The following is a 72089-nucleotide window of genomic DNA, read 5'->3' on the forward strand; positions in this document are numbered from 1 at the left end:
AGTTCTGTTCTCAAATACACACACACACACACACACACACACACCCCGTGCTGATGAATGCAGACCCACTACTGTGCCACAAAGGTGTACCTAGACATTTACCCTCACACAGTACTTCATTACCAATACTGGTAATTTTACTGTAGTATTGCAACTTTGGGGGAGTTTCTTCTCTTCCTTCACTTGATTCAGCACTTTTTTATCCCTTTCATTTCTCTGGTGGCTATAGTTACTAATCAAAGTAAGCAGATTAGGATATTACGTTGGACCTGAGATCATAGCAGATCACTTATATCAGATTTTGTTGATTTCACCCATCCGTCTTGCTTTGAGTCATTCCTTCATTCATTCTTCCACTGCTACTTTTCTACATTCCTTCATTCTTATCTTCCTATTTTATCATATTTTGTACATCGTTACTAGGTTAAAATACTTTAAATGAGCTTTATCAATGCCCATTATGTCAGATAATATCCTGAGACATTGTAGCAATGAGAGAATCATCTGAGATTTTTACAATTTTGAAACCCGAACTCTCTTCTTCGTCAGAGTGAATCTGTCAACTTTTGATGCTTCATACATTTACATACATTTTCCTGCAAGTATTTGTTTAGTTTTATATTAAAAACTGCAAATCAACCATAACATACAAATTGAGGGATTATGTTTCGTATCCAAACCGACTGAGTTGACATGTACCTGTTTCCTTGGCTGCACCGCTTCCAGAGGACATCAATTCCGACTATATTTCATTTTATTTTAACACATCTGCATCTCTGTTGACTGACCTGATGTTGACGTCCCCCAACCCCCCCTCCCCCCAGTCTGTCGTAGTCTTTTTTGTATTAGCTCACTCACATACAGAGTCTGGACTAACTTATTCATGACCCAGACCTTGAAATAGCATGACACCAAGATTTGATAGGAAAACGTTCTCTTTTGAGTAGTAGTTGCTAGGGGGAAAAAAAAGAGAAAATGCCAGCCCTTGGTTGTCTCAGTGGGAGCAGCGAGGGAGAGAGGGAGCTAAAGCTGCAAGGGGGGGGGGGCGTGCATACATGTATGTAAATTGACTTATTTCCACCAAGACTTCAATCCAATTTCAGCATAAATAGCTGCAGGAATTTAGAATCTGTGTTAACTGGAAATTAGCTTCATATTTTTGTTTTCACTTTCAATACGTCCTTGTCAGATTAATTGTGCATTGATGTGACTATCCCAAACAAAGGAGACTTGCATCTCATTCAAATAGTAATATTTAAGGCAGCATTGTCAAACTTAAGAGATTTTCCTTAGAATGTATGTCTGCCAGCTATAAGGGAGGCACCAGTTGTTGTGGTGTATTCATGGATTATGGATGTTAAAATGATACATATAACGTCCCAAAGAACTAGAATTTTTAAAATATCACAACAACAAAAAATGTTTAATCCAATTTTAATATGAAAAACAAATTCATCCACATTTATCCTTTGTCCGGTGTAAGAGTTGAAAAGGAGGAAGCGGCCATTAGTCATCCCTCTGTAACATCCCAGTGGAGTTAGGATCACTGCATGTATAGAATATGGATTAGGAATCTCTATGCAGCTTTCCTTCAGGTGCTACGATAAAACAAATATTGTTTGCTCTGCATGTTGGGATGTGTGTGGGATATAATAAGATTTCTTCATTCTTCATTCAGTTTTTAGAGACAATAGCCACCGAATCCTTTATAAGAAATGATAAAATAAGTCCTGTAAGATCAGGATATGTGAACACAACAATAAATGCAATATGTAATGTACTGTAAAGAAATTAATTTTGAAAATAAATATCTCTCGCATCATTTTAAACATCTCAAATGTCAAAAATCTAATATTTAAGGTGGCATGCGCTGCAAATTAATTAATGTGATTAGTCTTGTTTCATGGAGTTTGATTTTAGTTGTGTTGTTTTTGTCTTCATAAAATCTCTTGATGTCGGTGTGAATTTGTTTTTAAGTGATCCCTTATGATTACCTGACAAGATACATTTTTTATTTTTTATTTTTCAGCTTTTAAGAGGGAAATTGGAAACTTGACCTTAACTTGAATACGGGGAGAGAAGGAGTCTCACTTTCCCAGTGTTACCAGTCGGGTGGTTTTGGCAGTTAGAGGGTTAACATGGCAGTTCCTCAGTGGTGTATTGACTGTGGTGGGGATGGGGTGGGGGTACAGAGGGGTAAATGTGCTGATGCAGGCTTGATACAAACCTCCCCCTCCTCCTCCTCCTCCTCCTCGCCCCACCCAGCCACGTTACAAACACACCCATCAAATGTGTGAAAGCCAGCACATATACACAAACGCACGCACGCATACACACACAAGCAGGCAAACACACACATGCGGCTACACATGTCTGCAGTGATGCAGATGCATCGTCGGCACTGAGCTGCACAAAACAAATTAGTCGTGAGATTGTGTGTGTTTGTGTGTGTGTGTGTGTGTGTGTGTGTGTACAATACAAGCCAATTTTCCAAAGTGAATCAGGCTAAACATGCAGATTTACTGATCTGCACGCACGCACACACACACACACACATAAATGCACTGGCACACACACACATTAGTGCTGTATTCCCTCTGCACTAATTTGGGCCTGACCAGTTTGGCTGACCAAAACGAAGTGCCTCTACCCAAACATTCATACACACACACACTTACACCTTAAGACCACAAGCACACACCAGCCCCCCACCACCCACCCCACCCTCTGCAGAGAATGTGGAATAAAGCTAGAAAACAAAAAAGAGCACCAGGAGCTCCTTCTCAGCTCTTTTCATCTCCTTTCTGCTTCTCCTCCACCTCTCTCACTTTTTCCCGGGTCCCCGACACCAGGCGAAGTACTCCTGCTCCTCTCCCCAGCTATCTCAATGCAACTTAATGGAAGTGGCTCTTTAGCATAAACAAAAACAAGCCAAAGTGCTCATCTCCTCTTCACTCGCTCTCCAAGCACCATGCATCACTTTTCCTGCCTTTCCCCCTCTTTGCCTCCCCCTGGCTTTTCCACAACTTCCACATAGTCGTCCTCCACTGCAATACCGGCATCTTTAAACCTCACTCCCTCCTCCTTCCATCTGTCTACCCCCCCCCCCACCCCCACCCCCCGCCGACTCCCCCACATACACACACCCCTATCCCCCCCCCCCCTGCACCCGCCTCTCCCAGCTCCAAAGCTACTGTGCTACTGTACTGTACCGTTGTACCGTGATCTCCAGCTTTACCACCCCCAGCCTCTCCAGAGCTGTTCAACCTAGGAACGTTGATGAAAGTCTGGCTCGGTTGCGCTCTCCCCTTGAACTGGTTGCTGGACTGATGCTACCCAGGAGCGAGAGAGAAAGAAAAGGGAGGGAGGGAGGGAGGGAGACTCAGAGAGAGAGAGGGAGAGAGAGAGAGAACTCGGACTAAGAGAAGACAGGCTTAGTGCATGTCTGTGAAAGAGAGAGTGAGGGATAGTTTACAGCAACTGGGAAAGAGCGAAAAAAAAGCGAAGCAGGAAGTGTTGAAGCAATAGCTGAGCAGGCACGAAGGGGTGGTGGGTTGGAAAAGAGGAGGAAGAAGAAAGAACTCAAATTAAAAGCAAAAAGTGAGGAGAGGTACAGTAACAACGCCTTGCAGCATTCTCTCCTCCTCCTTGTCTGTCTCTTTAGTTTCTCCACTCCTGTTGTTCCTTTTGGCATAGACGCAGAAGAGTTTGTTATTTTTCTTTGTGGAGGAGAAGCAGTCAGAGCTCCGGCGACGACTCTCAGAAGTGAAGTCACGCTTCAGGAGAGTCAGCAGGAGAGGAAGACCAACTGACTTCAGGGGCAGAGGGACACATAAAAGGAACTTTATAACTCGGCTACAAAACCACAAACACGGGCAATTAGCCGGCCGTCAGATAACACACAGCTGACGGTGAGGAAAACGAGGCAAGCAGCTCCCAGTGAGAAGACGGAAGATAAAGTGAAGTGACTAAAGAAGCAGAGGAAGATCAGAACAGGACAGAACCGACGAAAGACAGGGGGAGAGCGAGAGGAAGAGCGCTGGCCTTGCCGGTGTCCCTGCATTCCCCCATCTTCCATCCCCTGGTGTCCCATTCCCCCTCAGCCGAGATGATGATGTATTTCTGGGTGAGTACCAAGGCCTTGTTGCGGTGTTGGGGGGTGGTCCTGGAAAGACAAAACACACACTTGTACTGTATGATGACCTTCGGCTTGTGAGACCACAAGCATGTACAAACTATCATCCTATAGAGCTCAGATAGATAAATTATCTGAGCTCAAGTTCAGGTGTGTTTGTCAATCTGTCTCTTTCTATCATAGTGGGAAGTGTGTACTAATGGTTTTCTTTGACACGACGCCTGAGTTAAGTGACAAGGCGTAATCGTTTAGATCTCATCCTACTCATGCGGCCCTGCACCAATGATCTGGCTGTTTTATTGGCATTGATAAAGCTCATGCATTTCACTTTGATACTTTCTCTCTCCATTGCTGTGGTAACGAAGCGCACAATGTCTTGTTTTACGAGTCTGACCTGACAGTAGAGAGATCTTACAGTAGCTCACACAGAAACCCCGTTCATTGTTGTGAAATGGGATGTTTGTAGTTCTAAAATGCACAGAAATATAGGATTCTAATCTTCATGCTCGTTTGGATATGGTTTCATTCACTCAGACGGAAATTTAGGTTGGTGCTGTGTCTCCTTGTTGTAGCTGTCCCTAGAACTTAGGTCAAATGCAGTGCATGCGACACAATGGGTGTAATGGCTTTGCTGTGGTCAGAGTCCTAGGAATAGCGGGCCTTCCTTCATCTGTTGCCCCATTTGCTCCTTGTATTATTTTGCAAAAATGTTCTTGTTATCTGGATTCTGCCCTGCATTGAGATTGGAACTCAGTTGGCAGGTTGTTAGGTGGTCCGTCCTTACTCCGCTCACTACCTTGCGACCATTTTTATTGAAGAACTTAACAAAATTTTAGCATGGACTCACACTGTGCGGGTACCCAATTACAGCGAGTCAGAATAGACATTAACAAGCAAGAGCGGGAAGGGGAAGCAGGGTGAAATTTCCAACATAGATCTCCTTGAATGCGTCCAGGACCAACAGATGCATTTACACCTGCATACAGAGAGCTGTTCATAATGCAAACAACACCGCCTCTGTATGGGCTTCAGCTTTTCCCATGGCATGGCAGTCTGGATGCGTTTGTTTACTCGAAGTATATCGGATTATGATGAAAGTTTGTTCAGTGTGACTTGAGTTTAGAGAGAATTTGGATTGGATTCTGAAGCAGATTCAAGTCTGGACACAAGATCTTTGTCTTTTCTTCAAGATCTGTTGACATTTTGGTTATTTTCTGGAATTTCTATGTGATTTTTGTGTCTGCATGGGTTTTCTCCAGATACTCCAGTTTGCCCCTATCACCAAAAACATGTGTGTTAGTTTAAGTACGACTCCCATTGCCCTTATAGGTGGATCAATCAGAGCAGGAGTTGGTCCCTGAGCACTTCTCTGTGGCTTTCTAATTGTCATTGTTGTTCGGATGGTTTAAACTCAGAAGATACATTTTGTTGTACTCCCCCCCCCCTCCCCCCCCCCCAGACTCTCCTCAGATGAAATAAGTTCTATTCTTATAAGTTCTGAAGCTCGTTTTTAAAGCAGGATAACATCACACAACATCTATTAATAGTGCTGGAAGTAAAACTCACACATTTGAAGTTTATTGTCCTGTAAGCTTATCTTCATTTCTTTTAGTAACATAAATCTCTCTCCCGATCAAATCTATAAAAGACTATTTAAAATATATAACTATCAATGATTCAGGTTTCATAGGGCTGTTGAATGGAAATGCAAAATGTGAAAGTAACCCTCAAGTAAATGAATTGCACAGGTACTTTGTGAAAAATCTCCTGGCTTCATGATCAAAATTTGTTTTTATGTACAATGGAGGGAAAAACTAATATGGAAAATATTTTATAATCCCATGTGTGAATGTAATTTAATAAAGCAAATGACAACCGGCCCGCGGGAGTTGTTATCTAACAAGTTCGCCTAAGTGTGATTTAGAGATTTATTCATTACATTTTATTTTTGGTTTGGGTTGTAGCTACTCTTGGGTCGCAAGTTATCGCTATTTAAAACGCTTTCTGAGGTTGACCATCGTCGAAGTCAATACGGTAACATTGAAGAGATGATTTATAATTTACCAATTGCAAGGTTAAGACTGACGTAATGTTATGCTATAAACAAATTTGCACAAAGGAATAAAATCGCTAAGCTGTTTCATCCCGCCGCCATTTTCAGTCTTTTCCACAAACATGTCTTAACAAAAAGTAGTTTGTAGCTATAGCTGGTCAACACACACATCACACACATCATGTGCAGAAACAACATGACTCACCCAAGCAGTGTGTGCTGCTGCTGCTCCACACACTGAGAGAAGGTTCAATAACTGTTTTTCCCCATAAATGCAGAGGTTTGCCTTTTATCTTTAGAAATTCATATGATTCTGAAACCCTTGCATTTCATAAGCATAATTAATAGTAAATGGACATTCCAACATCGCCTATTTTTAGAACCTTGAGCAGAATTGGATGGAATCACATTCTGTATGCACAAGTAATTAGTAGCATTTCTGTGGAGGTAAACAATGACACCACTTCTTCCTCCTCTTTTCTTTAATGAATCCCAGAAAGTAACACACGCATCATCATAAACATCCTTTCCTTCATCCGGCTCCCGTTATCTACGTCCCGTTATCAGGGGTTAAACATCATGTGGATCCGAGGCAACATCACACTTTGTAAGCGTGGAGATGCGTATGCGTGCATTTCCGCAGTGCCTGCCATGGGAGTGCAGCCTAGACAGGGGATTCAGGAGATTCTGCTGAAAGGAGGGTAAAGGAGGCTTTTTATTGATGTGGAGCTGGGAAACACGGCGATACACTATGTACTGACCTTCGCCTTCAAAAGTCCACCATACTGCAGAGCTACAGGAGGCTTCCAGCGCCTTCTCCCTCATTGTCTGGAGCGCAGGGATGCTGTGTTAGTCAAGAGTGTGATTCTAACACACATCCGCGTACCGGTTTAGCTCCTATAGGTTGAGCTGGTATAGTACATCGTTGACAGCGGACCCTAAGGATTTGATTTATGGATTTTGTAAGAGCTTTGCTTCACGTTTCCACACAACCTATAGCTTAAGGTTTGCTTCCGAACAACCCCCGAGCTTCAGAAATTAAATCTTATCCTAAGACAGTATACATTAGTGGAAACTACTTTGAATGGAAATTCTCATCCCCTCTGGCTTATTGTACCCTGGTTAGGGTGAGACTTGTGGGTTCAGGATGCAGTAATTGTTTTAAGAGTTCTAAGTGTAACCCAGCACCCATCAGCGGGTGAAGGTGTTGAAACATTGCCAGATTGCTTAAAGATGGATAAAAAAGAAGACAAAAAAAGCGTTATTGGAGCACCCAGCCATCTCCCTCATGATCCACCCACGCTACTCTGCCTTGAACTGGCTGTTGGCAAAAGAACATCTGCTTTCCGACAAATGTTGTTCATTTGCTCAAGTTTGGTGTTGTATTTTCGAGACTGGTGCTCCCGACTGTGGGGTTTTAAATTCCCCAAAATAATTAAGTAGTAAGATTTATTTGACAAGATGAGTAGAGGAAAGGATTGTGTTGAAAAAGTAAGAGATGAACTGAATAAATGAGGAGAAAGGCGACATAACTGCGTGGCGGGGACCTCAGACGATCTCTGCTTTCTCTGTCGCGCTTGTTCATTGTTGCCCTCAAACCTTGCCCTCCTTTAGCCATTCATTCTCTCCTTATCTTGTTTTCCTCTTACTGTCTGCGCATCTCCTCCTTTTTTGGTCTGTACAGTAGTTAATGATGGGGAGTCTTTCGCTGATGGCTGTCTGTAGATATGAAGCAAGCAGGGGGCTTTGATTCTGACGCAGCAACCAGTGCAGTCCACATTAACTATTCCTCTTCATCACCACTGCTCTCTCTCTCTCTCTCGCTCTCTCTCTCTCTCTCTCTCTCTCTCTCTTTGTCTCTCACTCGCTCTCTTTATATCTTTATATCTTTCATTTTTTTCCTTCTCAAGCAGTCACAGGTAACATATGAGATAAAACGGGAGAAAAGAAAACTGACGTCACAACAAACGTCTAAATAAACGGAAAATTACCCGGCGTCAAATAAAGCCAAGCTGTCTCTCTCTCTCTCTCTCTCTCTCTCTCTCTCTCTCTCTCTCTCTCACACACACACTCACACACACACACACAGTGCTGAGGTTGCAGTGATCTGCTTGACACTGCTCTGACAACAGTAACAGAGTTAAAGTACTTCCATCTGTCCCTTCTGAGATTCTGCGAGAACAAAGACCTCCCAGGCGAGGGATGAAAGGAGGATTAGAACAGCTGGGGGGGAAAAAAGAACGGAACCAAACCATGTAGTCTGATCTAATGAACAGGTACATTGAGGGCGGAGAGGTGAGAGGAAGGAAAAAGAGGAGAAGACGATGAATTTGCGAGACAAAGCGACGGAGGAAGAGCAGATCGAGGGTGGGCGTGGAAGCCGGTGTTTACAAAAGCAAGTAATAGGGATAGAAAGGAAAAGGTGATGACCGGCATTTTTGCATCCTCTCATTTTTGCGCCTGTGGGGTTATTAGTGTTAATTATTCATGCTGTACATTGAAGGATGGAGGGGTGGTCAGTTTTGAAGGAGAGGAAAAGAAAGGAGTGAACAGTGAAGAATAGAGAAGTGGTTTGTGGCTGCCTCCCCGCTCTTTCCCCCCCTGCTCAGTGCGTCTGTAAACTGATAAATAATTGAGTGTACCAAGCAGGGGACTGCATGGGAGAGAGAGAGAGGGAGAGAGAGGGGAGGGGAGGGGAGGGGAGCTGCTGAAGTGCCAGACAGTGAAATAAGGAGCTACTCCAGAAAAGAGATTGCATCCTTAAACTAATCTTGTTCTTCTTGTGTCTGTTTTTATCCTCTTCATTCTCTCTGCCCTGATCCCAACACAGGGAGGATGAGGCCATGTTATATCTGCTCTATACTTGACTTGAGCCGGGCTTAGGCCAAGATTTATTCCACTTTGGTTTTTTCCAGAACAAAGCAGGATCTTTATATACTTTCATAAAAGCACACAGTGAAGACAGAAATTGTGCAAATTGTTCAGGACAATGCCAGTGAACCAGGATCTGTTCTGGTCTCAGAGCTGTAAGTTCCTCATATGCTCAGAAACTACAGGAGCCACTGGGTGGAGCTCAGAAGTCCAAAAATCTCTGATTGAATTTGGTCAGATGCAAGCCTTCCCCAGATCCTATTATTAGTTTGAAGTCCACCTCCGCATGAAAAAGATGCAGTACCTGGAGAAACCACCAGGGTTTGGGTAACGTCAGCTTTTGTTGCAGTGGAGTGACGGTGAGCGATACAGGAGTCTATGTGATAGAGAAGAGAAGGTGATCCAGCCGCTGTAACATAACACTGAAATGTGGATCTCCTCACCATCTCCTCTTTGTCACCATCTTGTTCAGTGAAATTGGAATGATTGCTTATCGTGCAGAACCGTTACTGCTGATGTTCCATGCCCCATATTGAGGATTTGTAGACACTACGCATCCATCAGTTATAAACCTGACCGAAAGTGCAACAAGAACATATTCACCGAGTTTAAGAGCTTCACACGTCCAGCTTGGTGTTGATTCTTTGTTTATTGTTTGCTTACTGCATCTTATCCATTTTCTCAGAGATCAGTCAAAATCAAAATCAGTGGTGAGCCCTGTTCCTGTCAAACTGGTCTTTCAGAGTGTGTAGCATACGGAAGAGACTGCATCGGGACAACCTGCTGCATCTTGTGACTGTGTGACATCTCCCACAAGCTAACACACTTCATTTAGCACAAAGACAAGCGAGCAGGTCTTCTCCATATTAATTTCAGGGTGTGTGTGTGTGTGTTTGTGGCTGGCAGTCGGCCGTGTAATCCATGTAATTCTCCACTGCAAAGCGGTGTCAAACTGTTAAATGTACAAAGTGCTGACGATGTCCACTCAGTAATGCGTTAATTGATATGTGTTTGTGGACACTCATTATAGTTGTGCCCAGAAGCCGTCGCGGAGCTGTAATGACTGAAGGTGAAACAGCTGGTGCTTTTAAAATTAGTAAAGAGAAAGGAAAGCTGCTTTTGGCGCACCGGCTGCCGTTCACACTGCAGCTCATAGAGCCTCCATGCTTCATTTGCTCTCCATCACACCTCACACAGATGTTTCCAAACCATCACAAGCGGATTTTACTGCATTACTGCTAATTGTTTGTAGTTGCTATTGTTGCTTTACCAAAGTCCGCCCATTGTCCTGTGATGAACTTGAATAAAACATCAGGAATGGTATAGAATTCAAAGGATTAAAGGCTTTTTATGGTCATGTGTACAGCAAAAATGAGCTTTTCCTTACAATTAATTTTTACTTTGTTGCCCTTAGAGGTCGAGGTCATAGGACTTAATTTCAAAATGCTTCTATGAAAAAAAGAGTAATTCATACTGTATATATCAGTGTTTTTCAACTGGGATGCCAGGTGTGCCGTGGGAAATTATCCAACTTCATTAGTCCGCGAGCTGATCCGGCGATCCGATTCGCGAGACAGACCGGCAGATCGCAAAGTGTTCAATCACAGCGCAAATGTTGAAGCGCCTTGGTTCAAAAAACAGTGGTATATATATGTACAGGAAAATGCTAAATATCAATTAAGTGCAGTTTTGCAGTTTTGTATGTGTGTGTGTGTGTGTGTGTGTGTGTGTGTGTGTGTGCTCAAGAAATGCCAGGGCAGCAGACAAGTTTCTCCTCCTGCTCCAACAATCTGTTCCTTTCTCATGCTGGTTTGAACAGAAGAAGCCAGCTGCCTTCAGTCATTTGCTCATTTGAACCTCCCACACAGAAAAATAAGAGAAACTTCGGAACACAAGCAAGCACTGTTTACCTTAAATGTCTTCTTTCTTTCGCTGTCAACCCATTGCACCGAAACTTAATACAAACGGAAATGGAAAGGGAAAGGGAAAACAATACAAAGAAAACTATCAATGAATACAGGAAAGATAAAAAACATGTTTTTACTATTTTGCATGATTTTAAACAGCAACATTAACATAATGATAATTCTAACAGCAGGCAAACAGGAGAAACTAATCAAACTAAAACAATTACATCCGTCTTGAATTCATCAGAGCTTCATAATTCTTATATTGGTACCAAATAGTAGCTTCTAAATGTTTTGATATTGGTGTCTGTCATGGCCTCTAGGGTATCGTTTCTGTGGCCACCGTTTGCTCGGGCTCCTTGTAATCCCTGGAGCTCTGCCATATCACACTAGACCGCTTTGCTCATTCCCCCATTCACTGTGTGCTGTAATCTCTGCTCCGATAAGGAGATTAAACGGGGAGAAGCAGAGGGGATTTCTGGGGTTTCTCTAAAGAATATTAGAGGGAGGGATATCACCAAAGGTCTGAGAGAGAGCGAGAGAGAGAGAGTTGTACCTGCGTGCGTGCGTGCGTGTGCAAGACAGAGAGGATGGAAAAGTCGGAAAGCGGGTGAGGAAGTGTTATCACCTGGAGCCATCATTAGCACTGTTTACAGACTGGCCACCGGGAAAAGGTCACCGCACTGTCACTCTCTTATCGCTGCAAAGACAGCACGCTGTCGCCACGGCAGCAGCACTGTGTTACCTGCTCTGTATCTCTGACCCTCGGTTCAGGGTTTTATTGTAGACAGTCACTCACCTAATGAAACTCCCTTTGTTTTTATCAGTGCCAATCTGATAACCACCTATGAAAATGGAGTTAGGGAGAAAGAAATGATTCAGCTTGAGTGTAAGTTAAGATTCATGTGTGGTGATATTATCTGGAGCTTGAGGTACAAATGATCGAACAAATTTATCCAAATCCCAAATTCTCTGATCTGAGCTGAAAACGCTTCATGTTTGAGTTTAGGAAATTAGTGGAATCATTTTCGTAGATTACAAAAATTCTGACAGCATCCGTCGACTGAAGCAGGACGTCTAGCACAACTCAGTCATCCTCCCTCAATGTGTAGGTGTTATTTAATTGACTTTATTATCAGCTTTATATGTCCATTATCTCATTTAAGAGCAGTACAGAACACACAGTGTGAGCCTACATTTCTCCACTCGTTGACAATTATTTGGTATTGCAAAATAAAACCCTCTGATTGTAGGAAAGTGGCGCTACTGTGAGGGATCGCTGTGTGTGATCAGACGTGCTTTTGTGTGCGAGCTGCCCGATAGATGTGGGGCGGGCGAGGGCAGACGAAGGAGGGGAGCTGTAACACCTGCAACAAGCTTGGATATGAGAAAGGCTCCGTCATGTCCTGTGTCAATACCCTGCATTCTCATGACTCAGCAGTTTGTAGAACACAGTGTGGTCCTGCTGAGAAGATCTTGTAGTTTGTGACCCTGCATAAATCATAAAAAGAAAGTGTGTGTATTTGTGTACGTGTAGCAGTGTCGGTGAAGCTCAAGCTACAAGTTACAACTCCTGAGAAAAAGTAGCTTACCGGTACTCTCAAAGCCCATAATCGGAAAAATGTGTCGAACTGTTTTAGTATGATTACAACTAAACACAATTTCAGTGTTTCAACCACAGCGGGAAATAATTTGGCATTGAGATAAATGTATTTAAAGAGACTTGTGGGGTAAAGGGATGCATGCTGTGATATTTTCATTGGAGTTGCATTGCTGGTGGCTGTGTGCTCAGTGTTTTGAATACACTTTTGACACAGTTATAGCAGCGCTCCTCATTGATTGGCCGCATTTCAGCTACACTGCTTACTTGTGGGAAAATAATGGAAAAGTGGAAAAGCTCCAAAAATAACTGAGATCTAAAGCTACTGGAAAAGAGCTAAGTTAATGCTCTGCTACTTGTAGATGTCTGACACCGGGACAGCAATCTGATGATGTGTGAAGTCACATGGCATTTAAGTAACCTTGGTTACCCTGAACCAATGGGAAAGAATCATAAGCCTTTCCCATGTTACCTTCAGATATTCGTGTCCTGTCAGCGACTGTAGACGGGCTGTGATTAGATGTGACTCAACTGTAATCCTAATAGACTTCTAAGGAGAAGGAGCCTCCTTTGATCTGGGCATGATATGAACAAAATAGTTTCATGTATTGGGTGAGGTGACGGTGTGCAGTCAGGTCGACCCGCAATGGCAAAGTGACTCCCCCACCCCCTTCTTTTCCTTTCTTGTTCCTTTTCTTCGCCCACACATACAGGTTATACTAGCTGAGAGGTTGGGGCTTAGAGGCAGCAAAGTTACCTACAAATCAATACTCCGCCACCACCTCTTGACTCCCCTCCACACCCCTCTCCAGCAGGGGAGCATAAGGTCGGTGGCGAGGGCCTTTCCACACAGGTGAGGCTGAAGGAATAAAGGAACATCAGCAGAAGGAGGGGAGAGGCTAAGCGTGAAATGCAGGATTAGATAGAGCTGTAAAAGCAGCGGGGCCTAATCAGTCACAATGGAAGATGCTGCAGTAACATAGTAACACAAACACAGCCAGATGAAAGCAGTTGAAAAGCAATTTTACAAAGCTATATTTAGATATGCTGCATTGCTGGTGTCTGACCTATTCCCAGTGTCCCAGGAGAGGCGCCAAAATGGCGGTTTGGACACACTCACTCTCAAACCAGAAACACTGAAGATGTAGTTTATGGAATATTATAACACAAAGCTTATTCACACCAAAGAAGCAAAAACTTGACTTATGTTTCCAGAGTTAAGATAACTTAACAGTGGTTCAATGTGTTTGTTTACTTCTGTGCATTACTAAGTTATTAAAACAAAGATCACTTAGCTGGATAACTCAGACTTAGCTGGGACACGTTCAGCTTCTGCCATGCAAAAAAGGGAGTCGTTCAGCTCGTCCACAGAAAAAGAGGAAACTGCCTGACTAATGTAACCAAATGTGGCTGTAATTTCACTTAAGCAGCTTAGTTTTTCACACAAATCATCAAACAACTATTAAACTCATCTGGTTGCAGCTAATAATAACACTAACACTAACGCAAACACAAACCCTCATTTGGGCGCCAAGAAATAGATCCCAAAATATAAATGTACGTCTGAGTGTGTGTCTCAAAGCACAGTGAGAACATCCAGTCTGCTCCTTACACTGTAGGAAATGTCATCAAATGAACAAATGAATCAAAATGCAGCAACAACTGCAGCATCACTATCATCTCTGCAGAATTGACCTCATTATAATCTTGATTTATTTAATAATGTCGGGGTTATGACAAGATCAAGTTTTGCAGCTCGAACCAAATGTTTATTTCTTGCTGTATACTCATTTTATGTTTCATTAAATATACATCTCTATGTTATATTGTGACCTTTCATAACATAAGGGTACAGATTCAAAAAAAAAAGGTAATTTGCGCTCATATTAACTGACTCATCAGTCCTCTGTTTAACAAGAGCTGCAGAAAGTCAGACCTCATTAGAAATCCAGAGAAAGTTAATCTGGACAATCACAGGTTCTTAATGACGGTTGAGCTGTGAGGAGTGTGAGGCAGAGAAACAACTTAGAGAACCTCAAACCGAACTCTCTGCCCTCTGTCATCACTTCATCTACATAAGTACATACTGGACCTCAGTTCCCATCTAAAGCGTTTGTGTGAGTGCTGTGAGTTCACGCAGCTCTTTTCTGATGGATTTCATTTAGAAATACCTAGAGACGCTAAACACTAAAACTATTCCTGTTTAGACGGCGTGGTGCGTTCAGGCAATAAAGTGAAAGGGACACAATGTTTTTAAAACTCTGGAAACAGATGTAGTTTTAATCTCCTCTTTTGCTTCCACGTGGACCCATCTCAGCACGGCAAGCACCCATTTGAGAGACAAAGTAGTCAGAGGGGTAAAGACACACACACACACACACACACACACACCCATGCAAGCACAATGACCAGTATGGCTCATTAAGAGTTTGCTCTACAAACACACACACACACACACACACACACACACACACACACACACACACACACACACACACACACACACACACACACACAGGAGTATTAAATGGAACAGCAGCCCAGTGACATTAAAGTTATAGGTTATTGAATGACTGGATTTACAGGGCAGGGCAACAGACTGTGGCAGAGAAAAAGAAAGGTGGAAATGAGTCTGTTCAGAAACACACACACACACACACACACATGCACACACACTACAGTGCTGTATACAGCCACTGCTCACATAAATTACCGGTGAGTTTTATTCCTCTCAACATGGCCTTTTTCACTCTGTCTGGTTTTTTTTTCTTTTAACCCCTTCTCCCTCCATCTCCCCAGCTCTGTCTCCCCTCTCTCTCTCTCTCTCTCTCTCTCTCTCTCTCTCTCTCTCTCTCTCTCCCCCCCCATCCCCCACACTCTCTCTGTGTACCAGGTCAACCTGGGAAAAAGCTGCTGTTTGAAGTCGGCAGCAGCTTTCACATCTCTTCTCTTTGTTCTCCAATCCCCACCAGCTTGACACCCACAGTGTAGTTTTAATGTGTGTGTATGTGTGTGAGAGAAACATACTGTATACCTTCATGCATGTCCTCTTTGGCTGTGTCTTAGAATCTATGTGAACAAAAATCCCTCACTCTGTTCCATTTAGATACTAGCATACAACCTAATCTGTGTGAGAGCCGTCCACGATCTCTATAACTCAATGGAGAATTAAGAATTTGTGACATACCGCAATGTCTTGTAACAGTTCTAAATATGAATTTGCAAATATTATCCTTTTTCATGAAAATCATCTTTATTTGTTGTAGCAGGACAACCACAGATGTCACACAAATCAACTTAAGAATCACTCAATGTTTATTTTTCCGTGCGTGATTACAGTGTCAGACCAACTTTACTTTGTGCCATCAGAAACTTTTCATACGCGTCAGCATAAAGTGCAACAAACTCATTTGTGACTGCAACAACAGCTTGTTGTGCCCACTGTGAATGAGCTCACACTCCCAAGTCCCTGCCTCACTAATGCATGATCACATAGAACACATGTACAGGGAGAATGAATACCTTTGTGTCTCCAATGTTGAACTGCAAAATACCCAGCACTGCTTCTGAGCTGCTGACCATCCAACCATTGTACCATGTTGATGCCTCGTGTAAAGAAATCAGGCAATGGACTTTATTGAGATAATACCTGGAGTTTGCATATGATCATCACTGTTAGACCAGGAATATATAATGTAGCATTGTATCTGCCTGAGGAAGTCACAGTAGGAGTTGCTGCTGCTGTTGTTGTGGTTGTTGTTGTTGTTGTTGTTGTTGTTGTGGCAGTCTTATGTACCACCCCAGGCTAGTGATAAACTAGGTTGGACTACATACTGTAATTATCATGACTACTTTGAGTGATGCCTCAACAGTGACTGAATAACTGTGTGACTCTGATGTGACCTGGAAGAATGTGCTGATCCAACTTCTGTGGACACATGTGACCATTGCCCATGCAGCAGGTGCTTCAGGACCATCTTCACTACTTTTTTACCAACCAAATTCTTCCCTCAGGCTGTAAAAAAATGAACACATTCTGCCTCTCCCATTTTCACCCACTACAACTGCTCATACAAAAGCAACTGCCTGTTTTCTCTCTCATTCACGCGTTCTGTTGTGTTTGTCAGGACAAAAGTAGAGAGAGTCCCCCCGGCCCCTGTAACACATCGCCTCATACTGCAGACTTTTCTTTTCCTGAGACTCCCAAACACAGCGAGAGAGGAAAATAATTTAGGAACTGCGGTCTATTTTTATCTCTCTGTGATTGCACAACTGCATTCAGCAGTAGAGTGTAAAGAATTAGAGAAGATCTTATCAAAGCATCTCACTGATTCTGCCTCTACTATGCCCCCCTCCCCCCCCTCCCCCCCTCTAGGCTGTCTGCATTTGAGTGTCTGTCACACTATTGAATGGTTTGCGCGTGTGTGTGCACGTGTGTGCACGTGTGGATGAGTTTGTGTGAATAACATCCCCTTAAAGCCTTTTTAGTGGGCCTCCATTGGACTTGCATAACAGCTTTCTGGGAAATGGCAAGTAATGAAGGGAGCTGAGGGACAGAGAGGGGAGAGTAAAGGAGGCACCGCTTTTCTCATTGTCTTCTCATTCTCTTCGTCTTTGTCTTCCTCTCCTCTTCATCGCCATCTTTTTTCTTTAGTAGAGGCATCACTGCAGTGTTAGAGAACAGCAGAGGGCCGCCGGGCCAATCACGTTTGGCACAGAAACAGATGATGTTTGAGTCAATATCCGATAATTAAAATACTATCGGAAGTCAAGGAATGGTCAATTTTGAGATGGTGTCTGTTAAAGTTATTCGGCTCTTCTCTTTAATTCAGCATGGTGGTGAAGGGATCCACACTTTTGCTACACAGCAGATCATGAGTGTGTGTGTGTGTGTGTGTGTGTGTGTGTGTGTGTGTGTGTGTGTGTACATAAACAGGTCTAGGTTTGGAGATATGTACTATACTTCTACTTCATTTTCCATTGCCCCAAAATGCAAAATTCCTTGGTGTATCGGCGCAGAAAACAAATTGGAAAACAACCATTCATAGATGGATGCTATAGTGTGTGTTTACTGATGCATCACTTTGTCTATTTAGCTCATTATATTGGTCATTCTGCACACACATGCTGTATTGACATGCAACACAGGGGACAGGTTTATGCTGGTTTAGCATGGGAATTCCCAAATGTGCCTGTGTGTGTGTACCATCTTACTGCATGTGTGTGTTAACATCTACAGAATGCACATTATCTTCCGTGCATTATCATTTCCGTTCCACTGCAAACATCTCATTATGTTAATAAGGGTGACTCCTAAGGGACCTGGGTTACTTGCTAACTGCCAGCTTTGGAGCTTGCGGTGGAGCCGGACACAAAATGGAGGCCACAAGAGTTATACAGGGGTTAATCACGGTTGGGTTTGAGTTCATCCCATTGAGAATCTGCCCCAGGCTGCGATCTGGCTGTGTTATCCCGGGTTTAGATTGGGCTCTCAGCTGAATCCACCTGATTGTCTGCAAACAGACGGTAATAGAAAAGCAAGTGGAGTATTTTCCATGCAGCAGAAGACACAGATACTTTATGTCGTATCTATGAACTTTCTGCAGTCCCCCTTCATTATTTACAGCAAATGTACATGTTCAGGAAATGATGAATGTCTATATACATACTGGACCTCAGTATATTCAATTTGTCTGGTAGAAGCTCCCATCCAAAGCCACAACACAAGCAATTAGCTAATTCTTTACAAGATGACATACATATACAAGAAGAATACATTAGGACTAAAGCCACTTTTTCACTTAAAAAGTTCAGATTCTAGAGCCAATTCCATTCAGGATCCATGAAACCAATACATAGTGGCCCTGCACTGCACCAATTAATGGTGGCACGACTGTGACAGTACATCACAATGCCCTCTTCAGGTCCCACTATTTGCTGGTTCTCACAGGAAAGCAGGTAAGGTTTGCAAAGCAGAATGGAAATAGTTCTGTGTTTCGGTGGAGATTCATTTTGAGTGGGTGCTGCTTGAATTTTATCAGAGATGAATGATGTGACGTGTGTGTGTTCTTGGCTGCTTGAGGAGATGCAATTCCATGTTCTGGATATGGATTTTCTACAAGGAGTTGGAGCCTCATACTGAGATAGGGAGAGCCTAATGTGCCTGATGTTAAACACGTGTAACATCATTATGAAACATTTAATTGCAGTTGATTGTAATCTTTAAACTAAGAATAAAAGTAAAACATAAAAATCAACCTTTGAGTTAAGAGATGACACTTGATTTATGTATACATTTTATGCAGGTTTCTCTTTTTTGGGATATTGTTGAAGTTAATGTAAGAACATTGTCAACGGAATTATCAAAAGTAATGGTATAACAACGTTTAGATGATTAATGGTCGTGTAGAGTGACAGGGGCAATAAGCTTTGGCTTGAGCCTTTTCAGTCACAGTCATTTGGCATTTTCTTTTTTCTTTGCTTGCTTTAATGTGTTACTGAATTATTGAATGTTTAAGAACCAGTGCGTTTTAAACACGGTTTCTATTTTCATCACTGACTGAAATAACTGAATACATTAACATTACTGAAGCGTTCTTTCTTTTACATTTCACACACTTGCTAATGAATGCCACTGATTTACTTCTGTATCAACCATTTTAATTAGGAATTTCAAAAAATTGTGAAGTATCTTATTCAAGATCCATGTATGGCCCAAGACTATGAGGTGTGTATGCATCCAGGTATTGGCATTGTCTTTTGTTAAGTTTCTATACCACACCTGCTCAACTTAAGAGGTTCCTCCTGCTCAGAGCAAACTTCATAGGGTCTGGACAGAGCACTGACTCATTCGTTGTCTGTCCCATACAAAATTACAAAATCAGATGGGCCTAAACCTAGTACCATAACTTAATATACCCTCAGAAATGGCCAGAGCGGTATTGATTATGCTGTCAGGCTTATGTAAATGCCGCTCCCGCTTATCACTTTTTGACCAGGTGATGTGAGGCCTTCTGACAGCTTAGTTTGACAGCCCGAATATCTGGAGCTCTTGATGCGATCTACCCAAAGAAACTGCAATGCTGCGGGTGTAGACACTGCATCATTGGATTTTACTACAAGGCTCTTTTCTCAGCATTGAGGTCTGAGTCATGAATTTGGGAAATCATTTCTAGACTTGTTTAAATATTTAAAAGCCCAATGACTTTGTTCCACAGGGGAGTGAAATGTCGCCCTTCTTCTATGGAGCTTCACCAGGTGACATCAAGGAAAAATACAATACAGTCAAATGTGAAAATGAAACATCACCCAATAATCGGATTACAAAACAATGAATGCTGACTTTTTAAGTGATCAGCTTTGGGATTCTTTGGAAGGAAAAATTATCCTTTTTGTCAAACGTTTGCAGCCTCAGGGTATGATGTCACCTCTCATTTTTGTTCGTCAGACGATCTGTGAATCATCTCTTATGAGCATTGTCTTTTATTACCAAAGACCTGTCTAGTGTAATTAGCAACGGAGTTCCCCTGCACTGCGTCACTCGACACGAATAATGCCGGCGACATTCACTCAATAATCAGGCTTTAGTCTAAATTATGACCCAATTAGACCGAGTTTCACATTCATTTGATTTCACACAGGAGCCTAGTTACGTTTCACCTCGTATGTAATTACAGCAGAATTAATATCAGCCATTGTAATTAGGTTTCAAGGCAGAGCTAAGTAAGTAATAGCGCGGAGGAGACGCTAGAGGGGAAAATATGAGATTTGAAACAGAGGAATTGTCGCCTGTTGTGCAGAAAAGGAATAATTGTCATCATTTTTTTTTTTTTTTGCACCAATACTGCAAGCCAAGCATCATTTAGTAATGTACAATTAAGAGGAAGGGATTGTTTGCTATGAGGCATTTACAAGTGACCCGAAATTCTAATGAGCCAATCACATTATCCGTCTTAAACAGTTGAACGCATTCTCCTGTAAATGAGGGCAAAAATGATTTTCCCGACTCTAAACATACTGTGTCGGCACTTTGATGCCCTCATTTATCCATCGACATTTCACCGCAACTGCTTCATTTGCCGTCGGTGTCGTTACAGAGCACTTTGCTGCGTGTGTGTGTGTGTGTGTGTACGTGTGTGTGTGTGTGTGTGCTCGCGCATTGGGGGTGTGTGATTCCTGCCGTAATCTTTTTGATGGCTGGCTATGTGTGGGCAGCCTTTCAACTCCATTCTCCTCCTCTGTTTTCTCCCAGTGAAATTACACACCTCTAATTTCTCCTGCACCACCTCCATTCCTCCTTCCCTTCATCCCTTCATTAATATTTAAACGGTACCTTGAGCAAACTCACTCAGCCGAGAGCAAGCGAGCGAGAGAGAGAGAGAGAGAGAGAGAGAGGAGGGAGGAAAGTGGGCAAGGGGATTATGTTGGCTAGAATCCTTTAATCTGGGAGAATTAGCCGTTTAATAGCAAGTCACCATTTGTAGATTACAAGGCTTAGACTCTGGGGAGCCGGCGCTCTCTGACAACTGCTTAAACACTTCTAACCTGCACTTACACACAGGGTCAATGCATACCTCAGTGCGGAAGAAAATCTCCATTACAAGACAGACTTTTACAATCCAGCTTTTAGACTTTGAATTCCAAAGTAAAGAAATAAGTAGTGTTGCAATATCTCAGTCAAATTGTTCATTTCCAGCCAGAAGTAAAACTTTGAAATGAAAACTTTGTACTGTATGTCCAAAGTGTTGCATTGTTGTGGTCCCAGAATTGAATGCAGTAGTTTAGGAAATGAAGGAAATCAATAACCTGAGAACAAAGATGTTAATTGCAGGTGTCAGGTTAATGTAGTGAAGTAATGATAATATCAAAAGTGATGGAACTAAGATGTCAGAACCACAGATTCACTTCAGAGTAGTTTTTGATGAATTAGTCATTTTCTTTCTTCTCCCTCGATCAGTGTCTCTGTTTCTCTTCTCATTTACATCCCGTCATATTCATACGTCATCACATGTCCTACATCTCTACTTAGTGTGTAGCAGGACACACACACACATGGACACTGTAGCTGACTGCAAGTCAGTGGATCAAACAGCTATCTGCCCACATTCTCATCAACGTTTCACAGGCAACAGCTACTGTCTGTAGTCCAGGTTGAGATAAGGCTCATACAGGAAGCAGCTTTGTGTGTTTTTAATATTCCGCAGGCGGTAACTCATTTACTCCTCACCACATAACGAGATGCTATCGCTGCGACTCTGCCTTCCTTACCAGCCCTGATGAGCCGAACAGGGACAGTACAGGAGCTTCTCTCTGTGACTCCAAACACCTCCACCTCTAATACCAACAAGTTATTTTAACTTCCCCTATTGATCTATTCATCTTTCCAGTGTAGGATAAGATGAGCGACTTCTGTGACTCTATGACCAAATAACAACATCAACTCTCTCTCTCTCTCTCTGCCTCTCTCTCTCTTTCTCTCCCTCTCTCTTTCTCTTCTCCCTCCTTCACTTCCCAGCAGTGCCAGCTGTTTTCTCCCTTTTGAGCAACTGCACTAGGTTGCTGCGGTGAAGCCAGTGGGCATCAGGGCTATAACCAGTGCACACACTCACACTCACGCACACACACAAACACCAGCACACACACACACACACACACAGACCTATCCCTGATGCAGGCCCACATATTGCGCCTCTAACCATTGCCAAACCTTGAGGTGAACAATGGGGAATACACAACCTGTGGTTTGTGTCAGCTCAGAGTTCTTTACAGCTAGTTTAATACGGCCGTATAAACAATGCAGGGAACCCCCCCCCCCCCCCCTAATTCTATATGTCAACACAATGCTGTTTATAAAGACCCTTAAATTAAATAGGATTTTTTTTTCCCACTTATCAACAAATGCTGTGAAATAAGTTTAATATTCAGTTTTGGTGAACTGATGTAGATTAACATGTCGCAAAGCAATATTTGTTCCATGCTGTTATGGAGAGAGCACACACACACACACACACGGATTGTAAGGGTTTGTAGATTACTCCTCTTCTCCTCTTATCAGCGTTTGAGCATGTGGAGCCTTTGTAAAAGCAGGAAGCTACATCCACACGGGGCCCGGCCGGTGTTCTGGCTGGTGTTCTAATGAAGGGAAGGCTTTTTTGTTAAGGGTATAGGTTCCAGGCTGCGGTCTGCTCTGCATCATGTAAAATGTATGACCTTTCATATGGACCTCAGTGCCCACAGTGCCGCAAGCTACAGCATGCAGACCAAACATTACCACGGGCTATAGAGGGAGAGACACATGACACATAGAGAGAGGCAGAACAAGACAGAGGGAGGGAGGAGGAGGTGTACTGCGCTTCATTGACAGAGGTCAGCACGGGGTCACACAGGTGGGGCCGGGACCGTTCCCCTCTGGTTCTGAAAGCGAATGGAGTGGATGAGGACCTCAACCAAATAAAGACTCCACCGTCGGCCCTGACAGGTCGCCATGTTTCTTTTATTATGACGAGAGGATTCGCAGACTTCGACTTTGTTTCAGCTGTGTGGTCCAGCAGAACAGAAGACTAGGCGATCTGACATCAGCCTGATGAAATGTTAAAACGGAAAGAGTTTTTGGAGATTCCTTAACACCGAGCTGTCAGGTGCGCCCTTGTGTTGATGGGCATTGATCGTGCCTGCAGACATGTCGTATATAGATGGATAAAGGATGAAGTGCGCTGGATAAATCATCACTGGTTTGAGTTACGCAGCACTTGAAGCAGTGCTATAGAGACATTAGCTGCACGTTTGGAATCCACGATCATGAACTTCCTAATTGTAGGAAACGATCCTCCGCAGCCACGTTCTTGCTGATGCTGCAGCCTGTGTTTGCACATTTATGCTCTTGTATATCTTGCAGGTCTGTGAATGTTCATTTATTTACGGTGTTGAATATGTTGTGTTCGAGACACAGCAGTTGTTCTGTTGTGGTTGTAACCTCTTCCCTGTAATTGGCTGTTTGGTTGTGGGTGAAATCTAACGTCTGTGTGTGTGTCACGTTCATTTCACTGTTTGGATGGGAAAATAAGTGGATCTTTGTTTCTCCTCGTTCCATTTTTTTCCAAATGATCTCGGGAGTGTGATCATCAGAAATGAGAAACAAAGTCATTTTCAACCCAAATTTTGAACAAATGTGACTTTATTTGTATCAAGAAAAGTAATTATTGCACAGGAAATCATTCCAAACAATGGTAATCACAGTGAATTTGATTAGAATTTGTTGATTTTTTGCTGTGGCCCTTAAACTTTTCCAAAATTTGACACCCACATATGATTTTGTTTATCAATGATGTTAATTATGAATTTTCGGGATTCTCACCTCTAAAAATGTCATCTGTAAGTCTCTGCCCATCACTGAGCAGCGCGTTACAAAACCTTCATCATTGCTATGAACCTTCTGCCTCAATCTGCCCGATTTGTTAATACCTCAAAAAAAAATCATTTTGTCCTTTTTTAACATTGCAGGGTTCTCTTGATGACACAATTTTGGGATGTGGACTGTTCACGGCACTGAGTAGGCGTGCCGGTGTGAACGCTGGCTTATTCAGTACAGCGACCATATAGGGCCAATCCCTGGAGAAGGAGAATTACCCGTCTGACTGTGAATAAATCAGCTAGCAGCAGGCAGAAGAAATTTACGAGTCACGCTTCATAATACAGAGAGAAACTCGACAGGGACTCCCACCCTCCCTCCCTCCTGCCACTCCTCTCCACAGTGCCTCTTTCCTACAGCTCTCAGCCTGCTTATGGACACTAATTTGGCTGCATCTGCCTTCAATATATTCACTTTTCTATCTTATCTTGTTTCCATTTCCCTCCTCCTCTCATTCCCATCCAGTCCTCCTACACGTGTATCCACCCAGCGCTGCTTACCTCTGTAATTTCCTCTCTTGATGATGCAGAATCCGTTTGTTCCCCCACTCGTCTCCCTCTTTTATCTACTAAGTGGAGGAGAGGAATGGAGGTGATTGCAGAGATAGCGCCACCAAAAAGGCTTTGGTGTGTCTGTTTATGATTTCCAATCTGTATTATCGTCCACTCGTTTCGTCCCAGACCTCTTTTTTTCTCCGATTGATTCAAATTTTAAACAGCTCTTTTCCCTCTTCGGGGGATGATTTTGCTTGTTTGCTGTCTTAGAATTTTCCCAAGATAAATTCATTTGCTTGTGTGGAATGCACACTCAAGAAGAATATTCTGCCCAACTTTTCTTTCTTTATACCTCATCTTACCAAAAATGCTCGCTAAAAAGTTGTTTTACTGCTTTTTATATATTACGTTCTCTCTCACACACACACACACAAATTTTACTCTCTTTTTTTCCAAATTTACCAGCGCTGCAAAACAACATCTCTAAAATGCCTACTGCTGACATGGCCGAAACAACCCGCCTCTTGGAAACGTAGTATTGTACCGTATCCGCCTGCCTCATTTCCCAAGATGCTTCAGGCTTCTGCTTCTATAAATCAGATGTACTCATTCCACAGAAATGCAAATGTTGGTGAAGGTGCGTTTAAATTCTCCAAGAGATATATTACTGCCTCTTGCCTTGTGTGTGTGCGTGTGTGTGTGTGTGGGTCAGAGATGTATGGCAGCGGACCATAGGGAGTACTAAAGCAGAACATGGTGGATTGAGAATCACATTTCTGTGACGTCAAAATATATAAAGCCACTGGACCGCATCCCAACGAACGGGGACTTATTTTGTTTTCAAATGCAAGACTGAACCGAATCTTTCTTCTATTTCTCCTTTTCTCCTCCTCTCTCTTCTCATCAGCTCCAGCAATTCATTCTGTTTGACTGAAAGAAAGACGGTGGCGTTTGTCTATCTCTGTGTGTGTGTGTGTGTGTGTGTGTGTGTGTGTGTGTGTGTGTGTGTGTGTGTGTGTGCGTGCGTGAGAGAGAGTTTGCATGAAAAAGGTGAGGTACAAACTAGTGAGGTAGAACTAAGGATCCCGTGATGAGTGTGTGATGTCTGTGACTCCTTGGCAGCGATAATAGATGATTCTTTAACAGATTTTGCTGAACATTAAAGGCTCCTCGGGGAGCCAGAGTGTCTGTCCTGGGCTGCTCCCCTGGCGTCCAGCCCCTAGTGTCAGCCACTGGAGCTCTAAGTGAAATACTGCTGTGTCAGACCTTATGTTGTTCCTTAGTGGAGAACAGAACAAAAACAAGAAACAGAAGGGAAAAAAAGAGTACAAAGTTAAAAAAATAAAGGCAAACATTTTATTAAACTGAAGAATCCATGGGTATTTCTGTGGATTCACTTTTTTTCTTTTGGAAAATGGAATTGTTGTATCCTCCTCGTTTGAATCATCACTGGACACACACACACACACATATACTCACACACAAAAAGACTTAGCACTGCACTGCAAGCAATCCTTGACTAATTACCTTCCACTTAGATTTACTGTTGTTCCTTAATAACCTCATTGTAGCAGGGCAATCATATGTTTGAGTTGTGCTCTAATGATATCAGGCCCAGCATGAGGTCAAAGTCAATTTAGTTTAGCCAGATTAAAGCAGCCAGCTTGATCCTTTCCTAGCCGACCCAAGCCCAACCACAAGAGAGAAATGTATTTCAGAGAACACTTCCATTCAGTTTTTTCCTCCCAGAAAGTAAAAAAATACTTTCCTGTTCCTAAAGAGTGCATTGTGACTCACACAATAGCCAATTAGCATGTGAGAAAAGAGCTGCTGTGTTTAGATGAGCACACCCTTTATTAAGCTGTGGTTTTTTCTAGGCTTGTTCAACCTTGGTGGAGGTACACACTGTGATCTGAACCACTGTTGTCGTATCTGTACTTGGGGAGAGCCACCAACACCAATCTCCAAATGTGTAGTTTCAGTGATGCACTCTGTCAAACTTCAACTATGCTTTTAAGACCTCCTGGGCACATCCTCTCTCTATGTCCTCATCCAAACAATGGGTTACCATGGGCAACAGGTGCAAGCATTGGCTCCCTCTTCCTTGTAGCTCCAGTGCAAATAGGGCCTAAAGTACTGCATGTGTAATTGAAATAGAGGCAAATGGAGTCATCACTTGGTTAAATTAAAGGAATGTGTTACATAGAAACACCAACTATCAGTTTCAGTTAAGGAAACAGTGTGCAAGATGAAACAAAACTGTTTCTTTCCAAAACGGCAGCAGTGACTCGTGTGCCCTTCTGATATTCAAAGCTCCTTTCAATTAAATGGATTTTTACAAAAGATTAGCACTTCAAAAGACTAAAAAGTATTGGGGGAAAATGTATCTAATTATCTGTTTAGATCTTTATTTTCGCTTAAGAGAATATGCAGAAATAATATCTTGTTTTATTAATCAATTAAAAATCCACTTGTTGTTTGGCTCAAGTATTTGTATCTCATCCTCCCTCTGCCCACTGTTAAGTATTGAATGTAACAGAAAACAAATCCTGAAATAAATATTATTTTGCTCTAATATGGCATCTGAGGCATCCGGTGCCATGAAAAGTGTACAGACACGCCCTGAAGGACAGATTAAAGAGAGACAGAAGCGATGAGGAGAGGAGAGGAGGAGGGGAGAAGTGAAGACAGTCAGGAGCAGGGTTAGGAGGGGAAAGAGAGCAACATGTTTTGTTTCCCTGACTTGTCTCTCCAACTTGTGGAGTGCAGGTTCCCTCAGGGATGAAGGGAGGAGAATGCCTAATGTCACCACTCTGTCACAGCTCAGGCCTCTTTGATTCCTTTCTCTTTAAACTCTGTTTCGCCAACAGGGCCCAACTGCCACTTTCAAAGTCACTTTCCTCTCGAGTCACCCCACTTGCTGACACTCACACTTTGCATGAGGACTCTTGCTATGGGCAGTGGCATCCCATCAACTCGTTTTGTCTGATCATGTTAGCCGAATTGTTTTTGTTTACCAGTCAAGCCCGAGTGGTTACGGTATGTGTTTTTGTTTGTTTGATCGTTGTCAATAACAAAACAAAAATAATAGGTGGATAAAGGGGACTTTCAGGTTCCCTTAGTTAACCCACTCCATCCAAGTCCCGAAACAGAGTTTTAGGTCTTCTCTACTCTGGACTATCGGCTTCTAGCAACGGCTATGGCTTCACCAGTAAAAGTCAGACATGCACAGTTCAGTTTTCATTCTCGCTCTCTTGTATTTATAATTATAATTGCCAGAACGAGCTCCTCTGAAGAAGTACAATGTGGACAGTGCAAAAATAGTATTTAGGATAATAGGATTAAGTGGTTAAATTGAATAGCCAACAAAAGGCACACATACTCACAAACTGTAGTTTTCCTGCTCTACATTGCAGAGGGATTGATCCTGCTGCTGTATTCCATTACAGTACTTACATGATTAGTATTTAACACCTGTAGTTTAGATTGGACTGTCAAATATGGAATTGATGTTCATTATTTGCAATTTGAAAGTGGTGCAGCCATGACAGGCTAGTAGATCAGTAGTAGAGCAAGCAGGGCCGACTCTAGTCCTTTCGGTGCCCTAGGTGAGATTAGGACTTGGTGCTCCCCCCAGTCTTTGGTTCACTTCAGAACTATGGGTCTTACTGAGGTAAAACATAGAAGACTCCATTCACTAACATTCTGTTTCGTTTCCTCTACCTATTTTCTCCGTTTTTTTCACCTGAAGGCTTGGAGCTTTTCCTAATAGGAAATTATCAGACCTCACACTACAGCAGAAACTCAATGTTAATCATCAAGATCATAATCCCAAAGAAAGCTCCTATTGCACATCCGGACGTTTGTGGAGGGGAAATCTCTCACGGAATGGCCTCTCCCGAGTTTCCTTCCTTTTTCCCTTATCCGTTAAGGTTCTCTCTGGAGTTCTTCCCTCATCTCCCAGAGAACTTTGGGCAGGGTTGGGAGCGTTCCTGATGTTGTGGGCCTGTAAAGCCCTTTGGTTTGTGTGTGGTATTGGGCTGTAGAAATAAAGGTGACTTGACTTGGCATCATGACTCTGCTTATGATTGGAAAAGATGAGTCGGGGCCAAAATAGGATAAATGATCTTGTAGTGTGGCCCCTGGCTTAAGATAAGCTGACTAATATCACTGTTGTTGGGTAAACATCTTGTAATTCTGACTGGTTTCCCTATGTTTGTCGCAATGACACAATTTATACTAGACATGACCTGTAAGTGCTTCGGCTAATCGATATTATTTAGGTGGGTTGCTAAGCCCTTGATTATTTTTGATACTTAAGTAGAGACACTTTCTTTCCTTCAGTATAATTTAGAATGCAGACCTTTTGCTTGTCTTTGCTTTTCCATTGTGACATTTCTTTGCAACAAGTAAGAATTTGAGTCTTTCAAACAACACAAACACACACTGACCTCTGATCCTCCTCATCACCTGCACGGCATCAACACCTAGAAGCATTCATCTGCTGCGAAAATCAAATAATAAATATTAAAATATTTTCAAACCGGCTTTGATGCTAAGGCAGGCTTGGCTTTGAAGCTTCAATGTCACCAGCCTTTTTAGTTTCCCCTCAGCCCAGATAACAGGCAAAGGAAGACGGAATGCATAAATAAATAAATAAACTTCATGCCACCTCCTCCACGGTTTGAATTTTCTATTAAGGACCAATAACATATGACAGCTGCCCACAACTTTAACAATAGATGTTATTTGCATTGTTTAACATGAAGATGCAGTTAAGTGGTGTTCTCTGTGCTCTCATTTACATATCAGAGGAGACACTTGCAGATATACTACTGCCTTGCATCTGATATTATATTATGCATTACTAGCAATAAAAGGTGTCGGCTGTTACAAATAATTGGTGACAGCTTATTGTCCCACTGAGAGACAGAAAGTCAAGGTTGCATTAAAACCCCTTAAGGATTGCTGCGCTTTTGCTTATGTGTACATTTTTAACTGTTGATAATTTCAAAATCCTGAATAATTGATGAATGTCTATGGTATCGTTGTAAAGTAAACACTCTACATTTTACTGCAGAGTGTTTTTCTCACTTCTATCATCAACACTGTTGAATTGTTGTTGAAAGGTTTAAATGCAGGGAAAATGGGCACTTTCTTGTTTTCTCCCGTATCAACTCAATCAGTCATAATATCAGCTGTTGGGCTGGAATCCACAGGATTGTGAAATACAAGGATTTTCATCAGTAATAAACCCAGAATATAAAATATACTTCATGTTCAAACCAAAACCAGACAGTAACAAAATCTATGTTTTAGCACTTTCAACTCTTCCTTAATGTAATGTTAACTAAATCGAATTAATCCATAAGACTTTATTTGTTATATAAATAAAAACTCAATACTTTTCAATACAGATTTCTGTCATAGTTTCCTGCAAAAGAAGATGCCATGAACTGAACGGAGTACAGATCAGTATCTAGTGGGGGTCACCATTTGCCCCATTCAGTGCAATCTCCTTCTTACTGATGTTGATTGTTGGATTGTTGATTGTAGCCACCTTTCTTCAATAGCTGTAGAAAGTGGTTGGATATTGGTGGGAATTGGAACAGGCTGTCATATGTGGCGGGCTGGAGCATCACAAACATGCTCAATGGGTTTCATGTGAGATGAGTATGCAAGCCATGGACGAACTAAGACATTTTCAGCTTCCAGGTCCTTGCAACATGGGGCCGTGTATGGTCATGGTGACCACATGAGATGATGGTTGGTGGATGAACGGCACAGCAATGGACCTCAGGCTTTTATCATGACATCTGTGTATTCAAATTGTCATGGATAAAATGTACTTTTGAGTTCACTGTGTATATGATGCGCAAACCATAAGACCACGACCACCATGGGCAACTCTGTAAAAGCCGCTTGAATGGCCATTGTATAGAGAAGGAGTGTTTGTTACCAGCGTAGTGTAGTTAGGTCTGTTGCTTCAATAATATATACACTTTTACACATATTGACTCTATTGCCTCAATCAAAGTAAGGATATTGTGCTCATCAGTAACAGCTTCCCGTAATGCCTTGCTCACTGCCTCTACATTTTCAGAGATCAGTGTTTATGAGCTTTTTCTAGGGTCAGTTGATGGGTCAGTAATTTAGCCTATGGTGACCTTTGAAGACGCCACTGATTTCTACACATTTATACGCCTCACAAATTCTGGCCTGCTTTACTCCTTAAAAGCAACACATTCTTTATTGAAGTATCAGATTTCATTTTGCAAACTTTGATTTTACGAAAGGAATGCATCTGTTCAGCATCTTTAGGCAGGAAACACACTGAAGAGACACACTGGTCCGGACTCTTAACATGATTCTACATACAATGCAAATGAATGGCAGCAGAATGTGTAAGTGTGTGTGTGTGTGTGTGTGTGTGTGTGGTTTTTATGATGCACTATCAGCACCTTTTCCTTTTACAGACTTAGTTTTTTTTTTATGATTGTTTATTTTAGAGGCTTCCTTATTGAATCTTTTGCATAGAGAAGGACTGGACTTTCATTTTGTCACTTTTGTACATGTAAAATGACAATAAACATATCATATTCTATTCTAGCAGAAAAGAAACAGGAAAAGAGGAGGAATGTTCCCATTTTTTGTTTGATCAAGGTGATCAAATCCCGTCTGAGATCATCCAAGTGCAGGATTGTCTCATTCTCCGGCTTTAAACAGCTTTGGGACCTGTAGCTGATTAGATGCTGATGTCATAAATGAAAAGGAGTATTCCATAAAGGGAAGACATCACCACGTACTGTGTGTGTGTGTGTGTGTGTGTGTGTGTGTGTGTGTGTGTGTGTGTGTGCGCGTGCGTGCGTGCGTGCGTGCGTGCGTGTGAATAAATGTAAATATTTCCTCTTCTTCTCCAGCCGTCCTCCAGTCCTCTCTTGGTTTCCTTTGACATTGTTAAACCACCGCCCCTCCTACAGCCCCAGAGTAAACTAAATCATTTACTCAATGTTGAACTATAACAAACAACAAATAAAACCCGAAATATTATTTTTATAATTATTATTTCCTTCCCCATTTGAGGCCCCACATAGGGGGAAAAAAACGAAATGGAGGAGAGAGATGGAAGATGGGGGTGGATGTGTATTTTACTGTATCTCATTATTCAGCCATTAGCAGGGTTCTTTCTAGGGAAATGCTATGCTTAAAGGAAATATCCTCCTCACAGCGCAGCTATAAATTAAATTAAGCCGTCGTGTCAGCTCTCTGATTTTTGCAAAGCCGTTCTCGGCGCACACAGTAATTGTTTTAGTCCCTAATTGTTTCTTAAATACTGTGAATTTGTTTTGGTTGGGAACATTCCATGGTAATTATTTTTCTTTTAATCCAAATCATGAGAGATTAAGATGTAAAAAAAAAAGAAAAAGCATACAGCAAAAATATATATTTTCACTTGAGGAAAGCAGCTGCTTGAAACGCTTTCTCATTAAATTGGGATCATGCAAATGACACAAGGAGCTAAATTGATTTACAGAATGAATAATGGATTGAAGAGTAAATCAATGGGATGTTTTTCACCTTCTTCTTCCTTTTTGCTTTATTTATTTATTTTTACATTAAATCAGAAGACAGGTTTGTTCTTTGTCCTTTTTTTCAGCAGCGTTCCGGCCTCTATTATGATTATGACGTTTGACTTGAACCTTTTTGGAAAGGGTTAATGACACAGATCATCCTCTCGTATGGACACACCCTCTCTCTCTCCCCCCCCCCCCTCTCTCTATCTCTCTCTCTCTCTCACTCCCTTTCTCACATGCTTGACCATTTGATGTCAGAATACCCCGGAGTATTCCCTCCTCCTCTATTCTTTCCTTGTCTGCCTCGTCGCCGTCCTCCTCTCACATCCCCCCCCTCCGCCTCTTTCCAAGCCCCTCCTCCTTTTCCGTCCCTCCCTCCCTCCCACCCCTCCCAACCTTGCCTCTCTCTCTCCAATCACTCTCCTGCTTTTCTTAAGGACCTCCCCAAGCCTCCTTTGTACCACCTCCCCATCCATTCCTCCTCTACTCGTGTTCCTTTTCACTCCGCCCTCCTCCACTCCTCCTTCCTTCCCTCCCTCCACCCCCCTTCTGCATGCTTCGGCTTCTTCACCTCCTTCTCAAAGTAAACAGAGAAGAGACGAACAGGCACATCTTTGCCCGTGCGCACATTAGATTTCCACACATACACTTTTTTACACATATGCAGGTGCATCCAATTTGTGACGCTTAAGCTGAGAGTGTGTGTCGGAAACCGCAGTACAGTCTGTGTGCCTCAGTGTGTGGGCGTGTGTGCGCGTGTGTGCGCGTGTGTGTGTGTGTGCGCTCGGGCTCTGGCATCCCTCGTCGGCATCTGCTGAAGTAGTAACTCTCTCACTGGTTATCGCTGCCGCCGCTGCTGACAGGAAAGACAAGTAAAGAAGAAAGGAGGGAGGAGGGAAAAACAAGTAGAGAGAGCGAGAGAGTGGTGGAGAGAGATTTAGAAGGTGAGGAGATAAACAGAGCGCTGCCTCAGTGAATAGAGGTGTAACAGAGTCTGTATGAGTAAGGCGTCCCGTCTCCACATGCTGTGCTCTATGGCGAACTCTGGCTGTGTGCTGTTGTCCGGCTCCGGGATGTTACCCCATTCTCTGCAATGCCCCCCCGCCTTCCTCTATCTGCCCCAGGTAAGGCAGCACCCATCACTCCTCAGCACCCACACACACACACCCCTTTTCTCTTCTCACTGTCATCTCTTGCTTTATTGTTTGTTCTTGTTTCCCCCCCCCCCCACTTTACTTTCACATTGTGTCTCAGTCCTGCTTCTCTCTCTCTCCCTCTCTGTCTTCGCTTTTAACACACACTGTCTTCAGTTTTTGCCATTTGAAGGTTTCCTCTAAAAAAGTTACGATGATGGCCGCACATCATCCATTGTTTTTTGAATAGAACTCTTCTTGCTCTCTGTGTTTGTGTCGTTAACCGTCCTGACAAATGTGCCAAAGTTTCTTACACGCAAACGCTGGACTTCATTTCATCATGTTCTTCTCCTCCTCATTACGCTTTCACTTCCCACTCTCTGTGGCACTGAATTGATGAACACATGGAGCAACCCAACCCCCCACCCCAGTGTGTGTGTGTGTGTGTGTGTGTGTGTGTGTTCAGTGGCAGCAGGACAGGGACAGATGTCGCCTCAGTCCTGAATTAGACAATAGAACCAAATGAGCTCTGGCTTACTTTTTGGAGTGGCTGCATGCCTGTCATTCAGATGGTGACTTTTCTATTAATTCTACCTCGTTTCTTCAGTTATCGCTCTGTGTGTGTGTGTGTGTGCCACGCTGTTTACTCTCAAAGTGCTCATCTGACACTCCTTCCGTCAATTGCCGCGCTGCACGCCAGCACGTTTAGCCATGAGTGTGTCAGTATGCATTTGTGTGTTTGTGCCTTTCGCCTGGTTTTACTACAGCAGCATGTGCGGTGGCAGGCGGGTTCCTTTTCCTCTAGACAGTTTGTTATTGCGGCCGAATAAAATATGATAAGACTGGAGAGAGCTGCTATATAAAATATGAGCAGGCTGCAGCGAGCTAACCTGCCACATCCAGACTCCAAATAGCCGCCACACATCACCTTTACAGGGTGGCCCAGGCCACCCACCTGCTGGCAACACACACACACACACACATACAAACACACTCATATGAACTGTGCATGCAGCAGCTGGGATCCACCGTACACACACACACACACACACACACACGCTTGCTCTGGCGTCCATGCGTTAACACACAGGCACACACTCCTGCAGGGAACAGTGTTGAATGCACGCAGTGTGTGTGTGTGTGTGTGTGTGTGTGTTTTTGTGCTAATTTATTTGCCTTCATTATACCCATGGGAAGATTCGATCACATCGCACAGAGTTGTTCTACTTTGCTATTTTACCCGACTTGTATGAGATTTTCTATTATACACAATTTTTAAAAAGTGTTTTCCAGAACTCTTTCCACTGTGGTGAGAAGAGAGCAAAGAGAAATTCCTGCTGATGTCTCCACACATGCAGAGATGATTTCAAACTCCTGCACAGGTGAAAGCTGTGTGTTGCAGATTTGATTCAGAAGCTGCAGAGTGAAGCTGCTGCTGACTTCTGAAGTGGATTTTTCTATATTTTTTTTACAAGAAAGGTTCAGATCCAATTTCTCTGTCTTGTTCTCTTAAGCAGATAAGATTTTGGACTGTTTTAGGTCAAATTCAGCATGTTTCTCTCTGTCTTTGGTCTGGCTTAAATTTTGACATACATATTGCACTTAGAAAATAAAGGAGTTGATAGAAATTAAAAAGAGAGAGGGACGGGATCATCTGTATTGCTTCACTTACGCAGGGGTTTCACACACCTTTATCTCTCCAGACCCACTCAGTGTATACTTAGACAAAAAAGTGAGCATTGAGTGTGTGTGTGTGTGTGTGTGTGTGTGAGTGTGAAGAGGTGTAGAAGTGTCATGCCATTTTTACTTAATCCTGCAAAACTCTCTCCCTTTTCCTTCCACCTCTGGCCTTAAGAGCAGAAGCTTGTCCGTCTGTTTACAGTCACATTATCTTGACCAGAGAGCGGTGTGGGAGAAGCTTTTCTTCTTAATTCTTCCATTTGGAATATAAGATTTAAAGTTATTGACTCTCTCCATTTTAGAGAGATGGATTAGATGAAGGTATATGTTAACAATATCTATACGGTTTCATTTCAAGCTATTGACGGTGGCTCCACTAAAGGATTTCACCGTTGCTATCAAACAAAAGAAAAACATATCGGCCGGCGCTTCTCCTGACTAAACGGCTGTAATGCTCTTGACTCTGACGCTGCGTTTAAACCCTCAATTGGATCCCACTGATGAAGATCTGCCCACTCTTTCGCCATCCCTCCATTTGTACAGATAACATGGATCACAGTAAAACCCCCCTCACCCACCTCCTCTATTACATTAATCTCCTCCTTGCGTATCGGATCGCCCCCTCCCCCCTCTTTCTTTCGGAGGCGACGGCTGGTTTTCAACTCCTCTTAAGTCAATACCATGTGCAAAATCTGCTTGTGCAAGCTTCTCTGCTTTCCCCAGGGGAAGAGAGGAGGGATGGGAGGGAGCAGAGGGAGGAATCTTTACCGTAGCGCACACCTAATAGTTAAAACACTTCCTGTCTTCTCATTCTAATACACAAAGGAATGTAGGGAACTGGATGGCGTCATTCTTCTTCGCCCTTTCACTCTCGATTGCACTTTTTGCTATACTGTCCAACTTGTTCTATTCTCTGTGCTGTTGGTCTATTTTGATAGTCGGTGTTTTGTTTAGCAGAGCACAGTGTTCCTGTCTGTGTTGTCGTATACTAAACACTACGTGAGAACATGTGTGAGCAAACAAACACTTCTCCTGTATGTTAGTGCAGACACAGATCTTACAGTGAAGTAGTGGTTACGTAATGTTATTCCCTCTCTTTCAATTATGTCAGTTAATGAAATTATTTGAGGAAATTGAAGGAGAGGGTTTCAGCACCAGAGACAGCGCTTACTGATAGAGAAAAGGGGGGCAAGTTTGAAGAAGAGGAGCGACTGAAGACAGTGGGAAAGTTTTCAGGACCGTGGACAGCTCTAGTGGGGCGTACCAACAACACCGCAAAGAATCAGTGTGTTCCATGTGAGTCCCAGCTGAGTTGAGCTAAAATGAGCAAAGCAGCGCAATTATCTTAGAGAGAGTAAAGAGAGCAAAGCAGCATAATTATCAAGAATAGCATCTCTCCTCAACTGTGGCACCGTTAATAAACTCTGTGTGTGTGTGTGTGTGTGTGTGTGTGTGTGTGTGTGTGTGTGTGTGTGTGTGTGCATTGCGTCACTAAAAGGAGCAGGGGATCAGTTACGGTATGCAGTTGTATCACTGGCTGCAGGGTGTAAAAACCCTGCATTAACCCCTTAAAACCTGACCAACAAGATCCTACGTTGCTGAAAATTTAGTGGTAATTGAACTTTATGACTCATCTAAAAAAAATGACACTTCTAATCTGCATGGTCATATATGTATATTAGGCATTTACGGAAATGTTTGAAGTCAGCATTTTTTTGGAAGTGACAAAAATGGGATCTCTGTGTCTGCACACACTTTGCGAATAATGTCAGGAGATTGTCGGCCGTGTGGCGTAATAATACACTGTCGTTATTGTGTTCTGGTTACAGAGCGTTGTCGTAGCCTCGAGTCTGCCTGCACTCGGATAGGATCTTAGTCGGGGCGAGTAGGGGTATGGAGTTTTGTGTCTCTGCTTTGCTCAAGGGATGAGCGCCCTCCATTTTTTGGAAAATCACTAATAATGCCGTCCATGTTGCAGGTGCAGGTACACAATTCCCAATTCAAACTAATTTATTAACAAGAGCATGTGGGTGGAGGAGGAGGAGGGGAGAGGTGTGACAGAGATCCACTCAGGATGCAGCTTAGATACATTACTGTATACTTTCCTTTATCTGGAGAACATATCTGGATACAGATTACATTATAATGCCATGTGTAAATGTGGATGCTTTCAAGAGTTCAGACATTACATTCAATTTGTCTGTCTGTCAAACAAAATGTTTCAGCGTTTCATTTAATGTTTCAATATCTGACCACATTAGAAAAGGTAACATTGTACATTATACGTGAAGGTTCACTGTCAGAAAATAGAACTAGAGCAGCTGCAAATAAGACGATAAAGCAAAGAATAGAAGAGAATGATTAACAAAATGTTTATAAAAAGAACAAACACATTTAGTTCTAAACACCAGACCGAACACATCTACATTGTCATCACTGTCTTTCAGTTTTCAAAGCCTTGGTGATTCTCTGGCTTGTTGCTTTGGTTGTAGCTGCCGTTGGTTTGAAAGGCTGGAGTGATGTGGTTCTTACAGGAAGAATGTCTGATCTTTCATCTGAGCCGCTGAATTCAAAAGGCTCAGTGCCTAATCTCATCAACATCCTTTACTGTAACAGTTTTACCTCTTTTATCAGCTTTACAGCAAAGCATGCGCGCACACACACACACACACACACACACAGAGCTTGTAGTTACCATTGCTCTTTGCAATGTATTTGAACCAGCAACTTCTTTGCTGATCCCCTTCATTATAACCATAAAACCAATGTGTTAAGCAGCAGCAGCAGCAGCAGAGATACGGGAGGGGAAAGGAATCATGGTAATGGAGAGTTGATGAAAATGGAAATTAGAAGCAGATAATGAAAAACAAGCTTCATCGCATTACTTGCTATTGACAACTATAGAGATAGTGTGAATAGATATAACCTAGACAATGTTTTGTTTCGACGCATTTGCATTGTTTGTACAGAATGAATGAAGAAGGTTCAGGCTTCCTTTTTGGCCCAAAGGTCACAGCAGAGCCTCAGACCAGGAGGAGGAACTCTTAAGATTCAGAACATCAACATTTCACCCTTTGTCTCATATTCTGTTACTTCAGTACAACATAGCAAGAATGTAAATATGAAAAGGCAACAATGTTCGTTCGTTCGTTCGTTCGTTCGTCGTTCGTTCGTCGTTCGTTCGTTCGTTCGTTCGTTCGTTCGTTCGTTCGTTCGTTCGTTCGTTCGTTCGTTCGTTCGTTCGTTCGTTCGTTCGTTCGTTCGTTCGTTCGTTCGTTCTTTCTTTCTTTCTTTCTTTCTTTCTCCTACAACCCAAGCTTGCCTGAGCCGTGATAAGCCTGTCTGCTCTGAGGCCAAGTTCACACCACATGTTTTACATCTCTCAAAGTTAGAGCTGAATTGCTAATGTCATTCTTTCACGTGTTTAAAATTCTCTCTCTCACACACACACACACACACACACACACACACACCAGACAGTGTTCTTTGTCTCACATTAGTTTCTCTCACCCTTGTCCCAATTTATAAAACAAGAACAATGTAATTGGACAGACCAGAGGCTCACATCTTCCCTTTCCCTTCATCCCTCTGCCCCTCACCCTGTTCTTTCTGTCTTGCTTCACTTTCATTTCTGCTTTTGTCACGTCTTGACTCTCTTCCCCCTCCCCCTCCTGCTTGGTCCGTCGTTATTCCCACTCTCCCAGATCAGGATACACATCTGTCCTTGAAACTGCTTTCTTGTAAACGGCAGACAACTCCTGATATCACAGTTAGGATTATGAGGTTTGATGCGCAATGAATTCTGAATTGTTGCCGTTCAAACTTCTTTCTTGTCTTTTCTTACTTTCGTTTCATTCAGATTTATCAGCATCATCATTGCAAAGAAACAACCCAACAACCCTATGTTAGTAACAAACAGATAACTTCTTCAAATATTCATATGAAAACCCATCAGAATCATCTGTCATCTCTCTTTCACACACACACACACACACACACACACACACACACACACACACACACACTCTCTTCTGAAAGTTACAGTGACAGTGTTGGTGAAATGATAGCCTGCGGCTTTCTATTTGTGCCTCATAAATCCTGTACTGCTCAGCTTTTATTTACAACCATTTGGTGTGGTGGGGGGGGGGGGATCAGTGTGACAACAGCCTGTCTACCTCTCTCTCTCCCCCCCCCCCCCCCCCCCCTCCCCTACCAAACATTCACACACACTCACACACCATCATCATCTGCCCCCAGCCACATGTCACCACTGCTCTCTGCTCACTTTCAGGGCAGCAGTTGGACTCGACTGTCACACTCTACATTTCACATTTCAACCTAACACAATCCTTTGCTCTTTTGTGTTTTCCCTTAATCAACCCAAGCCCAAAGCCATTTTTCTTGTACTTTTCCTTTTTAGAATCTTACATAACATTTTGTAAAGCCTAAACATTTTTGATAACATTTCTTTCCTTTCTACCAAATTTGAAAAAAGAAAACAAAGGCACAAAGTTTAAAGAGAGGAGTTGTATTAGAAGTGAGAGAACAAAGGGAAGAATTACAGAGGGAAATGTGAGGATTGATTGCAGTGAAGAGGCTGAAGGAGGTCATGAGTTGACACCACTAAGGTCTCAGGTATCGTGTTTTCTAAAGGTCTCTGAGCAGCCAGACGGCTGTACAGTTAAAGGTTATCCAGACAAGCCAGCTTGTTAGCACAGCGCCGACATGACAATGTACAGTAGAGAAAGGGGTTGTGGGGTCAGAGGTCACGACCCGGAAGCATCTGGGGAGCCCCTGCTGTCATTTGGTGAAGGTTACACCCATCTTAGGAGTGTCCTGTGGCTTTTTTAAACAGCGTTGATGGGAAGCGGTTGGTACTGGATATACCGCAGTGTTTACTAATGCTTCACACAGCTGATAGAAAAGAAAATGTGTGTGTGTGTGTGTGTGTGTGTGTGTGTGTGTGTGTGTGAGACCCATTCATAGTCACAATTCGTCTATATGTTTGACGTGAAATCACATAAAAATGCGCAAAAATGATTTTTTGTGCAAATCGAACCTTTATTCCTAACCGCAACCAAGAAGAACCATGTCTGCCCCCTACCGGAGAGTTCTTTAGCATTCCTCACCTGATCACTTCCCCACCCTTATAGCGCCTGAGACATCTGGCAGATTACAGAAAATGCCCCATGAGGATAACTTGAATTTTATATGTTAGTCGCTTAGCTACTGAAGCCTGGAAAGAACTTTTACGCTGTCAGTATATTTCACGTTCAGCTGAGCTCATTCTGGCAGTCAGTATCGCATATAACACATTCAATGCATATGTGTACGTTTACTTTTGGGCCATGAATATATTAGAATTCTGTTCATTATTTAGTTTTTATTCCTTGTCTTATATACGTAATGTCCACATTTGGATCATTATGAATATTTCCACACATTTGTCTCTCCACATGTGAATGGAGGCCCGATGAAGTGTGTCCCTGCGCCTCCTCCTCGTCCTCTCCCTCCATCTCTGTCTCTCCTCTTAATTATCCCTTAATTGTGACCATTAACATGAAAACAAGGTGTAAATTGAATAATGAGACGAAGACAAATATTGATGTTAATTGACAAAGCTGTTTTTCTTTTTGTAGGCTTTGCGCCCCCAACCCCAAACGCTCTCACTAGGTTGTGGTTAACCCTTATTTGCATAGATTAATCAGGGACAATTAGGAATTTAAGATGATCAGTACTCAACTACTCAGCCTGATCGCTCACTGCTGCTGCTGCTGCTGGTGTGTGTGTGTCTGTGCGGGCGCGTGTGCGTGCGTGCGCAATCAATCTGGTTGTTGTGGTGCGGGGTTTTGGGGAGGCCACTGTGCAACTCAGCAGTTGTGCCTCATGAAGAGGATATATAATCCCCGGCTCTGGCAATACTGCACAGTTCCCTTATCTGATCTGGCAACCCACCAGGCTCACCTATTGATTTGAGAGATCAGGTAGAGATGACAAATTAGAACAGTATTTTTGAAATGTTCTCTTGTTTACCAGAAAATAATGTTTTTTTTAATGATATATGTATAAAGAGCTTACTAACATTACCACAATTTCCATGAATGATTGCAAACACTGAAGTATTTTTGTTTTCCATTTAGCAGGTATTAATTGACAGTAAAGATGTGAATTAGCAAAGCCACAGATGTTTCAATTTCAGTGACAGTGAACAAGCAGCTTCTGGGATGTTGATACCATGAAGTCTGTATGTGTTACATGTGGTTGATGTTACACCGAAGATGCTGTTTTGGAGCTAAAATCATTCATTGTTACGGTGATACGGCAGATTAACTCTCACTGATCATTCTGTAGATCGCTCCAATCTCTGTTTCCATCTCCATGTTGGTATTGCTTGTAGAAATGTGAATCACGTCGGCCCCAGTGAACACACCAGATACAAACTCACCTGTAATGTTGCTCTAAAGCACTACTAGTGGTAAATATATACAGTATGACAAACCTTTAGACGAAATAAAGCCACTGTTCAATGAAGTCAGACAGTGCCCCTGAGATGAGCACAGGTATCCCAGAAATCCCAGAGGGCTGCAGCTGGCAGGGGTCCAACTGTGTGTGTGTGTGTGTGTGTGTGTGTGTGTGTGTGTGTGTGCGCACGCGTGTGTGTGCGTTCCCTGGTGAAGAGCCAGAAGGCTGCGCTTTAGAAATGAAGAAAGTGTTCTCCCACAAGACTATAGTCTTCCTATACATTCATATACTGTTATGCCCTGTATTCTGTCATGGCTCAGGATGGTAGAGCAGTCATCGGGAAATCCAAAATCTTCCTTCCGGGCTCCTCCTAGAGAGCCTGTCCAAGTGTTGTTGAGGAAGACAGTGAACCCCTAATTGCTGCTGATGTGCACGTTGCATGGTCTGCCTCTGCCATCAGTGTATGAACGAGTGAATGTGAGTATAATGTAAAGAGCTTTAAGAACAGTTCCTTTATGCAGAAGTGTAAATGTCTACAAGAGACAACCAACAGTCCAAACCCATGTTGGTTCTGGACTGCCTTTGCCCCCCGCAAAGGCAGTCCAACATGGGTTTACACTCTAATAAGTGCTGCTCTAGTTTCAGTGCTGTGATTAAGGCAAAATGCAGGGTAAGCCAAATACAGTACATGAGTGGATGAAGGAGCACTGTTTTTCATCTCCATCAGAAAGGAATAGTTGTTTCTTTAGCTTGGTAAAGGCTCAACTGTCCCTACCGGCTTATCATAGAGATGATCGGTTTGATCCGTCCGTTCTGCTGCACCCGACTCTAGAAACGCCTGTCACTGAGCTCTTGGCAGGTCGTTGTTGCTCTTGTCAGCATGCAAAAGCAAGTTAGTCAGCTTCCACGTGTAGCAATCACCCCACATTGATTCTCACGACGAAGGTCCATTTTGGCATTGACAGCTCGGCTCGTCAGATGCTGAGGTGCCCAAATCTGAGGAAAATTATTGCAGTAGTTTTGATTGATTTCACCAAGATTTCAGAAACTATGGATTATGACAGTCGCTATTTATGTTTCCACACAGGTTTTGAAGACACGCAAGCCTAAATTACACAACAGAAACCCACCCATGTACTGGCGAATATTCCACAAAATCACACACACACAAAAATGTAACAATAGAGTCAATGTTGGAGGACATGCAAAACACAGAACTCAACGCCCTTGTATGGTAAATGCTTACGTTCTGCTGATATTTGATATTTGTTGATTTTTTTTACTATTTTTTTTGGCAAATGTCAGATTTTTCAGTTAGGTTTTGTGCTGGATATTATTTCAACAACAGTTCAACATTTGACTTCCTTTCTTTTCTCTGTGGTGGAATTTTGCTTCGCCCTTTTTAATCTCAGTGGACCGATGGTTTGAACTTTCTCCCAGCGTGAGGGGAGCAGGGTTGGTTTGTTGGGTGTAAAAGCAGGAAAATTAAACATGGCACTGCTACGCCTTTAAATGCTGCCCACCACCTAAAACAAATATTTCACAAAGACTTTTTGGAGTGTGTGGTTGTGTGTGCATGACCAGTATGTGAGAGTGTGATACAGTGTGTTGCTTTGCTTCTTAATTTATTGTGTGTGTGTGTGTGAGTTTCTATGTGCTGGTGTGTCCTGCATTATAATAACACTGTAATTAACACCTCTCGGGTTAAAAGTTCACCAACATACACACACACACAGACAAACACGTCCATGTAGACACAGAGAGCAAGGAGCACTAATGCTGTCCTGCAGCGGTGAGTGAGCCTTCTCAGAGCCGTTTTCATAATTCCACTCCATTAATGAGCAAGAAAAAGAAATGGAGAAGGAAAATATGGCTATCAATCGCCGGTGTTCTTGGCAGGTGGATAATGAAGTATCAAGGTCCAATTGAATTGGCCCTAATTACACCAGCCTCCAGATATTGCATCATCTGTACTAGTGTTAATGTGACTCCTAAAGAAGTTTGTGTGTATAGGAGGCACACGCATTGGCTCTTAATGATGTACAAATGCATGTGTTTCATCGATACAAACACACATATGAATGCACTGACACTTTCACCTACCACCTTACCTCTGTACACACAAACACACGCACACGCCCCTGCAAAGCGTTGCTCAGTGGCGGGTGGTCCAATCCCTGCGTCTCCCCCTACTTAATTAGTGGCACAGCACTTTAGAAGAAATTTGATTACATTAATTGAATTCATTTCATAATATTAGGCCACAGACTCACTGGTGGTCCGTCGCTGTAACAGTGTGTGTACGCATACATGCGTGTGTGTGTGTGAGCATGGAAGAAAATACAGACTTGACGGTGCTTTAAGTCACAGGTGTCAAACTCAAGGCCCGCGGGCCAAATCCGGCCCATCACGTCATTTTATGTGGCCTGTGAGAGCAAAATAAACGTATACGCCACTTTTAAGCGTACATTGTCCATAAACTACATTTCCCACAGCGCATTTCGATTTTGTGTCCCGCGAAGTGACGGTATCCTGCCACTAAAATGCAGCGTTTCCACATCAGCATTATTATTTCTCTCTTGTATTGTTGTAAGTGAAACCAAATTGTAACTGTCCAGGCAGAATTAAACTCTCTATGTTCCTCCAAGACTTGTTTTGGAATTATCCAGGGATAGTGAGTCAGTTCAGTTCACATTTCTACACAGATGTGGAAATGTATGTACATTTATAATCATTTCTAGATCCTGACAAGTTGTTTTATATATACCTTATTGTTATTATTGTTTATTGTTGAAATTGGACTTGTTTTACTTAAGACAGTGGTTCCCAAAGTGTGGGGGGGGCGGCACTATTGTGGTGGGCGATGGGAAGAGGAGCGATACGAATAAGTATCACCTCAGGCAAAAGAATGAGGCCATACTTCTTCGTATCGCAGCAGGAGATTGAGCGTCCAGATAACATTATTGCTCAATGTATTTGTATCCTTATCCATTGTTTGTCTTTATCGGCGCCGCTTCACAGTTTGCGCTGAACAGCTGGTCTGACGCAGCGTTAGCTTGGCTAGCCGCTAGTTTAGCGTTACAAGCCCAGTTGTGAGGGATTTAACTAATTATTATTATTGACAACGCAGGAGAATGAGCGATTACCCGCTGCTATGTAGGAGAGCCACGGCCACGCTCCCTCCTTTGCCACATCCTACCTATCTGAGCCTCAATAAATACAAAATATAGGTCATAGCTGGACATTGAAAAGTGTCAGTCTGACAGCTGCAACCCTCGATTTGAAAAGATCTGCAGCACAAAGCAAGCCCACACAAGTCACTAAAAAGACGTGGTGATGAAAAGTGTAATTTTTGCAAAGATTAACTTAATTTAGAAATTAAATTACACAGAATTACACAGTTGGACTTTTAATAATAAAACGAAAGCGAAAATATTCTTATCTACAGAAGGGTGCCCCTGCAGAAAACGTTTGGGAACCACTGACTTAAGAAATTTCAAGTAACATTTGAAATATGTTCTTGAACTTCTTTGCACTAAAACAAAGGGAAAACTTGGAGTTGTCCATTTACATCCATTTATAGGTTATTATGCTATGATTTTGCTAATCCGGCCCACTTGAGTTGAGCTGAATGTGGCCCCAAACTAAAATGAGTTTGACACCCTTGCTTTAAGTTATCTTTAATCCACTGTTAGTCTTTCCTTATTGTGTCTCCTCGGAAGGATTCCATGTGAAAAACTCAAACCTGCACCTCTTCAGCTCTTCTTGTTTCCTCCTCTCAGTCTTCTCCTCCCTCCCCATCCTGTGGAGTCGCGCCTGCACGGCAGTGATGTAGGGTAGAGCGTATCTATGATGATCTAAGGGTTTAATTTCCTCACTACAGGGACTCTATCGATAAATAGGTGGGCACACAAAAAGGGACAGAGGTGAAGCAGATATATGAACAGGCACATTTTTTTCACACTTTAGCTTCTGCTGGCTTTCTGTGGCTTTTAAGTTGTTACCTTCAATAAAAATGTGGCCACTCGGAGGTTCTCTAAAAGGAAACACAGGCTCTATAAAAATCTCTTGTGCTGCTTGTTTCAATTGGAAGATGAAAGTTTTATGATTGTTCCAAAAAATGTTTTGTTGCAGTTGCTGTAAATTCCCAACTATCTTTACAACAAAAAAAATACAAAATGGAATTCATCCATGAATTTTATCAACAAAAAAATACTGATATTTTCATCCACCCTTTAGTTCATCATTTTATCTTCTGGGGTGTCATGGCTTGGGAGGGTAGAGTGGTTGTATAGGTACTGGAAGAATCGTGGTTCAATGCCAGGCTCCTCCCAGAGAACCTGTTGAAGTGTTGTTGAGCAAGACACTGAACCCTAACCCCTCCTTGAATGGTATGTCCCTGCCATCAGTGCATGAATGGAGGATTTTGAGGTCAATGTAAAGGCTTTGGATCAAGTACAGTCCAACCAGTCACATTATTTGTGTTCATAGTGGCAATGGACTGGGATCTATAGCTGTGACTTGGAAGTATTGCCATTATGCATCAACATGTCAGGACAATAAGATTTCTAATGTTCCATCAGAAGCAACATATTTGGTTTCCACTTTCACTTCCACTTCCCTGTAAGTTCAGCAAAGCATGATGGATTTGTCTCCAATCTTTGCTGTAATTTAACTTTGGTGTCTTCACAACAGTAAAGAATAAACAAAGTTTGCTGTCGGCCATCAAGCGGAAACATCACCGTTCCATAATTGAGATCAGCCTGTTCACACTCTCCAGATGTGGAGTAAAGACACTGCTTACCTTCCCTCTCCCTCTCATGCTCCCCTCTCTGTTCTACCTTCAGATCATCTTTACTTTGCAGAAATCCTTTTTTGCCTTTCCTCACATTTCTCCATCTTGCCGGCCACCTTTTAATTCCCTCTTCTGCCATTTGGTTTCATTTCATGTGTGTCATTTTCCCAAGTGACAGCACCTCTTTGTTCATCACCTCGTGGCTGCTGCTCATGATATGATGAACATGTTCACTCTGCTGAAGTGCTTCCTTTCATGTTGTGCCAGAAGAATTACATATGTGAATAATATCATAGAGTGATACTTTGGATCTACGTGTTCATTTCAGGTCATCTCCTGCTTTCTCCAGTAATTCTTTCTCGAATTCCTTAAGACCTGTGTACTACCAACCCCTAGAGAAACCATTTACCTGCTCGTATACACGCTTGCATACTTTGTGTCAACCTGAAGGGATAACCACTGAAGCCTACGATGACCTGGTCTTGTACTTCACCGATAAATGATCGCTATAAACGGAAAAAAAAAGAAAATGATCTCAACAGGGACTTCCGGGTTCCCTGAAATAAAAGCCCTACCCAGAATGTCCTCTGAATGGCGCTGTAGAGAAGATAAGAAGTAGATTTTCACAAAAATTGACATGAAACTGAAACTTTTAGTTATACAGCAATCTTTGTTGTTACTCAGTTTGTGCCTGCTAAATCAAGATGTATTGAACAATACATGTGGACATTCCAGCTTTGTTACTGTAGGCCGACTGCCAGACTGAGCTCAGTAGAACAAGAAATGCGGACAGTTGTAAGCGGCAACATAGTGGATGACAAACATTTATAAATACCTGTGCACATTCAGTTACTCTCCCAATACACTGATCATGATAAGTACATTTCACCCATTGTGGGCCGAGGCTGGATTGATTTGCAAAGACTGTGACAATCAAAGTGCTGAATAAAACACTACAATGAAAGAAAAATAATATGGTACAGGACAATAATTAAGACAAAGGTAAAGACGACAGGAGAGGATGCTAAACAGAAGTGCAAGGCTGCACAATTCAGCTTATCAATTCTGGAGCTCTTGAAAATGACGATGCCCCAATTTCTGTACAGTACAGTCCAAGAAACAAATGTGGACAGAGAGAACCAAGGAGTTTTGAAAATCCAAAGTTAAAAAAGCGACACCTTTTGTAACTGCAGTAACCGTGGCAGCAGTGATCACTTTCATTGAAGATAGAAGAAGGAGCTGCAGTAATGATGCAGCAGCAGAGGGGGGGGGGCGGGCATGAGGTGGATGGGAGGAGTTTGACTGTTGGATATGTCTGGGAAAATTTGGAGAATCTTTGAAACATTTTTCTTTTCTCTTGCCGACTTCCCATCTCCTCATTTCTCCTCCTTTCTCTCCTCCCGTCCTCTCCTTTCCACTTCAACATTTTCTTTTCTCTGGTAAGAAACCAATAGGACAGACCCTGCTGAATGTGCACGAGCTGTCAGCTAAGCTATAGCCCCTAGCATGACTTAGTGCAGCTATCCCCTGCTGTGTGTGTGTGTGTGTGTGTGTGTGTGTGTGTGTGTGTGTGTGTGTGTGTCCGTGTGTGTGTTTCCAGCTTGGAGTCCAGCCCATCCATTACCAGTGCTAGCAGCGGTGTGTGTGTCTCATTCATTATAGATACCCTGACCAGTACCTCAGCTGTATATCATTCCCATTCTGAAGAGGTCAGGGATTACACTGCGTACTCTGTGTGTGTGTGTGTGTGTGTGTGTGTGTTTGTGTGTGTGTGTGTGTGTATGTGAAAGGAGGGGCTTGGGCTTTTTCTCCGGACCCTTTTCTCATGTGGCAGCCATAGAAGCATGGTAGAATAGAGAGTCTGTTTAGTGCTCAATGGGATCATAAAACTTACAAACATCACACAGCTGCTATGTTTATTTATATTTTCTTTTATTCTTATTCTTTGCATTTATTTGCCCCCCTTTTATTGCACGTCTGCTAAGTTTTTCCTGCATTAAAGGGATGTTGAGGCGTGTTCCAGAGCCCATCTACATAATGCCTATAAACCAGATCCAATCAGACTCCAGATTGGACAAAACTTTAAATTGTTTTTCATTATCCATGCCCCACAATTGATCAGAATCACTTTCAAACAAACACAAACAAACAAACACACTGGCAAAAAACCTACTCTTTCTCTTTTGACAGAGAAACAAGAGATCTTGAGAAGTCTTAAATACCAGTAAATGCAAGAATCATGCATCATTTGTTCTAGCAATGTGTTTATGATGTGTTCAACAACCGCACACTGTCTTCTTTCCATGGGTGAGCTCATAATTTGTGTACATTTATTGAGACTTTGTGACAAATTGTTTTCATTTGAACATTCATCTAAATTTGTTCCACACATGTAGATTTAACTCGTTTTTATTGCAGATTTTGTGCCTCCAGGAACAGAGGAATTAGAGCTCAAACTTTGGTCTAAAAAGGGGAGGGGGGGAGCTGGATGCATGATAGGAGTTTAATTGTTTAATTGCTGTGCAGTTTAGAGATGAACAGATGCCTCCCCTCCATTCCATTTCTACACCTCTATTTACTTTAACGGTTACTTCTCCACGTATCCAAATCAATTACATGGACTGGCCTAGTACAAAGAAAGGTACATATGGCACTGTGGAACCACACACAGACACACACACACACACACAGACACATAAGAAGAAACTAAAATACGACCAAAACATGAATTTGTGAAGGGAAACGATGGACGATGGCAGGATCCTGAGCATATTTTATTCAGCTAGCTCTTCTTTACTTCATCAAGCATTTGGGGGCTGTCAGACTGCCGAGCTCGGATTGCTTGTCCTGCCTTGAACCAGACACACACACAAACACACACACACACACACACACACACACACACACAGGTGCATGCACATACATACACATGTGGTATACACCTTTGTCTAGGGACAGTCAAAGGTGAATGAATAAATGAGGTTTTTGCTGTAAATGTACCACCGCTATATTCTGCACCTTCTACATTGAGTCAAACCCCAGACACACATCTGCATCTTCACAACTGGAAATATTCCACATATTCCATATATCATTTATTCAATAACATGTTATCAAAGGTTATAATGGAGGTTCTGTGGATTTTAAAAATACAGTCCAAATGACACATATACTTACCGTCAGGATGTAGAGTCAGTGTGTGCGGTGTCTCCTGGAGAACAGGTTTGCTTTGACCACTTGCAACCATCATGGCTCATCATTCACTGAGACCACAGAATCACCTCCACCCAATTTCTTCTCATGCTCGCCTATATCGTCGTTCTCACTCGCTTTCTTCCCTCCCCAAATCTACGACTGCTTACCCCCTCATCCCTCCATCCCCTCTCCTGCTGCTGCCTAACCTCCATTTTCTCAGGCGTCACCTTTGGCATGTCTTGCGGAAAATTAATTTGATTGGGCAAAGTGCTTGCCAGTCAATATTTCCAGCCAGAAGAGAGAGTCAGAGTAGGATTGTGGGTAAAAGTCTCCAGATAACAGCTGGGCATCCATCCAAGAACCCCTTCCTCTGCTTTTCTCTCATCGACCCACTGCATGGCCTCCCTGCTACTGTGAATCAGGCAGCTTTGGGTCTATATTACAACGCAGAGCCTTTCATGATGTTCCGTTCGAATTTGGAATTCTCAAAAATCAACCTGTGCTATGTCATACCGCTTGCTATGTCGAGGCCCTAAGGGGATTGAGATACACACTTACTCATAGAATAATAATGAATTGCCTCGAAACAACATTCACCATACGCACTTGATTGTGCTTTGAGCTCCGTGGCTTGATTCTAAGTGAAATTTGGAGAGAGGGAGAGAAGGGGAGAGAGAGCGAGAGCGAGGGAGACGGAGATGAGGACAGATTTGAGTGCTGAATGACTTTACTTCACTCTAAACTCTCCGTCTATCTCTCCCCCTCTCTTTATACCTCCTTCTCGCTCGCTCGCTCTCTCTCTCTGTCAGTGTTTCAGTGTTAGTGTGCTACTCCCCATGGTCCAGTGGTGACATGGCATTTAATAGACTCCCCGCTGTGAAACAAACTACCTCAATTAATTCCTCTGACTCGGCCCTGGCCTTTCTCTCACTCTCACACCCTTGGGTATATGTGTGTGTGTGTGTGTGCGCGTGTGTGTGTGTGTGCGTGTGTGTGTGTGTGTGTGTGTGTGTGTGTGTGTGTGTGTGTGCGCGTGCGTGCGTGCGTGCGTGTGTGTGCGTGATTTAAACCATCTTTGGTCCGGGCTTTTTGTATCCCTACTGGCTGTGTGCGCTGCATTAAAGGACAAACTCACTATTGGCGGCTGTAGCATGATCTACTCTTATTCATTATTGGTTTCCATTTCAATAGATATATTCACCCCTCTGGTCTTTCTTATGAAACCATTTCTCTGCACTCTTTTTCTCTGCCACCTGAAAGATCAGCTTTATGCTTCGTGTGTTTGTGTGTGTAGTGGGTGCTACTAAAGACTGTGGTGTGGTTTCATTACAGAGAATTATGAGAGCAATCGCCCCTTGGCCTCCATGAGAGAAAACAGGCCAACAGCCCATCTATGTGCAAACACCCACAATGGCTACAAATGAATGTGACTAAAAGCAGCCAGAGGAAAACACACAAACCAGCTAAAAATGTTGGATATCGCAATCAAAGGATATCTCTTTCTTGATGGTGTTAAATGCCACAATTTCTGTGTAACTGTTAGTTAGTTTAGTTAAGTGTTGAGTTTTGATCTGACATGTATTCTCTTCCTCCTACCTTAGCCTCTGCGCTCTACATCTCTCCCTCTCCCACACACACACACAAACAGCACAACAGTCCAGGCACACGGGAGGAATGTATGTTGTGGGTCTGAGAGCGAGCGAGAGAGAGAGAGAGAGAGAGAGAGTAGTTTGTTTCTTCGGTTTGCAGCGACTCACTAACGGGCTGATGTTACCTGGTACACACTTACAACTATGTGTCTGTAATGAGACACCAACCTGAAAATTAACAGAAAGGGAAGCTCAACGAATGCTCATAAATAAAGATGACACCTGTGCCTCAATCCAAAATATGAACTCGCCTCCATCCCACCGTTCATTATAGAGAGTGAAGACAGTAAATGGAGAAAGTTTCAAAAAGGTGAAACGACCCAAACCTCAGTGAGTTAGAATCCTGCATTCCATCACCAGCCTGTCACTCACAGACGTTTGATCCGCCCCTCTAACCATGTATCCATAGCTACCCTCAGCGTGGCTGCTCTGTAGTGGTCTGTGCGGCTCTAAATCAGACGGGTCCAGTTGGGCTGACTTGCAGTATTTCTCCCACTCTCGCTATACAGTGATGGCTTCATTAAGGGGTAACTGCCTGCCAGTGCTAGCCTCCGGCGCTAAGCGCTAATCACACAGCTGACCTTGGCTTGATCCCGGACACTGGCCCATTCACCACTGGGATGTTTGTGTTTGTGTGTGTGTGTGTGTGTGTGTGTGTGTGTGTGTGTGTGTGTGTGTGTGTGTGTGTGTGTGTGTGTGTGTGTGTGTGTGTGTGTGTGTGTGTGTGTGTGTGTGTGTGTGTGTGTGCGCAGGCCCAAGGGGTGTGCTATAGTACAGGTTTGGTTGGTGCATGCGTTTGCGCGGAGATGAATCCATGAGTGTGTGTGTGTGTGTATGTTGGACCAGTGTTTGGCTGATGTTTAGCCTCCTCTCACCCCCCACTTCCTGTATTTTATGTCAATTTCCTCTATTTGCTCTCTATCTGCTTGTTCCAAAACCCCACAGAACCTACGTGATGCTGCACAACACAAATACTCAAACCCCAGGTGTTTTGTTTTCCTGTCTCAAATAGAAAACATCTATCCGGCTTCTCCGGCTCCTATTTAACATTTGGAAACTTTCAGACCAAAAGTTCAGAGCTAATTTTTAGAACAAATTCCCTGTCAACTATCTGGAATAGGATCTAAGTGGTTTTGTGTGTGTGGGTTCTTCGCTCACATGTCCACTGTGCCTTAAATAGCACGCAGATTATGGAAATGAGAGCAAGTGACACTGAAATTGTGACATCACAAACACACCATTCACCCTCTGGCAACTGTTCTTCATCCTAAAAGTCCCCATGCTTTTGTCTCCAACAGTGTTGCTCCTGCCTGCGTCTGACTTTTTGATGTATAAATTGGCCTTATTATGTCCGTTTATCCAAGGGTGGCTGCTTGGAAGAGACAGTTATGCTCAGGTGGGGTTGGATGACATGTAGAAAGTTCTGGGCAGGAGCCAAACTGGTAGGAGGCCTGGATGTGATGGTCGGATAACCGTAGGGGGGATCCCCACCATCTGGATTGAGCTGGGGAGGGACCGGCAATGGTGCTCGGGTTAATTTCACCTCCTGAACCTTTGGAGCTGAATCCAATATTTGGGTATTGGTATCACTTCTTTTGATTGACTTATTGATAATGGAAATGCACTTGGGGATCAATAAAGATAATTGCTTTGAAGTGGTTTTCCTACACATGTATGTGTGAAGATAAAAGGCAAACCCTGCATGTTATCAGAGATTTGCAAGGACCATTAGAAATACTTACAGGCTATGCTTGTCACAAGTGCTTACAAGGTTTCCCTCTTCCTCATCTTCCTTTTTCTTTGCTGCTTTTCTCACTTTGTCTCCGCCACGCCATTTTATAGCGTCAGGTTATCCTGCTGAAACAGTAATCCTCTCCTCACTGTCCTGTTTACTGTAATCCCACACCAAAATGATTTCCCTTTTCCATACTTAAGGTATACAGCTATACGCTCAAGTGCAGGAACACACACCACACACACACACACACACACCAGACACACCAACATTAGTACCTTGTACGGCTCAGTTCAAAGAGGAGTGAGTGTGTGTAATCTCCACCGCATAAGAGAGATACCTTAACACACGGCAGCAGCCTCAAATGAATAGGCTGACTCTTCTTTCCTCCCTCTTTCTCCTCCACTTGAAGTAAAGTGGCATTTCCATTTGAAAATTGCTTCCCGGCCCTTTGTGAATGGAATCGAATTACACTGAAAAGCACAGATTGATTCTTTCTGAACACAATGGTTTTCATGGTGTGGGCCTGCAGGCCTCCTCTCTTCTATTGCCTATTGAATCCAGACTGGTGTGGCCATTAGAGTAGTTTCACACAGACTGAATGGGAGGAGGATGGTGTAAATAAGAGTGTGTGTGTGTGTGTGTGTGTGTGTGTGTGTGTGTGTGTGTGTGTGTGTGTGTGTGTGTGTGTGCGTGTGTGTCTGTGTGTCTGTGTGTGTGTGTGTTAGAGAGGTGTGCCATGGAGGAACTAGCTTCACATTGTCAATTATCCTGGCTTGCTGGCCTACTCAGTCACACACTCATTTACTGACTCATTTAATCACTCACACACACTCATTCACTTATTCACACACTTACTTAATGACTTGTTTATGCATACACATTTTCTCTCTTGCTCACTCATTTACTGACTTATTTAATGATTCACACACACATTCATTCACACTACTTTACAGAATCGTTTAACCACTCCCTCACTTTTGCAGTACTTAAGTAAAGTCTGTGTACTTCAGTACTGAAATACTTTTGGGACTCTTTTTTTACTTTGCAACATTTAGTTAATTGCTGCAGTTACTAGTGAATGAAACATGAAACATTAGATATTAAACACAAGATGAACTATGATCTTTCTTTCTTTCTTTCTTTCTTTCTTTCTTTCTGATTCTCTAATATCACAATGTTTTATTAGTTATAGTACAGCTTTTTGGAGAAATGGTGATAGTGATCGTAATAACAATCATCCTCATCACCATCCTCATCATAAAAAGGGATTTTACTGGGTTCACATAAACATAATCCACACACACACTAATGGTTCACATCATTTATGTCTATGCTATAACATATCCTCATGAATGTTGTAGGAGCAAGAATGCAATATGGAAGATTTGTTTGAGGCTGCGTGCAGGAAGCTATTTCTGCACGCAGCCTCTATTTCAGAAATGAAAATGAAATACAATTTTTAATGTAAATTTTTAATAATTTTTTTCTCAATTGTTTTTTTTAGGGACTGTGATTGACTGACTACATTTTGTGTGTATTTTGTATTTTTCTCCTCTTTCAGTTCTGTTTGACTGAATTAAAAGGAACAGACTCTTTGCTGTCTTTGCTGTTTGATTCATTTTTGGAGCCTTGAATGGATTCAAAATTCATTCAGTGAGGGCGAAAATTCAGATCCAGATTCAGAGATCGATTATTCCAACCCTGTTTTGCGAACAAACATTTAAGTGCTTTGTTATGCGCCACAGTGATACTGCGTGTAAATGTATAGAGTTGTGTGTGTGTGTGTGTGTGTGTGTGTTTGTGTGCGTGTGCGTGGAGGAGGGTGCACAGAAACAGAGAGATGGGTGGCTGCTGATGTTTAGAAGGCCACAGAGATTAGTTTGGCCTACGGCATCTCTCTCTCTCTCTCTCTCTCTCTCTCTCTCTCCCTCCCTCCCTCCCCTTCTCCCCCTCTCCCTCTGTTACCATTTATTCTTCATGTCTATCAACCTCCTACCCCATCCCACCCCTTCTAGTTTAATGGTGTGAGCCTGGAAGTTTTTTAATTTGCCACACCATAAAAATAAAGTCTATTTTCCACATCAGGGAGCTTAAGGGCTGACAAATGTTACTGAGTGAGGGAGTCGGAAACCAGCTTTTGTGTGTGTGTGTGTGTGTGTGTGTGTGCGTACCTGCGTGTGTGAGCGTGTGTGAGCGTGTGTGTGTGTTGGACAGTTCAGGTGTAGCTGATAGGATCATATTTGCATCTGGGACCGTCCTCCATGCAATCTGCTTTATTTCCTCGGACATTCAGCATATGTGTCTCGGTGTGTTATGGGTGTGTTTGTGTTCACATGATTGAGTGTACATATGTATTACAGTGTGTCTTACCTGTAACATGCTCGTGTTGACATTACAGCTGCTCCACTGCTAAGGAAACAAACATTACAAGGTTGAAATACAAACAGTATAGATTAAGAGATATAGAGTCGGTTTTTGTACATTTTTAATATTGTACAATTAAATGAATTCGGATGAATTACTAATAATACTAAAATGGTTATTCAATAAGTTAACAAAACACAAGGAGCATGACGTTTGACTCATTTTATTTTGATAATTGAAAATATATTACTCTAAAAATACAAAGGCACATATGTTGATATTTATATTTTGGCTCTTGGTTTTAAAGTGCAAAATTTGTTGCATTTCCTGATGATTTAAACTCGATGTAAAGCCATTTGAAGAGCCACAACCCCCTGTTTGAGATGTTTATAGATATAGAGCGTATGTATATGCAGCATAATTGGATAAGCCTTCTTTGTTTGTCTGCCGTATGATGATGAACTGATTGTCATCGCTTTAACACTTTATTACTGAGGATGATGAACTTGCCTTATTGCTGCAAGACAGTATTGGTGCTGCATGTGTGTGTATCTGCATGGTGTGTGTTTGAGTGTTTGAGTGTGTGTGTGTGTGTGTGTGTTAGAGAGCGGGGGGAGAGAAAGAGATAGCAAGAGTGCAGAGCACAGGAAGCCGGTGCAAAAGGCCCTTCACGGAAGGTGGATGGAGGATGATAAATTGGACGACAGGCGCTGTGGATGTTGTGAATTTAGTTAAGTAATAAGAGAAAAATGTTCAGTGCTGAATAATTGATCATCTCCCCGTCCCCATCCTCTTTCCACTCAGCCCCTCATTTGCGCTTATACATGCTGATTAAGTGCTGCCAGGCCAGCCCTCTCCACGGCACACACACACACACACACACACACACACACACACACACACACACACACACACACACACACACACACACACTCACGCCTACTGTACAGCCTGATGATAGGGCCTAGTGAAGCTCATTAAGATTTATAGAGAAGAAGTATTTGAGGAGGACAAATACTAAACATGTGGTATTTTCAATGTGGAAGTGGGAGGTCTGGCTGCTGTTTGTGTTTAGATTCAGATCAATTCACTTCAGTCCTTCATTTAGCAGAGAGACAAATAGCCAAGAATTGTGTGTTTTTAGCAACTTCACAGTTCCTATATTGACTTTAGATTTGTTTCTTTGTTGTGCTTCATATGTTATAGCGTCTCTCTACTGTGTTTAGTTTGTGTTTCATTCATCTTTTCTTGAACTCTACAATCAGCAGAACCATCTCCACCTCATCCACTCCCTCACTCTGAGTGTGCACTTCTCTACTTGCTCATGTGTATACTTCCTTATAAGCTATTTAAACAAGAATATTCCCCGCTGGTTAAATGCTTTTTTAATTGCGTGTGCATGGCGGTCAGATGATCTCCTCTCTGCTTTATTAATTACTTGACTCGGTTATATTTTCGCGACAACAGAATCTTTCTCCCCGTGCCGCAAATCACAGTCACAAATTAGTCAAACTTTGACTAAATTTAAAGGTACTCTATGATTCCAGACTGTTAAGTGATCATTTTACAATATCAATGTAATCTTTTGAAGCATTTTAATTATTTTGTTTGTGAAACCCTCGTTTACTGGGATTAATTTGTAGATTTTGTCGATTTTTCAACGCTCAGAGGGGAAATCTGAATAAGTTAAAGAAAACGTCAGACCTGCCAAAAATAAATACTGTGTAATTCAGAAGAATGAGATGCAGTTGTGATGGTTGGAGAAACTTGTGGAAGAAAACAGCTGTGTGAGGAGGAGGAGGAGGAGGAGGGAGTGGGAGGAAGAGTGCTGTCACTGTATTTACTGGAGTTGATTTGTGTCTGTGTTTATTTCTCTCTCCTCCTTTTCCCCTCATTCAGCACTTCTCCTCAGAGACAAGTGGTCAAATTAGTGCTAATTAGCCTGTGTGTGTATGTTTTTAGACGTCACACACTTTCTCTCTCGCTCTCATACACACATACAGACACACACACACAAACCGCTCACACTCACTAGAGAAATACCTTCACTGAATCCTCTCCTACATTCTCTAATGTCTTCCAATAAGCTGCAGAGTAAACTGTAATTTAAAAAAAATATTTGTTAGGTATTTCATTTTCTCCTCCCTCTCTCATATCGGTCCCTCTTGGATATGTGTTCACTATGAAGGTCTTCATGTACTTTTAATAAAACTGCCTTTCATTTACTCGGGGGGTAGCACACTTCCTTCAGAGCCTCCTGCTTTCATTTAATCTCATATTCATAATTGCCGCCTTTTGCTTCTTCTCCTCAGCCTGTCCTCACAGTTCCTGTCAATTTGCAACGGAGGACATATACTGTAGATATATGATAAAATGGAATGGGGAATGAAAGGGCGAAAGGACGTATGTACATGCAAATTCAGCAGAAGCGCCCGTTGCCCTCCTCCCCACCTCACACTGCTCCTTTCATATTTAAGAGCCTGTACTCCCTGCATGCAATATGAATCCACATTTCCTTGCAGCTCCACCAACTCAGTGCCTTGCATCTATAAAGATGTCATAAAGTGACTGACGCCTGAAATTTGTGAGGAGTGTAGGCTGAACTCTTTTGCTAAGCAAAAATCTACAAGCTGCTGGAAAGAGCCGGGGGGGGGGGGGGCTCCTCTGATGTGTTGCTCTGTCAGACTATCAGGTGGTGGGAAGAAAGACCGACTTAAATGTTTGCTAAATGCATTGGTGTTAAGATAAATCATTAAAACTATCGCTATCGTGTGTGTGTGTGTGTGTGTGTGTGTGTGTGTGTGTGTGTGTGTGTGTGTGTGTGTGTGTGTGTGTGTGTGTGTGTGTGTGTGTGTGTGTGTGTGTGTGCGTGCGTGCATGCGTATGTGTGTGTGTGTGCGTGCGTGCGTGCGTGCGCTATGACTTGCAAAAAATGGGCGTCAAACTGGCAGAATGTCAGCAACCAAATAGGCACTAAACACTTAAATTCAGCCTGAACCCCGATCAATCAGATTTTTCTGGTTGATGCAGTGAAGACTTTTTAGAATATTAATCTATTTCTGTGACATTTTATTGAAGTCAGTCACTTTTATTTCACTGTACATCTGACAGTGCGTGCGTGCGTGCGTGCGTGCGTGCGTGCGTGCGTGCGTGCGTGCGTGCGTGCGTGCGTGCGTGCGTGCGTGCGTGCGTGCGTGTGTGCGTGCGTGCAATGGATCCAACAAATATGAAGCACTTCCTTTTCAGAACACTGCCAGTTGCCAGCACGAGTTATTGTTGTTATCAATCATCCTCTAAAGATCGCTGTGGTAACAGTAGCCCGGGTCACCACATCCCCCCACGCTGATGCGATAAGGTTAGTAGAGGGGTGGGGGGAGACGACAGGGAAAAATGGTGGAGAAAAAGTTTAACAAAGCATATTTTCCTCTTTTATGACTCCCTCTGACCTTTAAGGATATTAACATCCAACATGATGAATCGGGGGCCTGTGGTGAACGAAAGAGGAGAGGGGCTTGGATGAGAGAGGAGTGGGTGGAGAAAAGAGAGAAATGAAGAGAGCGGTCCAGTTTCTTATGCAGAATAAGATATGTCCAGTTATGTAAATGTCTAATATTGTGCATTCACAGCCATAAAACAGAAACAAAACCATTTTTGTTGGACTTATTTGACATTTATTCCAAAACAAATCCAGGTTATCTGATAACATTCTGCGAGAAATCGCCTTGTCGGGTGAAGGAGAGGTTTCAAGTAGCGCTTAGAGACTGCAAGTACTGTCAACATTAGAGACTGGTGTCTGTCTGTGATTGGTAGGAGGAGGAGGAGGAGGAGCCAGATAGGACTGAATGAACCTAACATCCTCATACACTTCACTACTAAACTGTACACGATCACACTGTGCACTATCAGCTTACAGTAGAGATACTTCACATTAGATTAAAAGCCCGGTCTGATTCTGCTACCAACACCATGAAGTGCAGTTAAATGTCCTGCAGATCCACTCTTCCTCACCGGTCGGCTGCATTGCTTTGATGGGTTACTGGGGATGATGCCCTCGTTTTTTGATGCATTGTCTATTTCTGTGTGTCTGTGAGACACACAGAAATAGAGAGAGAGAGAGAGAGAGAGAGAGAGAGACTCTTACAGTATGTCTGTACGGCCAAGCTCATCAGACTTCTTCCTCTCCTGCATTGATAGTACATGGCCACTTAAGCTTGTGACCCTGAAACTGTCCTCTTTTGGGCAGGGAACCATGCTGTACTTGACGTGTGCAGGCCGAAGCATTTGCATTATTCATTTGCAGTATTACATTTATATTATTATGCAAGATATTCAGCAGGTGGGCAGGTCTCCCTCTACTCCCTCGCCCAGAGGAATTCCTGAGTAGAGCAGCATCTTCAGGGGGTTCCAACGGAGCTTGAGAGGGCTTCCAAGTCTACCTAATAAACTTAGGGACAACATTTGAATACTGGGTTCAATAAGATTCCAGTTAGATAATGTGAGGGCATCCTCAACAAGGCTCCATTCCATTGCCCTTGAGTAAGTCACTGGACTTAAGACCTTTTGTTGCTACACTGTGGCTGCCCACTAGAAGCATCTAGTAGTTAAAGTAGCCAAGTTTCCCCACAGGGGAACAAGAACCAGCCCACAATTAAACTGGGTTGAGGGTACAAACCCAATGTTTCAATGTGACGTTGGGACAAAATATATAAATAATGCTGGGTGAATTTATGAATAATATAATTTTTGGGTGATTTTTTTTGGAGATAATTTTTTATATAGAAAGAGGAGAAAGAGGAGAGAGAGAGATAGAGAGAAGGAAGGAAGGTTGTATTATCACTGCTATTGTAGTTAAACTTCATACATAGACCCTGAGGTAGAGTACAAGTAGATTGGAATTGCAATGATGTCAAAGGGTAAATACAGTTTTTATAGGATGATGTCAAACAGCAATGTAGGCTAGTACAAATCGCATCATAGGTTGTGATAGAGAGAAGAGAGAAACAGAAAAAAAACAAAGAGAGGACATCCCACCCAGAAACCCCACCCAACCCCACAGTCACACAACCCCGTCCTGGCCCGCCTGGGATGTAAAATTAAATTTGAAAAAAATAAAAAGGAACTGTTTGGTGATCTGGTAATCAGTCACTGGTCTGGCATAGCCTGTAAATCTGTGAAGTAAGGCAGAAACGGTTGACAAAGCACTTTCTAGGCTTGAAGCCAGGCGTATCACAACACAGAGTCTAATGCTGTCGTGATATATGTGATATAATATCATAGCCTGTAGCAAAGCATGTACTTTAAAATTATGTGCTTATTGCTTTCCTCCATCTTGGTTGTTGAAGGCCGAAATTCCAAAGGAACAAGGACAATATGGCATAGTTCCATCAAAGCAAGATGACACAATCGGTATGCATCCCATGTGGACCTGTCTATGTGGAGTTTGTATGTTCCCCCCTGGTCTGTTTGTATTTCCTCCAGGCACGTGGCAGTTTGTATAACTATCAATAAATAGATTGAATCCCACATTCCCCAGTGATTCCACTCATTTGCATGGCCACCCCTCACTCTTTATGCCCCTGGATTGGCGATTGATTAGCATATTGCCCAGTACCCCGTGGGGCGGGATCATTGACCAAGAGCATCGATTGGTGGGAAACACTGCGTGGAGCATAGATACAGGCTAGAACATCCAATTATAGCATTCCAACCAGGAAGAGAAGACACGAGCCAAGCTTCCTATGAGCAGCAGGGTATTGCCCCAATCCCAGTGTTATCAGATCCCTTGGTTGGTCAATTAGGAGCTGATAATGCATCCTCAAATTTCATCATCAAATCTCCTGACTTCTAGTTGATGTTATAAGTCATTTTGTAGTCTTACATGGGTGGATATTAGTTGTATGTGGAGGCAAACATGCATTTTATTGTCTTTAAACACAAGGTACATTACAAATAAACTGGTAAACTACCACCACCGCAAGAGCTTGTGCCTCGTTACGGGTCCATTCATTGTTCTTTTCCTTGCGCATGAGCTCAAGCGCTCTATCGACCTAATCAGTGCACAGGTGGGTACCGGAACATAAACCAACTGCGCTTGACTTTTACCAAAATAAAAGCATACCTGTCAACATTCATTATTAATTATTGTTAGCAAATATCAACGCACTAACATCAGCAATATTTCAATAGAGATACAACAATTAACTAATAAACCTTTTGGGGGTTATTTACACTATTGGTGGAACTTTTCTTAGATTCAGAGGCTTTGACTTTTGTTGGTTTAGTTGTGTGAATGAGTTTTGTCAGGGCTTTGTGTGAGGCTGGATTTCAATACAAGACAGCAAACCAGCTCTAAATTGGAGCTTCGGATGTTTGTTTTGTGTAACCTCAGTGATATTGATGCAGTTTGATTGGTACATTGATTGTTCATTTGTAAATCTAAGTGGAATGTTGTCTCTGCGATCCTCCCGAGCTCTTTGTCTCTCTGTCTATCTCCCATTGGCTTCAGTATCTCCTTTCTTCATTTGTCTCGTTGGTGCCTACCTTTCTCATGTCTATTGCTCTCTATCTGCCTCAGACAGAGTGCAGTGATAGAGGGCCTGTATGAATTATGCAGTGTTGTTATCACTCTGTTCTTGCTCCTTTTACAATGAAACAGTCTAAAAGCATCAAACATTTAGCAGGGCTTCTCTGTCTCCATAAAAGAGAAGGAGGTCTAAACTACCAGCTTTACACCGGCTCTGACTAAAGCCTGACGTTCCTCTGTCTCCACCTCTTTCTGTCCAAATGCATGCTCCAATCAGCATCAAGTCAAGCTTTTAGCGTAAAATAATACTGTTGTTTCAGGTAATTGTTTAGAAAAGTTCACACGGAGGCAAGGTTTTACTCTTTTGGAATCCTTATTAGGTGATGAATTTGTTTTTTATCCACTGTTTAGACCGTAGAAGAGGCATACTAGTGAAGTGTCTATACTTACTAACATATAAACATAAATGCACCATGAGTCAGAGGGAGAGGGCTGATATGAATCTACACTTTCAACCGTATTCGCACGCAACAGGACATCAGAAGGCAGAGTCAGAGTCGTGATGAACTGACATGCTCAACGTGTCGGTGTCACGAGCTGCTGCAGATTGATTTCCTAGTACACTGAAATAAATGAATGGAAATCAATGGCAACCTGAAAGTTAAGAAAGAATATGGCGTCATGTATGTGTAGGTAAATGTGGAAAGAAATTCAGAATTAACAAGGTGCTATTCCTATTGTCTAAGTTTTGCTGAATATACTCATCAGTCTAGCTGTTTGCACTCTTTTCTGCTTCTTCCCCTGTGCCTCCTCCCTATCCTCCTTAAATTGAATAGTTTGGATTCCGGCGGGCTCAATTTCTCCACTTGCTCTCTTATTCAACTGTATCAGCAGCACTTTGATTGTCTCTTATCAATAAGGCTCCCTTTCCAAGGTGATCTTATTTGATTGAGTCAGCCATATCTGTTCAGCCAGGTTAGAATCATTTAGCCTTATGGCAATCAGCGGCCCTGACTGATAGTCAATAGTGTATGCATGCCTGTGTGCGGTGCAGGTCGGCTGATGTTATCTGGAGAGCGATCCAATGGCAAAATACCTCTGGTGGCTTTTCCACATATTATTGCACAAACTCACAGAGAGAGAAAAAATGACATTCCCAAACAAATATGTCAGCATTTCAATTTACCTGAGCAGGAGCACATACATGCCAGGCAAAGAGTAAGTGGGTCGGCTCGGTCATTACAGCTGTGAGAGTGGTGGCTCATAAGAGGTGATGATATCTTGTTGAGTCCCCAAAGGGAAGCTGTAGATTGCTAAGAGTCATTCAGCAGCCATTATCTCTGATCACGATACACTTAAAGCCCCACTGGTTCACATTACCTTCTCATAATGAGGTGAGATGCATACATACAGCTGTGTGTGTGTGTGTTTCTGTGAGTGGGATGAAACTTTCTATCTTCAACTGAATTCCCTTTTTCTATTTGCATTTTATTGTCTTTCCCTTTTTTTAAAAGGTGAAGCATTTTGTACATGTCATATATTATTAAGGACTAATTTTCCAAAATAGTTTTCCCCGGGTTTCGTTCTTCAATGCTTGTGAATTTAAATTTAGATTAAATTTGACTGACCTGTCGATTGCGTCCAGAAGGGGTGGAACAAAATTTCATTGTCTACATCATTGAGCTGAATAACTTCAACTCCTTCTTGGTTTCAGGGTTTGTTCACCTCTTTCTGGAATTTTGAACACACAAATCTCGTAAAGTTTGGTTGCAAAATCTCTACATAGTTCCTTCGTGGTCTTTGGGTTTTCTGGAGTATACCAAAATTGTATTGTAAGATCTTTACTGTGATATGCTGGCCATTCTTACAAAATTGTATGATTTTCAGGAAAATGACATCCAAACATAGAGATATATGTGTTCACTTAAGAGTCCGTCATAGACCCAAAGTGGAGAGCGGACCCTTATGGATCCATGGAACACAAAGCTCTACTTGAAGTTGAGGTGGATACAAATGTTTTTAACTTGTGCTTGCTATCCTATAATAACTTGTACATGCCTTCTCAAATCAGCATACAGCTTCCTTAATGCTGCCCCATAACGTGCAGTAGCTGAGACAATGTTGTGGAGATATACATGCAGGGAATCGTAAAGAAAAGCTGTACCCCAAGAAAATCGATTTTCAAGGCGTTACCATCATTGTACCATAACACAGCTCAGTTTGGGAATCCATAAGATACATTTAGCTTATTATTTAGCTTATCATGGTGTACATAACATCTGTCTTTGCGCTATTAAAGAAAAGGCAAAGCGATCCAAAAGGGCCTACAGGCTGGTATGTGAATGGCAAATAACTTGAAATGCTCCAACTAACAAAAACAGACAATGGTGGTGACCTAATTCAGTCACACTTTCCTTCCATTACATTTGGTGAACTGGCCGGAACATCCGCTCCAGCCAGAGGCACAGCTGCTGCCAGGAAGCCAGTGTTTGCTCTCTGAAGGTTTGATACCTTCAGTGGCTGTGGGAATATATGCCACTGTGTCACCCATGATGTGGAACAAACACTGTAAAGAAAGGCTGGTTTACGGTTTCAAAATGTGGAATTTGATTCAGGAAAACTGGGAAAAATTGATTGATTTCCATCACAAATAACTATGAATAATAATTAATCAAGACAAAATGATTACCAAAGTATTTTGAATTCATTAAAGAAAGAAGTACCTCCAGTAGACATGTCTTCTTTATTATCTTTTTTTGTCTTGTATGGGATGATGATGCACACTCTCATAAGCTCTTAAACAGCATTCCTCTAGTGTGTGTGTGTGTGTGTGTGTGTGTGTGTGTGCGTGTGTGTGTGTGTGACTCTTACCAGATGCGCCGGCGGTGTCACTGGCTTTGTGCTGGGGTCTGATTGAATCGGGCACAGAGGCAGATTTACATATGTTTGCCATTGTTATGGAGGTTAGTGAATATCATGTAGCAGGCCTAGAGGGAGCCGGCAGCCGGCAGACCTGCAACACACTCTGAATCATAAGTAGGGAGGCTGAGAGACGGATGGAGAGAGAGAGAGAAATTGGAGGAATCTTCACCATTCTTCTGCCTGTATGCCTTTCTTTCATCCTGGATCTCTCACTCTCTCTCTGTCTCTCTCTCTTTCTCTCTTGCAGGCTTTTGTTGTTCTATGTCAACACTCTCACGCTCTCTCTCTCTCTCTCGCTCTCTCTCTCTGTCTCTCTCTTTCTCTCTCTCGCCCTCTGCCTCTCCCTCTCTCAGGGCTCGGGTCGTGGAGTGTCCCCGCTTGGCCGGTGAGGGACTGGGAGTGTTGGCCAATCTCTGCTCAGTGGAGTGTAAAATTAGATTCTGTTACCTCTCTGTCAGTGGTGTGTGTTCGTGTGTGTGTGTGTGTGCGTGCGTGCGCGTTTGTGCGTGTGTGTGTGTGTGTGAGAGAGAGCCTCACACACTTGAGCATAACTCACATCCATACAGTATACTGTCACTGTCACACGGGCAGACATTCATTGCATTGGAGGGCGTTCTTAGGCTGCAGTCAGTGAGTTATGGGATAATATGGAATTTTTTTTAAACATCAGGAAAATGATCAAATTGCTTGTTTTTCCTTTATGTCATATACACATGTTGGGTAGATTAAAAGATGTAGCTGGTAATGATGCTGGGATGCAGAGGGAGAGCAGCGTATAAACACTGTATTGACTTGTGTGTTGCTCTGTATCACTGCTCTTTCTTCTCCTTTTCCTTCCTCCGCCATCTTTTAGCGTCTTTTTAGCAGAGAAAGCTTTAACTTCGGTCTCTATTGTGCTGTGAGGAGATGGAGGCTAGTTAATGCGGTTAATTTATCATAACACTGTCTTTCTGATGTAATGTGTTAAGTGCTCTTTCTTTCTTTCTTTCTTTCTTTAATGTTGTTATTTAATACTTGTAAGAGCACTGGGGCATGCTTGGTCTGATATTTGATCAGGGTTTCTTTATGTGTGTGTGTGTACATGGAACTATTCCTCTGGCTGCCATTGTTGTGGCCAATTTACAGTCAACGCCAGACTTCCTTATGGATGCTGGTGTTCATATAGTGGCCTTCACTGGGGAAGGATCTGGGCTGGACTAACACACCACAGTAGACAATGCAAATGAGTTAACAATTCAAGTCCTATCACTTAACACGATGCATTAATACAACGCAGTTTTTGTGCGATTTAAACACAAAACATTTAAAGTCTTTTGAGACGCTTGCCAACTTTTTGTGAAGTGCAGTTTGATGTCTAAAGTCTAACCAAATCTAAAGGACTTTCAGAACGTATAGAATGTATAAGTGTGGTTGTGATATCGGCCTGAAAAGTCTTTATTAACAGCATTTGGATAACCCTTATGAAATGCACAATTCTACTAGATTGACAACAGACAATGACAACATCAGATTGATGTGTCATCAGTTCATGTTTTCCTCTCTTTCACCATATTTGGCAAAGCATCTCATTAAACTGGGTTCCAACTAGGCCAACATTTCGCTTTGTTTACTGACTAAATGTCTCCCTGCGTTGTGGGAGAGCGCTCTCTCTCCCTTTATCGCCCTCCATCTCTCGCTCTCTATCTCGCTCTTCTTTCTCTCTGATGTCTGCGGTACAAATCAAAAGAACTATTGAAAGGGATGGGTGAGGTATGTTACTTTTTGAAACCAGTCTACAGTAAATTTACATGTACAAGTATTGAAATAGAGAGTCTCCTTGATGCTCAAGACCTCCAGGTGTGTGTGTGTGTGTGTGTGTGTGTGTGTGTGTGTGTGTGTGTGTGTGTGTGTATTTGCATGTCCCCAGTTGATCAGACTCACTGTTTGGCTCTCGGTCCCAATCTTCATTAGTTGTCTCTGTCAACCAGGAACAATAAAGTCATGTTGATGTGAGTGTAGGGGACCCAGATGGTGTCACACCAGTGTCACACTGGCTAGGTCTCACACGCTCACAAAACACTGACACACACACTGCTTGTGTGCGTGTGTGTGTATTGTAGTAAATAACGGGTTTCATTTGATTCTCCTTCTTTACATTTAGTCTCATATCTCAGCTAACTGCTCTTGTGGTTTTTATGGTAAAGTGGTACACCAGACGTAATGCTTCTCAACATTAGAGACCCAAACATGGAAGTGTGAACTTGCAGGTGCAGAGGATGGATGGGTGAATGCTGCTTTTGTTCATCATGTGTGGCAGGAAGTCAGCATAGAGGCCCGCACATGCAAAATATCATTCAGGATGAGGCCACAGAACATGGAAGGTGTTGATGTCTTTTGGATCGCTCGTTGTTTTGCTCCGTCATGTTAGGAAGCCTTGTTAGTGCCCCAGTGCACCACAGACTGGAAATCACTGACTTCTGACTTCACTTCAGACTTCATCACTGTTTGTGTATAGCACATGATTTCTATATTCAGACAGACTGAGAGAGAGAGAGAGAGAGAGAGAGAGAGAGAGAGAGAGAGAGGGCAAACGCACATATTGTATGTGTATGATGTGTAAATGGAGACTGAGTTGTGCAGACATCTCGCACGTTGCTCCACTGAGCTGAGAGGGAATAAACCCAATGAGGGAAAGACAGAGGAAAGAGAAGGGAGAGAGAAGGAGGGAAAGGTGGATGATGCCGAGAGATAGATGGAAGAAAGGAGGGAGGGAGGGAGGCATAGTATGATTTAGCTGATAGGAGAAATCATTTACCAGCGCAATTTGTCGACAAGGATCTGGGGATGTCTCAGTGTGTCAGCGCCTCAGTCACTTTGATGGATGATGGAAGTTCACTGACTCTATCTCTCTCTCTCTCTCTCTCTCTCTCTCTCTCTCTCTCTCTCTCGCTCCCTCTCCCTCTGTCCCCCTCTGGCTCTCTTAAGCTTTTGCGCTCGCTCACCCTCCGTTTCTACTCGTCTTTTCTCTCATAAACACCCACAGATTACAGATTAAAACGTTCCGTAGCTCCTCACGCCAAAGCTGTGCGTGTGCATGCGTGTGTGTGTTTATGCCTGTGTGCATACTGGGAATATTAGAACGTTACCCATCAGCTTTTGGTGCAAACATATTAAAAAGTAAACTTCTAGGTGAAGCATTTTCCCTGTAGCATCTCACACGTTCGGCCACTTTTGTGCGTGTGCGTGCGTGCGTGTGTGTTAGTCTCTAGCATGTGTATTGAACAGATAGGGCCATATATCAGCTCAGGCCTTTCATCAATGCTGTGAGGCAGGAGGGCTTGTCGATAAGGTTGCGTGTTTTAGTAAACCGAGACTTGCCCCGGGCCAAAGCTCCACCCTGAAAAATATTACAATAACAGAAACCAAGAACACACTAATATAATAAGTACCAATAATAACATCCATCCATTCTCTGTGCTAAGAAGAATAAAAAGGAGATGTCGTAAAAACTCGACATACAGTCGACATAAAAGTGTTGTTCTCTGTTTATTGTTTGAGACTTTGGGCTTCTGCTGTTAAAAGCAAAATAAGCTGGAAACTGTGTGTGTGTGTGTGTGTGTGTGTGTGTGTGTGTGTGTGTGTGTGTGTGACAATGATGAGGGGGGTCATTCCAGCTGTTAGGAAGTCACGATTCATTTTAGAAAGCATTGCTCGTGTTCAACTCTAACAACTCAAACAAAGTTGTGTTCCGTTATTGATGATTTGATAAAGATTCATTTTTTTCTCTCCCAATTAGTATGTGAAGTAAGCCAAAGTAAAACCCTAAATGAAGCATAACTCCTCCCTGCGTGGGGGAGCTGATGCCGCCCCTCTGCCCTGGAAGGATGTGGCTATAGTCAGTGAGCCATTGGCAAACTGCTTTGGTATTCTCCACGCCATCAATCTTCATGCATAAGAATAGCCAACTTCAATACCGCTATTGATCAGAGAAACCTTTGGAAGCAGCTAAGGTCAAAGTCTTGTCCCACTTCAGAAAGTTGGCATAATGGATTTTTAAATTTTTTTAAGCCACTTTCCTTCAAGTTATAAAAGTTCAGCGGAAGAACAAGGGTTGTGAGGGGGCGGGGGAGGGTGGCTAATATATCAGATGAATTCATCATTGCTGATTGGAGGAAATGATTATCTGACAGGCGTGTTATATTGGAGAGAGAGACGGAACTGAAGAGGAGAGGTGAGGTCAAAGCCTCATCGGGGAGAAAGGAAAAGAAGCAAACTAATGATGAATGGAAAACAGAAACACAGAATTTAAACCAACCTGGAAGTGTGTTTTGGTCGCAGTTTCTTCCTGTTGATCTGATAGCAGAGTAGGGCTAACTATGATACATCAGTAGACCTATACAGGAACACAAAACAGTGGGGATGAACGCAGTAAAAACCAGTGGGAATGCGTTTGTTTGTTTTTCATTGTGCATTCTGCAGTTTCATTAATCAAACTGGGATTCAAAATAAATCCAAATAAATTAAATCCACACACAAACAAATAACATGAAGTTTTACATGCAATCTATACACACACACACACACACACAAAGAATTAGAGCTGACCATGACTGCATTTGTTACTCGTGCGGAATACTTAGTTTGTTAAATTTAATGTTTCTGGTTGATTCAATTGACTCTGTTCCGCCTGTGAGCCAGTAACTGAAATGCAACAATACAAGAAATCAACAAATTACTCAACAGATTACACATTACTGTTCACATAATTTAGTTTTTCATTGTTGATTTTGTCTTTTTTTTGTATCTACACGGTATAGAATTTCTTTATGTATGTATTTTGGCATTTGTCTGACCCAAACATGTACATTACAATAACTAAAGACTGCTTATTGAACATATGTGCGGCTATCTGATGACTGTATTGTCAGCTAATCATGGAAAATGAAGAGTCTTGATCCATGCATGCTGGTGAGACGATCTAAGAGTCACAGAATGATACTGCGTCTCTACATACAAGTGTCTCTTGCTTGACGTATGTGCGATGAAGGTGAAACAGACGACAAGACATAAGATAAAAACAGTATGCCTGATTTCTAATATTAATGAGGTTTTGACACCGACATCAGAGAGGAAAGTAAGCACAAACCATCTGTGTGACTTTTGTGACTGTCTGTGTATTGCTCCCGTGTTATGTGATGCAACATTTCTTCCATCACAATCATGGGATAGGTTTCATTTACAGCCATTACTGCAGCCCCGGGGGATATTAGCCCTCCTGCGATTCCTCGCAGATCTTGATTAGCAAAACACGGCCGATTTATCTAATTGGATTTGGCTCGAGTAGGGAGAGATAGGAAGTAACAGCTGGTCCAACACAGCAATCGCCTCAAAACAATCAATGACAAATTTACTAACAATGTACCGACATGTGAACAGAGGGACATAACCTGTTTGCATTTCTTCTCTTCTTTTCTCGTCTATCTGTCCCTCTTCACCCAAGGGTAACCAAGAGGCCCCAGCTCCCCCTGAAGCCATGGCCCAGCCCTTCCCACCAGCCCAGTACCCCCCTCCACCACAGAATGGGATCCCCGCTGAGTACGCAACGCCTCATGCCCACCCACCCGCCGACTACACAGGCCCAAGCACAGTGGCTGAGCATGCCCTGACGCTGTACACACCGACACACACACAGAGCGAACAACCCGGAAATGACAGCAATACCCCTGCTCTCACAGCCAACACGATAACGGTGAGTTTACATTCACATGTTAAATGAAGGTATGTGTGTGTTCCCTGCAGGACACAATAGTTAGTTTACATACACAATAATAAGCTGATTTAGGTCATTAACGAAAATGCGTACCATAGTCTGCCTAACACATTTAGCAGTCTAAGCATGGGAGTCAAGAAATGTTTAGGTAGGAATAAAGGAAGAGAAAGATTCATTTTGATGACATTGATTTTCCCAATTAAGGAGAGTGGCAGGTTGTTCCAACTCAGACAGTCTTCAGACTTCAGTGTCGTGATGAGCTTGGTAAAGTTGGCAGACAAAAGGCCTGAAAATGTGCGTGTCACACTGATGCCCAGATACTTCAGCCCCGAGCTATCGAGATTAAAGGGGAAGTCCACTTGGCAGAGCTGCAAACTTAATCATGGGATAACATTCACTCTTCTGAAGGTTTAGTTTCTACGCAGAAATAATGCTGAAAGTGTCCAAAATGTATTCTTTCCAATTTTATATACAATCTAAGAAAGACACATCTATATTACAGGTCTACATAGTGCAGAGGAAAAATGGAACTTGTGCCAGTGAGTGTTCAGAGAGTGCAGGAGAGAGAGAAAGAGAGAGAGAGAGAGGGAGAGAGAGGGAGAGGGAGAGCATTGAGTGTGATTGTGGTAGAGGGACTGTAGGATGTTTGAGTAATCTTCTACAGCAGTGTTTTTCAACCGGTGGGAAATTATCCAACTTCACTTAATTAGTCCGCGAGCCGATCCGGGTGATCCAGCCCGCGAGACGGACCGGCAGATCACAAATTTCGAAGCTGGCACTCCACTGTAGGTAGACACACCCCGGTATCCCTCTGAGAGAGAATCTTGGATGGCTGCGGCCAGAGAATGTTGAGGGGGAGCTTGTCATGCATCTCGTCTGGGATCACAGACATCTACTGGTTTAGCCTGGAGGAGGGACGATACTATGATCTTAAAGAAGGGACGTTAATAATTCCAAATGATCATACCTGCATTAACTGCAATGTGCGCGTCTCTACAACACGGGAATGCACATGAGATGCACATGGAATGTTTATGAAGGGCGACAGATGCACAGACGGACAGATGGTGGTAGATGCAAGGTAGAGACGCAGAAAAACAATAGAGCTGTTAAAGCACTCGATTGGCGATCGGCTGCAAATGGGCTGCAGTCTCCTCACACACAGCAGAAGAGAGCCGCTCTTGTGTTGTGGTGCAATTGGCCGTGTTATTAACATTGGTCAAACCTTTGTGCACCTTTCAGCTAATCTACCTCCATTCAATCACTTCTGTGTGTATGATGTACTGTGTTCATTGTGCATTTGGTGGTGTCATCTCATCCATCATTCGTACTGTTTGAGATCATCATCGTCTCACTTCAAGCCTTTTTACTCTTTTACGCTTTTTCTGTTGTAGGTTGGTGTTTATTTTTGTCATTCTTCGGATTATACTGTAGTTTATTGGTGCAAACACACACTTTTGTGCAATTAGCACCTTTACTTCCACACCACGCAAGCATGCAACTGGCCAGCCAAAATAATAAAGACACCCTAAGGAAAATTTTAGGTTCTGACAATTCGTCAGTGAAGGAGAGAGACCCGGATGAAATACAGAATTATATACTCACACACGGAGAGAGAGAGAGAGAGAGAGAGAGAGAGAGAGAGAGAGAGAGAGAGGTGGGTGGTGGATGTCCATGCTATACTTAACTGCACCACTTGTCTCTAGCTGAGGAGCCTTCAAGCTGTCAGGGCCAATGAGAGTGGAGCATGTTTGGAAGGTTTGGTACTGTACAGACAGCGGTGGCAGAGTGGGGGAGTCCAGAGAGAGGGAGAAGGCACAGTACAGTCAGCATTACTG

This window comes from Genypterus blacodes, unplaced genomic scaffold, assembly GCF_046128005.1.
Source record: "Genypterus blacodes isolate CSIRO-AG114 ecotype Tasmania unplaced genomic scaffold, CSIRO-AGI_Gbla_v1 ptg000046l_1, whole genome shotgun sequence".
Lineage (NCBI taxonomy): Eukaryota > Metazoa > Chordata > Actinopteri > Ophidiiformes > Ophidiidae > Genypterus > Genypterus blacodes.